Source organism: Coptis chinensis, chromosome 7, assembly GCF_015680905.1.
Source record: "Coptis chinensis isolate HL-2020 chromosome 7, ASM1568090v1, whole genome shotgun sequence".
Taxonomy (NCBI): domain Eukaryota; kingdom Viridiplantae; phylum Streptophyta; class Magnoliopsida; order Ranunculales; family Ranunculaceae; genus Coptis; species Coptis chinensis.
This window is the reverse complement of record NC_141462.1, coordinates 14,289,359-14,361,447: the sequence shown is the minus strand read 5'-3', so window position 1 is coordinate 14,361,447 and position 72,089 is coordinate 14,289,359. Positions and strand designations below refer to the sequence as shown.

General features: G+C 37.7%; 3 protein-coding genes and 2 long non-coding RNA genes across 6 annotated transcripts; 2 read left to right on the top strand and 3 right to left on the bottom strand.

The window, feature by feature from the left end:
- The first annotated feature begins 39,778 nt into the window (after positions 1-39,778).
- Positions 39,779-44,539, top strand: LOC147486166 (BEL1-like homeodomain protein 1). 2 transcript variants are annotated; one of them, XM_086572825.1, is made up of 5 exons: positions 39,779-40,517; positions 40,884-42,014; positions 42,431-42,807; positions 42,889-42,949; positions 43,056-44,539. In XM_086572825.1, exons 2-5 carry the CDS (start codon positions 41,076-41,078, stop codon positions 43,893-43,895), a joined length of 2,217 nt encoding a protein of 738 aa, XP_086428951.1. In that variant the 5' UTR covers positions 39,779-40,517; positions 40,884-41,075; the 3' UTR covers positions 43,896-44,539. The 2 variants fall into 2 exon arrangements, with proteins under 2 accessions (XP_086428951.1, XP_086428952.1); XM_086572826.1 differs by having other exon boundaries at positions 39,839-40,050.
- A 3,241-nt stretch (positions 44,540-47,780) lies between these two features.
- LOC147486165 (uncharacterized) lies at positions 47,781-48,654 on the top strand. Its single transcript, XM_086573346.1, has 2 exons — positions 47,781-47,944; positions 48,205-48,654. The coding sequence occupies exons 1-2, from the start codon at positions 47,906-47,908 to the stop codon at positions 48,481-48,483; spliced, it is 318 nt and encodes a 105-aa protein (XP_086429472.1). The 5' UTR covers positions 47,781-47,905; the 3' UTR covers positions 48,484-48,654.
- Positions 48,655-49,532: 878 nt separating this feature from the next.
- Positions 49,533-50,126, bottom strand: LOC147486164 (uncharacterized). The gene is made up of 3 exons (XR_015200707.1): positions 50,090-50,126; positions 49,901-49,991; positions 49,533-49,767 (listed from the first exon to the last, which is right to left on the bottom strand). It is a non-coding gene; the product is annotated as an uncharacterized LOC147486164 (long non-coding RNA).
- A 395-nt stretch (positions 50,127-50,521) lies between these two features.
- On the bottom strand, positions 50,522-51,280 carry LOC147486163 (uncharacterized). The gene has a single exon (XM_086573667.1). The coding sequence runs from the start codon at positions 51,278-51,280 to the stop codon at positions 50,522-50,524; it is 759 nt and encodes a 252-aa protein (XP_086429793.1).
- A 15,043-nt stretch (positions 51,281-66,323) lies between these two features.
- On the bottom strand, positions 66,324-67,261 carry LOC147486162 (uncharacterized). Its single transcript, XR_015201836.1, has 3 exons — positions 67,071-67,261; positions 66,904-66,964; positions 66,324-66,586 (listed from the first exon to the last, which is right to left on the bottom strand). It is a non-coding gene; the product is annotated as an uncharacterized LOC147486162 (long non-coding RNA).
- Positions 67,262-72,089: the final 4,828 nt, after the last annotated feature.

The following is a 72,089-nucleotide window of genomic DNA, read 5'->3' as shown; positions in this document are numbered from 1 at the left end:
TCAAACTTTTCTTTGAACTTGTTGTCATCCATGACAGGTGATGAATCCAAAATCGCATTGATTGCCTCGACACTAAGTTCCTCAAAATATGGGTCTGTCAGAGCTTTCAACAACTCATCAGTAGGATATGAATGAGTCAGATAATCCTGTGCTAACGCTTCAATCATGCATACCTCGTTCACAGGTGTGGTTGCTGTAACATATGGAAAACATTGGTCTCGACTCTCATAATACCAAAGGATAACGTCATATTACTGTTTCGACAGTTGATAAGTGCATTTGTAGTGGCCAAGAATGGTCTGTCTAGAATAATTGGTATCTGCCTACCAAATATAGGTTCTGTGTCGAGTACTATGAAATCAACTGGATAATAGAAATCTTCGATCTTGACTATGACGTCTTCAATGATTCCTTTAGGTATCTTTACTAAGTTATCTGCAAACTGTAAAGTAACATCAGTCAGTTTAAGATCCTTCAAGGCTAACTTCTCGTAGACGAAATATGGTAGAATATTCACACTGGCACCCAAATCTAATAAAGCTTGCTCCTCCAAAGAATCTCCAATTCTGCATGTAACAGTTGGACTTCCAGGATCTTTCAGCTTCACAACCGCTAGATTCTATAGGTATGATGAACATCTTTGAGCGATAAAAGCTTCTTTCAAAATGTTGGTCTTCTTCTTCACTAGATCTTTCACGAACTTGGCATACGAGGGAACTTGCTTGATGGTGGTCAAAAATGGGATATTAATATGCAAATTCTGAAATACATCGGAAATCTCCTTGTACTGGTAATCCTTCCTGGTATTCACTAGTTTCGAAGGAAATGGTGTTGGCAGATTCTTCAATATCGGTTCTCTTCTTTCGGCTTCGGTTGGCTTGGTAATAGATAATGGAATGATAGGTATAGTCACTCGTGATGGCTTCTTCTTACTTACTTCCACAGTAGTTCCTTCAGCTTCTCTCTCAACAGTTACTTCAGTGGGTGGCACAACACTAGATATATCTAGAATGTTAGAACTGGGTGGGATGGTGGGAACATAAGTTACCTCAGGCTTTGCAGAATCTTTTCCTGGTTCATAGAAAATCTTGTTATCAACTTTCTTGCCTGACCTTAGAGTGGTGACAGAATTAACTTGGTCATGAGTAATCTCCAGGTTATCCACCTACCAGACACCTCTTCATTTCGGATTTGCCTCCGGCTGGCTTGGTAATGCTCCTTTTCATCTCTCTGTCAAGGCGGCAACGATTTGCCCTATCTGGCCTTGAATTACACTAAAGTTATTCTCCAACTTCTAGGTTTTTTTATTTGTCTATTTCAGCTCATTGACAATGGTGGTGATAGCTTCTTCCAAATGTGGGATAACTGCTTTGCTCGACTGAGGCGTAGGGGCAATATATCCACTCATAAGATCTGGTACTAACTCTATGTTTGTGTTGGCTTGGTATTGCTGGTTCTGGTATGACTGTTGATTTCTGTATGGTTGCTAGCAGTTTTGGAACTGATACTGGTTATTCTAGAACTTATTTGAATGATTTTGGAATCCTGGAGGAAAATTCATCTAATTTGTATTTTGTGGCTTCCAATAATTCTATCCCCAATTGAACTGGTTATTTCTTCCTAAAGAGTTGATTCTACATGCCTCTGCATTAGTATCCAGATAGTACGAACACTCTTTAGTGGTGTGGCCTTCATCAGAACATAGCTCACAAATGACATAACAAGGTTTGGATGGCTGAGGTTTAGCTTGGAAATTGTTTGCTTTTGGAGGATTCATGGAGAACTGATCAAACTTCTTGTTCAGAGTTTCAAGTCCTGTTGATAGGCTTGCCATAATTGATAACATTGCTTGATTTGGGTCTTCTTGAATTTGGTTGCCAAATTGCTTCGGCACCCCCTCCACTTTAGCTACATCCTCGTTGCTAGTACTCCATTATTGAGTGTCTTCAGCTTAATTCTCAAGAAAGTTGTAGGCTTCCTCTCCATCCAATGATGTAAATTTACCTTGATGCATTGACTGTATCATATGCTTGTTCATAGTAGAAAGTCTTCGAAAGAAAAAATGAGCCAGTGTGCTCTTATCATAACCATGATGTGGACATGAGACTAGCAGATTATTGAATTTCTCTCAGCTTTGATGATATTCTTCAGTCACCTTCCCTTTGAAATTGTTGATGGTTTGCTGCATGACATCTTTCTTCTGGGGTGGGTAGAACTTGTTCTCAACTTCTCCCAGTTATTGATTGAATTGATCAGCTGTGCAGTTAACCATTCGGATGCTTTACCTTCGAGTAAGAGTGGAAAAAGAATTAACTTGATACTCTCATCCCTGATATTCTGGTTCTTGAAAGTTCTGAGGACTGATAGAAATTTGTTCATGTGGACATAAGGTTGAACATTGTCTGAACCATTGAACTTTGGAAGCATAGAGATTACTAATGCTCTAAGTTCAACCTGGTTAGCTTCTGTCTCTGGAAAAACAATACCGCTGGGTGGGTCTTCAATGATTGGCGAATAGAAATCACTCAGCTTCTTCCTCTGTTGTGCTTGCATGGGTGGGATAGTTTCAAGATTATTGGTGTCCAAAACACCTCCATCATTGCGTGCAGCCATTGTATCAATCCTGTCTAGTATTCTTATGAGTCGGTTGTTAAACCTTGTCCACGGTTGTGTTCTTACCGGACAATGATATGGATGACGGGGCATACACTAGAAAATGCTATGCAAAAATGACAAACTATCCTACAATGCTTGAATGCAATTAAACTAATATGCAACTATTCTAAATTATACTAATATGCAAAACTACTTTCCTTCAACTGGGTTGGCCTTTGCAGCTAGTATCTCGCCCGTTGTCTAAAATTGTCTCTTTTAGGGTTATAGTGAATCACTTGGATTGCTTAAGTACCACAGCCCACAGACGATAGTCCATTTGTCAAGATTTAGACAAGAAACACTAGAGTTTGATGTTTCACTGTGTTGGCTTACAACTTCAATTGTTGAAAAGGTCCTAAATGCAATTATACTAGAAAGCAATAAAACTAAACTATGATGCAACTATACTAAGAATGAAATAAAAAGAATGAAAATTCGACTAACCTGGATGGTAGATCTTGTCTTCGAGATGTCCTTCAAGCTTCTCTCTTTCTCAAAAGGGTGGATGATGCGGCTAAAATTACCTCAAGATCCAAACTTCTAATCTTGAAAAAAAAACGTTAAACATAAACAACTTAAAACGGCAGCGGCGCCATTTGACACGCTTCTAGGGCTACAATTAATTATATCCCCGACAGCGGTGCCATTTAACACGCGCTCCTTTTGTGTGTATGAGATGGTATATGGATTATGTAGATAGATGATGGTCGTTGAACAAAATAGAAGCGTATAAAAACCTAATTATCTCTCAATAAGTAAAGGATGAGTAGGGTATCGTTCTACTTTTAAGTGTATGTTTATATGAAGGACATGACTGGAAAGGGGGTTTGAGGAATTAAAAACTATGATTATAGATATTGTAGATTCTAATGCTAAACTAAATTAAACTAAATAAACTATTGAGAATTTATAAGAGAGAGAATTCAAGAGATTAGAATCCACCGATACTTTTTATCTGTGACTTTATGTTTCATGGTTGTTCTCACAAGTAGACTACAATTAGGCAACCGAGCGAGTGCCGATGCCCTCTTGGATGAAACATCGTTAACGAATAACTCTACTCAAGGTTGTTCCTATGTTTATGCTATTAATATCTTCTTTCCTTTTATGTGAGCTTGGGCAGCTATTCAATGAATCACCATCTAAGGCAAACACAAGGAATACTTTCCTTACTCTAAAACACTACACAACTATAAGAAAAGTAGAGAATAATAGTATAATATTCAATTATAATAAATAAAACCCTATTCTAGCATTATATTCAATTACAATAAATAAAAGCATGTCACTAGCAAATATTCAATTGCAATAAATAAAAACCTTAATCCATACTTCTATCCCCTGGTCTGGGCAATGAAACTAATAACTGAAAACATAAAGAACTAACCTGATTGAAGAAAACTATGAACCAAAATAATCATTAAACCTTAAACACCGGCTTCATCTTCTCCCTTGAAGGAGAAGATTAGCCTTATATAAAGAAGGAAGAACACGAAGAACGAGAAGAAGAAGAGTCGAAGAACATAAGACTAGAAAGACTAACTTATTAAGACTCGACTAGTTAAAACCGAATCTTTTATTATTAATCTCTCTCTGCCTCAAGTTCTGGAGACAAGAATATAAGTGAATTGGCAAATTACATGTGGCACTTAGGTCCTCTATTTATAGGGGTTACAATGAGTTCTAGAATCATTCCAAACCGCCATTTGTTTCCTAATACAAATAGACTTCTTTCAGAGTTCAACTTCGTCTCTAAAACTGAAAAGGATGTGGCTACAGTGTCGTTTCATGCGTCTGGACGCGAGCAATGCGTCTGAATGCACGATCCATGCATCCTAGATGCGGAAGTCTATTTTCCCTCTTTTGCTCTATCCTTATATCCTCTTTTGCGGGCTTTGGTCCAAGAAACGAATCATTTGCCCTTGGGCTTCCAAATAGGTTTTAAAATAGGTCCAAATTACATCTTTAATAGCTCCAATTTCTTGGCCTTCTCCATGATTGTCCATGGGCTTCCCATGTGATCTTTAATGCTCTAAATTGCTTCGTTTTACCCTTTTTTCTCTAATATTCCACAAAACTCTATTTTTCACCTGTAGAATCATAAAACATAACTTACAAACACTATTAATCCACTAAGATGGATAAACAAGAGGCATAATCGAGGGTTAAATTACACTTTTTGAGCACTGATCAGGAATCACTGTTGTTCTAGGCGGTGACTTCCAACAAATTCTTCCAGTTATACCACAATGTGAACGTGAGGATATTGTAGGTGCATCACTGAGAAGGTCTTTGCTCTCGAAACACGTCAATATTTTATCTTTGGTGCAAAATGTGAGATTAGACAGTGGCTTGCCAGAGAACATGTTGTTCTCTAATTTCTTGAAAAAAATAATGCTTTTTGCTGACCATTTTAAACTATACACAATCACTCATCTCATATGCTCTCATTTGAAATTTTCAGGTTATAATGAAACCAAAAGAAAGTGTTCAATTGCCGCCGGAGATTCAAAATTGTAGCAATCTTCATGACTTGCTAAATAATGTATATCCCGATCTAAGTGAGCAATATGAAGCTGACCCAAATTATTTGACCAAGCGGACTATCCTTTCAACACGCAACGATGATGTTAGCACTATAAATGCTACTGCACTAGATACGTTTCCTGGGGAAGAAATTGTTTGCTTATGTGATGACAAGTTAGGCGCTGCCAGTGTTGTTGATAGTGGTAACGCAAATAGCTATTCGACAGAGTACTTGAACTCACTTGATCCTTCTGGGTTGCCTCCATTCAAGCTTACGCTCAAGAAGGGATGCCTAATAATGTTGCTGAGAAATATAGCGCCAACAGATAGACTTTGTAATAGCACGCGCCTGATGATTGTGTGCACAAAGCCACACGTGGTGCAAGTTCTAATCTTAACTAAAGAAAAAGCAGGGAACGTACGCTTTATCCCGAGAATATCATTAACGCCTTCGACCAATGAAATACCATTTCAAATGACCAGACGACAATTTCCAATTCGATTGTCTTTTGCAATGATAATAAACAAATCATAGGGGCAGTTTGTTAAGTACGTTGGTATTGATTTATAAAACCCGTTGTTTAGCCATGGTCAATTATATGTGGCGTTATCAAGATGCACTTCTTCAAAACGAATCAGTGTCATCCTCCCTCCTGATTCTTTAAACCACACAACTAATATCGTGTATCCTGAAATCTTGCTTTAGTTTGAGAGAAGGTCTATTTTGTAACTTTTGATCTTTGATGTTTATTTCTCAATTCTTTTTATACAAAATTTAAAGTTTATACCAAATCACTTCTAAAGCTATTAATATTATTCTTGCAGTGGAATTATCTTATTATGCCTCATCATTAGCGACTTTGAAGGTAATTAACATACTACGGTAAGCACAACTATTTACATTCATTATTTGTTCAAGGTTTTCAGTGACATCCTTTTCTTTGAGGCCAAACTCTTCAATAAACTTCTTCATATTGTCGTTTTAGTTTGAACAGAGGCCAAACTCCAGTGACGTACTCAATAATTACAATGTTGTTAGTGCATAGTAGAATACTTGATGCACGGAAACATTAGATATTGAGTAGTGCTTAGAATAGAACTCACTGAATATTTTTGCTTTTAAGTGTCACTTGATCTTAAAGCACAGCATCATATAGACTTGGAGTTATTTTTTAGCTTTTTCTTAGAATGCAAAAGAAAAGATGTTTAAGTTACTATGTTATTTTCTCTCATTTCATCGTTAGAGTAATAACATTAGCTCTTAACTCTTGGATTCTCCCCTATGATGCTAAGAACATGGATTCTGTAGCTCAATCAGACACTTACCAATTTAATCCACTCAGTAGAAATAGTTGACTTGATAATATCTTTAGTTAACACCATCTTTTTGAGGAATTTGAAGTGAATTTCTGATCATTGAATTGTTTTATGAACATAAAGCAACCTGATGTTCACAAATGTCATACTTATCTAAACTTCAAGTATCACATTTATACCTCAGGTTAATATTTCATTTTGACTGTTTTTTTTGTGGTTATATATATATAAAATAAAAGAAATTTTGTTCGACTAAACATGAGAAACCCAGAGTTGTTAAGGAAGAAATACTAACATGTTGTTTTTCCTGTAAGAGTTAATACTCAAAAAAACTTAGCTTCCGTTGATTTATGGCTTAATTAGTTGCAAAGCTAAAGTGAATATTAATTCAATTAAACTTTTGGTGTTTGCAATTTAAAGAGTTGGCTCAGGCTTATGAGGTTTTCAGTGACCCTGAGAAGCGTGAAATATATGACCAGTATGGAGAGGATGCCCTTAAGGAAGGAATGGGTGGAGGAGGAGGTGGACATGATCCATTCGATATCTTCCAATCATTTTTTGGTGGTAGTCCATTTGGAGGTAAAGTTGTTGCTTGCACGAGTGCTTTATTTGTGAATGTGACTTTAATTTATTTTTTGGCTTCTTTGTATAAATTTATATGTATCTGTTTATGGGGTGCATTTCTGCAGCCAGATACAATCACTGAGGATATTGTGTTTGTCCTGCAACAGAAGGAACACCCCAAGTATAAGAGGAAAGTTGATGACATGTACATTGAGCACAGTTTGTCCCTGACAGAGGCTTTCTGTGGATTCCAGTTTGTATTGACTCACTTGGATAATAGACAGCTCCTCATCAAGTCCAACCCTGGGGAAGTTGTCAAGCCTGGTAAGGGTTTTGGGATTAGTTTAACACCATTCATATACTTAATTAAAAAAAAAAAAAAAAAAAAAAAAAAAAAAAAAAAAAATGTTCTTATACATTCCTACATCCAATTAAGGAAACATGTTTATGTGCTGCGTATTTCCTGCCCTCCTGAAACAGGTTTCTGCATCACAAAGTTAAGCCACATGTGGTGCACAAGGATATTCGTGCTAGCAATGTTCTGCATAGATGAAGAATTTGGTGCACATCTAACGGGGGTGGGCCTCTCAAAATTTGTGCCATGGGAAGTGATGCACGAAAAGAACAAGGTGGTCTGCTACATATGGCTACCTTGCTCGAAATTTGTTTACGAGAAATGAACTTACTACAAAAAGTGATGTTTATAGTTTCGGTGTCTTTGCTACTTGAAATTGTCGGTGGGTGCGGCCCCCAAATGGTCGATTGATTCTGTGGGTTAGCAGAGTATCTTTGAATGGGCTACGCCATTGGTGCAGTCTCATTGCTACTTGGATTTGTTGGATCCACTAATCTCAGATGTTCCTGAACTTGGGATCATTCAGAGGGTGGTGGACCTTGTATATGCTTGCACCCAACATGTCCAATCTGTGAGGCCAAGGATGTTCCATGTTGTACACCAACTACAACATTTAGGACTAAAAAATGTTGTTTCTAAGAAGGCAACAAGTGTTGGTGGCGGTAGTTCAAGTCCAAGTACTGCCTCTCAGTCTCCCATATCTTCTTTGCAGTTAGTAGAGGTTAATAATATCTAAGATTTTCAATTAGAATTTGAAAACTATTTCCAGTATTTTATTTTAGTTCTGAAGATGTAATGCTTAGCCATTTTTTCCCCCCTTATAAGATGTAATGCTTATATGCCCCTTAGTCGTATGTTGCATGGCATTTGTTGCATCATAAATAGGATCTTTGGCCCCTTCAATGATACACGCTTGCAGAGTTAGTTTTGATTGTATAGTGTTGTTAGGGGCCAAATACTACCCACGGACGTGGCACATGAGGAAGCGGCCGTATTAGCTTAAAGGAATAGGACTGGAGCATCTGTCGGAGTTCCAAGTTCCTCTCAAACTAATCATACCCAAGAAGGTTTGTTACCAATCATCTTCTCTTTAATAATACACATTCATTCTTCTTCATGTAACATTCTAATTAATGTACTTTTTAGGTGGGCTCTAATAAAACTGATGCAGTTTGGATTTACAGTCTTACTTATGGTGGTGGCATTGTTTATGTATGGCCTCTAACTCTTCATGTAAGCTTTTCTTTGTTCTTGGTGTCTAGAGAAGATTATGTATTATACTTCTTACAAGTTTTATTTCTTCACAGCTGCCTTTGCCCTATCTGAAGGTAGGATATCTTACTACACCACCTGTAGGGAACCCGATCGCACCTCATAGTGATTGGAAGAGATCAGAGTTTGCTTTGAATCATGAAGGTCCCCTACAGGTAGGTTCCATTTGTTTATGCATCAAGTAAATCTGTGACTGAACCTAAAAATAAATGGCAGAGAAATTTGTTATGTTAGTACTAATTATTTATTCTCCATCAATAAAGGTTTGAAAAATGGAATTCATCTTAAGGATCTCGGTAATAGGTTCCTAAAATGTCTAGATTCATTTGTTTGTAAGTGTTCAATTTTTTAATAGATATGATAATAGCGGAAAAGTCATATTGTACCCACTAAAAAAGGAAATTAAGTCTATTTTGAGAGAGAAGGTAGGGACTTGGGAGTATAAAAAAAATTCTTCGGAGGTTGGTTTAGTGTCTTAGTTTTGTACCAGATGCCATTAGTCGTACTTACAGTTGAGCCAATTCCTTTTGGCTCTATTGACCACCTCAGGCTTTGAATGTTTGGATATGAGACTAAGATCTATGACTATTCTTTTTGCAACATAATTATTAAGTACCATCTAGCTAAACAAGCATAGAGCTGTCCTCACGTAGCACCACCCCTAAGTATTGAACTAACATATCTATATCTGTAGCTGAACACAACAGAGCAAAAGCAGTTGTTGCAAAGCCCTTCTGGAAAATTGGTTGCTGCTGTGAACATTGATAAAGCAATTATAAAAGTTGATATACCAAATGTTGTTTCTGTATCAGCATGTGCAGATCTTACATTACCACCTGGTGCAGGCCTTTGTATTGATACAATTCATGGACCAGTTTATTTGGTATGCATCTAAACTTTCTCCAAATTTTCTGAAATTTATCTTTCCATCGAGGGGTAGAAGCAAGGCATGAATTGTTATATTGTTATACTATAAACAATAGAAACAATTCCATACACCATATTAACCATATAGTGTATTGTATAGGCATGAATTGTTATATAACCATCGAGGGGTAGAAGCAGGGGAATAAGATGAATACTATAAAAGGTTGTTGCATAAGAAGTATGTTGCCACTAATTAGGATATCTTCATTGGTGAATGATGATAAGAGATTCATAAAGTTGAATTTTAGATACAATGTTCTACTACTATCCACTAATCATTTACAGATCTTTGCAAAACGAAGAAAATTATCCTCTCAACTAATAGTGGGAGAAGATGAGCTTTTATGATTGTCAATTGCTAGAGGAGTGGTGTTGGTTTTGTGGTTCTTGATGCTACTTTATCTTTTTTGTAGGGGCCTCGACTCTCGACAACAGTACTAGAAATGATGGTGGTGACTGCCAAGGGTGGATTTGAAAGGGTGTTGGGACTAATACAATATAATAGCAAAACTACGGAATGGTAGGAATGAAATCTCTAATTGTTCTTTTTAAAATTATGTTGTGGTTTCAATATTGGTTTGGGATTGGTTGGTTTCTTTTTTTTTTGTACTCCCACCACCAAGCTCAAGTTGCCAAAGGAAGACCCATCAGTTCTTGAGTTTTGCAGTCCTGCCGTGGCAACTAAAAAACAGGATGGCCTTCTTATTCTTATTGCTCAATCTGAGCATGCTAAAGCCAATTACAGGTGCAATTTTTCTTTCCATGGGTTGTCCAGACATCCCCCCTCCCCCCCCCCCCACACACACACTCAACAACCACCAACAACAACAAGTTTTGCCAATTCCGACGTGCCTACCAAGTTCTTTGTAAATTAGATATATATAGCCCCAGAAAACCAAGACCCAACTGCTATGAGAACTTCATATAAGGTGTGGAAACAAGGGAAACAGAAAAAGATCATTTAGAAGGGTTGCACCAGATGGATTAAAAAGTATTAGTTTATTATTGGATTTGAATTCTTAGACAACTTTAACTCATCTCTAACTCATCTTCGGTACAAACTTAATGCACATCAGCTTTTTACTAAAAGGCCAGTTTTGTACTAAATGTAAACTCATATGTTTTTTCCCTCTTTTGATGGATCTATAAATTTATGTATTGGATTGCCTCACTATACATTTAGTGGTATGCCAGATTGAGTGCGAACATTTTATTCTATTCTTGAAGTTCTTACAATGCCAATTGTTATTAGCCTTATTTTGCATTTACTGTATAGGTTTGGTAGCACAAGTCATTAGTACTTTAATATCCTTAAGTAAATTTCGTCGGCGCATCATCTTATAGTATAGGTTTGTTGCCACAACATATTGGTCTTCAAGGTTTTGTTAAGGTATGCACTGTCCAAATTTCTGTATCATTTAACTTAGTTGTTTTGGCAGATTCACAAGTAATGATAGCAGCGGGATTTTCTTTAGACTTATGCACGTGAGATTCCTTAGTTGCAATTTCTTGCCTTGCTTTGTTCAGTCTAGACACGCCATATATATATATATATATATATATATATATATATATATATATATATATATATATATATATATATATATATATATTTTTTTTTTTTTTTTTTTTTTTTTTTTTTTTGGAAAATTATACCCGCCATTTTACCACTCTTTTCGGAACCGTACCACAAAAAACCCTCCTTGGTATTTCTGATTCCTCGCTTTTCCATGGTTCTAATGAAATGTCGGTTTCAATTTTTATTGATGTGGTATTACGAATTTATAGCATATAAACTTCTATAGGTTGTGTTTGATTCCATAAACTAGAATTTCTAGAAAATCAAGGACAATTTTGTATGGCTGCAAGATGGAATTATGTACTCCAATACCGATGCGTGATATTTTGATTTATGTTTTATCTTATTTTGCTGTTTAATTTTGTCTAATAGGATCTTGCAATGGAGCTTCTTGAAACCTTTACATCAAGAAAAATGGGAAAAGCCTTCTTTACAAATAGTGGCTCTGAAGCTAATGATACTTAGGTAAGCTCATCTGGTTTAACCAGTTCTTTGTGTGAAATATCAAAATGATATGCTCCGAGACATTTACAAGATTGGGGCAGTGTATATATGGTAGAAGTTGTGGAGTTGTTACCACTTACCACATACCTGAGTTCATTCCCAGGCAACACCATTGCCTATTCACCTATTTATTTGAAGTGTTTTTCTTAAAAAAAAATGAAAACTTGATGAAAATTTATATAGAGAGGAGAATTTTAAGTACTATTATACAAGTCATCAATGTTAGCTAGTTCCTTTGGAGATTAGTTTTCAATTTTGACAAAACAGAGATGTTATCGAAATAATAATTGATGATATCCTCATATAAGAGTTCCTCCCCATGAAAAATTAGGTCAGTCTAACATCTCTGAACATGTCAAGCAATGTCGAAATGCTGTGATCTACTCACTTAATTGTAAAACTTAAACGAAAATACGTCGAGCTGAAGGACGTGACTATATCAGCCTCAAGTGGACACTGACCGTTGTCACCTGTAGTCAAGAGTTCTTCCCCTGGACCAATTAAGCAATTGGATTTTCAATTCAATTTATGTATATTTTTGCTTGATTCATTTGATCGCAGGTCAAGTTGGTTTGATATTATAACAATGCACTTGGAAGACCTCAGAAGAAGAAATTTATAGCACGAATGAAATCATATGTTCTTGATTATTTTACTAGATGTACATCAATTTTACCATGTGAGATCTATATTTTTTTTGCAATGTGGCAGATACCATGGCTCAACCTTGATTGCAGCAAGTCTTTCTGGTAGGTTCAACATGAATGAAAATATATTTCATTTCAAATTATGTAAAATTCTTCACTGCTTACTTTTCTACTTAAGCTATTAGATTTGAAGGATTTACTTCATAGATTGTCCTCTTTCAGCGTCCTGTAAAGTTTAGCTTACTTGTGATATTTGATTCTAGAAACCATCATCTATAAAGCATTTATTTGTAGCCTTCCATCTCTACACCAGAAATTTGATTTGCCAACACCATTCGTGTTGCATACAGACTGTCCCCACTACTGGCGTTTCCATTTACCAAGTTCTTATCCTACCAGTGAAATTCTTGAGTTGTTGTTTCTTTTGCATTTTAAGTTTTACTTAGCAAGGACTATGCTATGTGTGTGCTAGGCGAGATAGAGGAGGAGTTCTCCACCAGGTTAGCTAATAATTTGGAAAGTCTTATCCTTAAAGAGGGACCAGAGACCGTAGGAAGTTTTGATATTATCTCAAATTTTTCCTTTGTGGACTACTTGCAAGTTCCATTGTGTTTGTTATACCATATTTATGACTATGTCATATTGCAGCCTTCATCGCAAAGCCCGTCATGGGTGTTGGGGGTGTGATCCCTCCCCCTGCAACTTATTTTGAAAAGGTGAGTTACCAACTTCTCATTTTCCTTACTTTTTACCATATTCATTTGTAGCAATGTTGAACATGATTCTGTGATCTTTTTTGTTAATAGAACAGGGGTGCTGAAATGCTTGGGGTGTGGACACTTTTATAGAGTAGTAGAGATGTCAGAACAGCAGTCTTGGAAAAAGAAGCGTTACAGGTGAGCTTTCTGGATCAAAAATCAAAATAGCTCTCTTAAGTGTTTGTCATCATGTAAAGGAACTCATTCTTTTCCCAATATCCTTATATTTTGCACTTTCCTCTAATCTCGCTCCTACTATTGTACCTTTTTCCCCTTGAGCAGGTCTCAAACTGGTTTATAAATGAACATGTGGATATCAATGGTCGAGGAGATGTACAAAGAAGAATTTGCATACAATGAGATGGATGGGAATCCATATGAAGTTTCTACAATAGTTTCTAGTTGCACTTGCATAACTTCCTATATCATTGTCTAAGGATATTCCCTGTTTAGTAATCAATTTGGATTAACCTTCGAATGCATTATTATAAGACTTGGACAACATTTAGCTTAAGACTTGGGCGTTAGATCGAGGCATCTAAATTTACTGAAGGTACTAGGCAGACCAACAATCACAAGGGTGCTAAATTGGCATGCTCAAGGCACGACCTTTGTTGGTTTCTTAGAGTGTTTGCAGCTGGATGTTGTGTAATTCATGTTCAATTCCTAATTGAAGGATTTTAGGGATGTGGGTGCAATGATATGCTTGACTGTATATTGTTTGTGATGTATGTGATGTTCCACACGTATCAAAGCTACCCAATTATGAATCTGAAGAGTTAGTCTGTTAAAGATTTGTTGGTGGTGACTGTTGAAAGGCAATGGGTACCTTAAGCCACATTCACATAAAGAATTCAATATTATAACATGCTTAGTTTTTAATTTTTTATTGTAAATGCAATGGGATTGCTCGCCTTAAAAAACCTCATTTTTGTATAAGGAAGTACTGAGGATTACATATGTTTAAAATAGTTGTTTAACATGAAATTGAATAGTGTAAAAATAATGTTTAATACATTTTTATAAAAATAGAGTGGTGTTAAATTCTAGTGGGTTAGAGCACTTGCAATGCAGGTGAAAGTTCCCCCCCCCCCCCCCTTATTCACCGCCACCTCATCACTTATTCACCCCCTTTTCACCAAAACGGTGAAAAACAAGGTGAAGCTGTGCAATGCAAAGGTGAATAATATATCTCGGACGGGATGTTAGATTCCGTCTGGAGGTTTTTGATACGAGACGGAATCTAACATCCCGTCTGGTATTTTATAACGAAACGGGATGTAACATCCCGTCTGATGACTCAATATGAACAGACACGAGCAGGCTCCATTTTCACTTCCTTTCCAGCCAAAATTGCGATTTTCTAGCCTCCATTAACAACCTTTTGACACAAACTTCTATTTATAATGACTTCTCCACTGAATGCATCCCCACCAACCTCACCACATTAAGAGCATTCCCGATGGTTTGGAAATGTTAAAATTTCCAAAAAAAATGGGCAAAAAGGATCATCGTCGAGAACGCGTAATGTGGGAGAGGAGGACGAAATTGAACTTGGGTTCAATTTTCCACCGCGTTGTGAAATCGAGGAACACCCACCATTAGCATCAACATCGGTCCGACACGAGCAAATCGAGTGGCAGAGTCTCAAGTAAGTTTTTAATTTTTTTTTATGTTAATTATTATTATTTATGTTAGTTTATATCAAGTTTGCTGTTGTGTAATTAGTTTGAATTTGTCGCATTGTTTTAAAAAAAATAGTTGTAATTATATTGTATTGCGTGTTGGTTGAATATAGGAAGTACACCTATGGAAAGTGCATTGTGCACTTTCAAATGTTGTGTCGTGGTGGCGTTGTACGAAATCAAAAATGGATCATAATTTTGTCACGGTTACCAACATTATATCCGCCACACCATTTGGGAACTTTTTGAATTCTAATTTGGGACAAAATGATCAGGCGTTGTTGTTTGGGATAGTTGAGCGGTGGTGGCAAACTACCCACACATTCCATTTCCCATGGGGTGAGCTTGGGATTACCCCTTTTGATTTCACAATGCTCACGGGTATCCCAATTGGTTATGGAGATGGCGTTCCTTTTAATGAAACTTTAGAGGTTTTTACTACGGCGATGAGTTTCTTTGAAGGTTTTGATTTGGTTGAAGATGATAAGCAAGACGGGTTTTAGAGATTATTGGCTGAGCAGTTTAAGGGAGGAGCTATAAATATGAGTTGGTTTACTTCGAGATATTTGAATAGACTCAAGGAGAAGCCGAAAGACTATCATATTGGTGAGGAGTCGATCCACGAGTATGTACGTGCCTTCCTCTTCTACTTTGTTGGTGCGGTATTATTTGGATATGTTGATAGTTATTTACGTATCGGGTGGATGGCCGCTGTCTCAGATGTAGAGAGGATGTGGGATTATGACTGGGGTCAATCCATCTTGGCATACCTTTACCGCTAGCTAGACCTCGTAGTTGAGACGAAAGTCGTTAAAGGCAATTTGTGCGGCTTTGTTTGGATTATACCGGTAAGTCTTATTTATTAAGTTATTGTTTCATTTCATTTATTTATCTAATTATTAATGTTGACATGTTTATATATATATATATATATATATATATATATATATATATATATATATATATATATATATATATATTGATATTGTATTTTATCTATTGATGGCGGTATTGGTGGTAATGCGAACATTTTCGTGTGATGCATCCCGTGTTGAAGAGGTTGGAAGAGGATGAGACTCATGACCTGATTCCACGTATTCAAGCATGGGGGCTTCATCGTAGGCGAGGGGGTATAGGGACCTATCGCGATAATATTCATAACACTCGTCGGCCAGATTGAGCTTTTAGGAGCTACCGAATTGAGTAGCAACCACGGGCGAAGTCCTTCATCTTCGGACCCCTTATGCGGATATTCCGGATGTTCGAGAACACGAAAGCACGGTGAACTATCATATATCGTCATAGAGCAAGGTTTCTTTCTCAGCGGCGAATGATACTTATAGGGTCAGTCACTGCATGGTACCTTGGGGACAGATGTTAGCGGCAAGTATCTGGAGAGATTGTTATACCTTACCCACCACCCATAGATATGATAGCCTCTGATATTCTTCCTGCTATTCTTTCACACTATAAAGCAAACCCAAATGAGTGGCCAAATGCATCAGCTTTCATTTTTACGGGCGACTATGACTTATATTGGAAGAAGGTTGGTCGAGGTCTCTTGCTAGGTGCGTTATACCGGGGCAGCAATTTTGAAGGGGTTACTTCTGGAGCATTGAGGCCCGACATTCATTTCCCAGGAGGAGTGGAGTTGCCACAGTCACAGCCCAGGGTGTTTCATGATATTCAGATGCCGCAAAGAACTCCACAGATATTTGATGATGATGACCTTTGGCACTGGAGCATGATTACTTCTCAGGGGCAAGATATGAGAATACCTATTCCACCAGTAGATGTCACAGTGGTAGCAGTTTTGTCAGTACAGTTTGAGCAGTTAGTCGAGGTTAGTATGATTTGAATTTATTCATGATTTGTTATTATTAGTATTCACTATAACCCCTACCATGCATTTGTTTTGTTAAACAGGATGAAGTAAGGTCGGAGCTCCTTAACTACAGCTCTCTAAGTTATGCCATCGTGAGTCCTTCATGGAGTCCTCTCGTCCGCAGTTTTGAGTACTTACAAGAAGAGCTTAAATCGAACTTTGCGACCTTCGGCGTGTGCAAGAGTTGGAGAATGTTGGAAGTGGAGTACCTCAAGCTCAACCTCAACCGTGAGAGGCTAACAACGACGTAGGGGAGAGCTCTTCGACCGAGCCCTTCGTGGGGGAGGAGATCTCGATGGAATTTTTTTTGTAGTTTGTAATAACCGCGTAAGCCATTACTTGTCTTATGGCATTTGGGATTGTTGTTTGTAATGAATTTTTGATTAGCAGATTTTTCTTTGATGAGTTTTGGATATGAATATGTCATTAAACAAAGGAGGTTATGTCCAAATTTTTTTAGAAATTGTAAGTTAGTTTTTTACCGAGTTTCTGTGTTAGACTTGGGTGTTGTTCATGATTGTTGTTTGTCTTATTTATTATTTTCAAAGTATATTAGCAAGTTTTGGATATGAATATGTCAATAAAACAAATGAGGTTATGGCAAAAAAAAATTAAAAATTTATACGTTCGTATGTTTCCAAAAATTTCACATTCGTTTCACTCATTTCCTGTCTTTGTTGAAACAGAAAATTTTGATGGAATATCACTCATTTTTGTAGGTGGTTTGGTTCCCGACAGGTTAAAGCGAGGGAATAGTGTATGGGGATACCGAGACGGAATGTAACATCCCGTCTGGTTTTTTTAGACCAAGACAGAATGTAACATCCCGTCTAGTTTTTCAGTCCTTCTCCCTGCACCTTTTACTATTCCTAACATTGGAATTATGGATAGGGATGGTGGCCCATTGGAATTATTGATGATACATTTGGATAGACATTTGGATACAATGTGTTGTCACTTGGAGAGTGAACAAAAATCTGATAAAATGTGTTGTCAATTGGTAAGTGGACCAAAATCGAAGTATCACATGTGACCTTACCTTTCATATTTCGTTTTACTCTTCTTTCTTTTAGATCAAACAAACAAACATCCATCTTCTTCCCCACAACCAAGCTAAAAATAGGAAAAATGTCTAGAGAAGAAAGAATTGCATATAACCAAAGGTTATGGGGAGGATCTAGTAGTAATAGTTCGTCTTCTGGTTTCACCGGGTCGTCTTCTGGTACTTCAAATAAGATGACTACATGGAAAAGTAAAGAGATGAGCATAATGATATGATGAAGCGAAGGAGGAGGAGGAGGTTGCAGTTATTATCCATCTCTTTGGGGCATTAATGACTCAAGTAGCCATTGAAATTGAAGATGTGGATACAGACAAACGCGGTGGATCTGTGAAGGGCAGAGAGTACACGTTTAGAGATGGTGGTGATTTCAGTAAACAAAAGATAATGAGGGATTACTTCCCAACACCTTGTAGGTGGCCTCCTCATAAGTTTAGATGAAGGTACAGGATGACAAGAGAGCTTTTTATGTATATGTTGCATACTGTTGCATCATTTGACGATTACTTTAAAGACAAGGTGGATGGATTGGGTCGGCAAGCAATTTTTGGGTTACAGAAGGGACTAGCTGCAGTTGCACAATTAGCAACTGGTTGTTCTTCTGATTCAACGGATGAGTATTTACAAATTAGAGATTCCACAGCAAATGTATCTATGAAGCGTTGGTGCAAGGCAATTATCACGGCATTTGAGGAAGAGTACTTGAGATGACCAACTGAGGCAGACACTGTAGGATATTAGCTGAAAATGCGGCAAGGGGTTTTCCAGGAATGTTTGGATCAATCGACTGTATGCACTGGGTGTGGAAGAATTGTCCAAGTGGATGGGCTGGAACACATGTAGGGTACAAGAAGGAACCAACTTTGATACTTGAAGTCGTTGCAGACAAACATTGTTGGATCTGGCATTGCTTCTTTGGCTTACCAGGTTCGCATAATGACATTAATGTGCTTCATCGTTCTCATGTTTTTGAATCATTAGAGCAAGGTGAGGCTCCTGCTGTTGCATTTAATGTGAATGGTAATGACTATGATATGGGATATTATCTTGCTGATGGTATTTACCCAAAATGGGGCACATTTGTTCAAGCCATTCGTTATCCAAGAAATAAGCATGAAAAGATCTTTACTCAACGTCAAGAAGCTGCAAGAAAGGATGTTGAAAGGACGTTTGGAGTTTTGCAGGCACGATGGCATATTGTTAAGGCTTCTGCGCGTTGTCATAGTGTTGTTGTTCTTGGAGACATAATGGAGGCATGCATTATAATGCATAATATGATTGTTGAGAATGAACGTTGATAAGTGCTCAAAAAGTGCAATTTAACCCTCGATTATGCCTCTTGTTTAGCCATCTTAGTGGACTAATAGTGTTTATAAGTTGTGTTTTAAGATTCTACAGGTGAAAAAGATAGTTTTGTAGAATATTAGAGAAAATGGGGTAAAACGAAGCAATTCGGAGCATTAAGGATCACATGGGAGGCCCGTGGACAATCATTGAGAAGGCCAAGGAATTGGAGCTGTTAAAGATGCGACTTGGACCTATTTTAAAGTCTATTTGGAAGCACAAGGCCAAAGGATTCGTTGTTTGGACCAAAGCCCGCAAAAGAGGATAGAAGGATAGAGCGCGAGAGAAAATCGGCTTATGCGTGCGGGACGATGTATCGGCGTCGTGGACGCGTTGAGTGCGTCCCGGGGCGATAAATCGAGCGTCGGACACATTGATTAAGTCCGGACACATGAATAATGCGTCCAGACGCATGAATCGACACTGTAGCCAATTCCTTCTCAGTTTTGAAGACGAAGTCGGACTCTAGAAGAAGTCTATTTGTATTAGGAAACAAATGACGGTTTGGAATGCTTCTAGAGCTCATTGTAACCCCTATAAATAGAGGACCTAAGTGCCTCATGTAATTTGCCAATTCACTTATATTCTTGTCTCCATAACTTGAGGTAGAGAGAGATTAATAATAAAAGATCGGTTTTAACTAGCTGAGTCTTAATAAATTAGTCTTTCTAGTCTTATGTTCTTCAACTCTTCTTCTTCTTGTTCTTCCTTCTTTATGGAAGGCTAATCTTCTCCTTCAAGGGAGAAGATGAAGCCGATGCTTAAGGTTTAATGATTCTTCTGTTCATGGTGTTCTTCAATCGAGGTTAGTTCTTTATGTTTGTAGTTATTAGTTCCATTGCCCACACCGGGGATGGAAGTATAGAATAGGGTTTATGTTTTGCAATATTAATATCATGCTAGTGTTCTTTACTTTTCTTCTAGTAGTATAGTTCTTTAGAGTTAGGGAAGTATTCTTTGTGTTGCCTTAGAAGGGGGTAGCTCGGGAGTGGCTGCCTAGGGGAAGTATTCTTTGTGTTTGCCTTAAGTGGTGATTCATTGAATGGCATACTATTAGGAAGTACTCCTTGATGTTGCTCTTGGTAATACATTGAATGGCTGCCCGAGCTTACATAAAAGGAAAGAAGATATTAATAGCATAAACATAGGAACAACCTTAAGTAGAGTTAATTGTTAACGATGTTTAGTCCAAGAGGGGCATCGGCACTCGCCGATTGCCTAATTGTAGTCTACTTGTAAGAACAACCATGAAGCGAAGGTCATAGATCAAAAGTATTGGTGGATTCTAATCTCTTGAATTCCCTCTCTTATAAATTCTCAACAGTTTAGTTAGTTTAGCTTAGTTTAGCATTAGAATCTACAATCTCTACAATATTTGTTTTAATCCCTCAAACCCCTTTCCAGTCCAAATTCTTTCACATAACATACACTTAAAAGTGGAACGATACCCTACTCATCCTTTACTTATTGAGGGATAATTAGGTTTTGATACGCTTCTATTTGTTCAACGACCATCATACTTCTACATCATCCATACACATCTACACACACAAAAAGAGGCAGTGTCAATGGCGCCGCTGCCGTTTTAAGTTGTCTATGTTTAACGTTTTCTTTCAAGATTAGAATTTTGGATCTTGAGGTAATTTTAGCCGCATCATCCATCCTTTTAAGAAAGAAAGAAGTTTGAAGGACATCTCAAAGACAAGATCTACCATCCAGGTTAGTCGAATCTTCATTCTTTTTATTGCTTTCTTAGTATAGTTGCATCATAGTTTAGTTTTATTGCTTTCTAGTATAATTGCATTTAGGACCTTTTCAACAATTGAAGTTGTAAGCCAACACGCAAAATAAAAATCAAACTCTAGTGTTTCTTGTCCGAATCTTGACAAACGGACTATCGTCGTGGCAAAGTGGTACTTAAGCAATCCAAGTGATTCACCATAACCCTAAAGAGACGACTTTTAGACAACGGGCGAGATACTAGCTGCAAAAAGCCCAACCCAGTTGAAGAAAAGTAGTTTTACATTCTAGTATAATTTAGAATAGTTGCATAGTAGGATAGTTTTGTTATTTTCGCATAGAATTTTCTAGTGTATGCCCCGTCGTCCATATCATCGTCCGGTAAGAACACAACGAATGACAAGGTTTGACAACCGACTCACAAGAATACTAGATGAGATTGATACAATGGCCGCACACAATGATGATAGAAGTGTTTTGGACACCAATAATCCCGCTATCCCACCCATGCAAGCAATAACAGAGGAAGAAGGAAATGATTTCTATTCACCAATCATTGGAGACCCACCCGGTATTGTTTTTCCGGAGGCGAAGCTAATCGGTTTGAACTTAGAGCATCGGTAATCTCTATGCTTCCAAAGTTCAATGGTTAAGACAATGTTCAAATTTTATGTTCACATGAACAAATTTCTATCGATCCTCCGAGAACTTTCAAGAACCGAGAATATCGAGGGGATGAGAGTATCAAGTTAATTCTTTTCCACTCTCACCGAAGGTAACGATCCGAATGGTTAAGCGCACGACCGATCAATTCAATCAACAAGCCGGAGAAGTTGAGAACAAAGTTTATGAACAAGTTCTACCCACCCCGTAAGATGCCATGCGACAAGCCATCAACAATTTCAAAGGGAAGGTGGTGAAGAATATCATCAAAGCTGGGAGAAATTCAATAATCTGCTAGTCTCATGTCCACATCATGGTTATGATAAGAGCACACCGCTCATTTTTCTTCGAGGACTTTCTACTATGAACAAGCGGATGATACTGATCAATGCATCAAGGTAAGTTTACATCATTGGATGGAGATGAAGCCTACAACTTTCTCGAGAATTTAGCTGAAAACACTCAACAATGGAGTACTAGCAACGAGGACGTAGCTAGAGTGGAGGGGGTGCCGAAGAAATTTGGCAACCAAATTCAAGAAGACCCAAATCAAGCAATGCTATCAATTATGGCAAGCCTATCAACAGGACTTGAAAATCTGAACAAGAAGTTTGATCAGTTCTCCATGAATCCTCCAAAACCAAACAATTTCCAAGCTAAACCTCAACCATCCAAGCCTTGTTATACCATTTGTGAGCTATGTTCTGATGAAGGCCATACCACTGAAGAGTGTTCGTACTATCTCGATACTAATGCAGAGGCATGTAGTATCAACTCTTTAGGAAGAAATAACCAGTTCAATCAGGGACATAATTATTGGAAGCCACAAAATACAAATCGAGGAATTTTCCTCCGTGGATTTCAAAATCGATCAAATCGGTTCGAAATAACCCGATATCGTTTCAAAACCGCCAAAGAACCATACAAATCAACAATCATACGGAACCCGGCAATACCAAGCCAACACAAAACAGAGAGTTAGTACGGATCTTATGAGTGGATATATTGCCCCTACACCTCGGTCGAAAGCAAAGCGGTTATCCCACATCCGGAAGAAGCTATCACCACCATTGTCAATGAGCTGAAATAGACAAATCAAAGAACCCAAAAGTTGGAGAATAACTTTGAGTGTCATTCAAGGCCGATAGGGCAAATAGTCCGCGCTTGACAGAGAGATCAAAAGGAGCATTACCAAGCCAGTAGAGCCAAATCGAAAGGAAGAGGTGTCCCGCAGTGGATAACTGGAGATTACTCATGAATGCCCAAGTTAATTATGTCACCACTTTCGAGGTCGCAAGAAAGTTGATAAATGAGTTGTCTATGAACCAGAAAAGATTCTGCGGAGCCTAAGGTAACTTATGTCCCCACCATCCCACCCATTCTAACATTCCGGATATATCTAGTGTTGTGCAACCTCTGAAGAAACCGTTGCAAAAGAAGTTGAAGGAACTACTTGTGGAATTAAGTAAGAAGAAGCCATCACGAAGTTACTCCACCTGTCACTCCACTATTTGTTACCAAGCCAACCGGCCCGAAAGAAGAGAACCGATATTGAAGAATCCGCCCGACCGTTTCCTTGAAACTAGTGAATACCGAGAAAAGATGACCAAGACAAGGAGATTTGCGATGTATTTCAATTTACGATTAATATCCCATTTCCTCGCCATCAAGCAAGTTCCCTCATATGTCAAGTTCCCCGAAGATCTAGTAAAAGAAGACCAACATTTCGAAAAAAGCTTTTATCGGCTCAAAGATGTTCATCGTTACCTCTACAGAATCTATCGGTTGTGGCCGAAAGATCCCGGAAGTCCCATCTTTTACATCGCGATTGGAGATTCTTTGGAGGAACAAGCTTTATTAGATTTGGGTGCCGGTGTGAATCTTCTACCATATTTCGATCTACGATAAGTTGGGCTTGAAGGATCTAAAACCGACTTATATTACTTTACAACGGTTGGCGGATAGATCGGTGAAGATACCTAGAGGAATCATTGAAGATGTCATAGTCACGATCGAAGATTTCTATTATCCCAGTTGATTTCATAGTACTTTCGACCGCAGAAACCTACATCCGGTAGGCAAATACCAATCATTCTAGGCACCCATTCTTGGCCACTTGCAAATGCACTCATCAACCGTCGAAACAATAATATGACATTATCCTTTGGTAATATGAAAGTCGAGACCAATGTTTTCCATATGTTACAAAGAACCACGGGAGGTGTGTAATTGTGAGCGAGGTATGCATGATTGAAGCGTTAGCTAGCGGGGATTATCGACTCATTCATATCCCTGGCGATGAGTTATTGAAAAGCTCGGCGGACTTCAGTTGTGAGGAACTTAGTGTTGAGTCAATCAATGCAATTTTGGATTCATCACCTGTCATGGATGACATCAAGTTCAAAGAAAAGCTTGAATCGCCTATGCTTGATGGACCACCTAAAGAGCTTAAGAAGGAGCCACCTAAGTTAGAATTGAAGTCTTTACCGTCTACACTCAAGTATGTTTTCTTGGGAGATTTGGGAACCTACCCAGTAGTCATTGCATCAGATTTGATTGCGGAGCAAGAATCCAGGTTAGTAGCACTTTTAAAGGAACACAAGTCAGCTATAGGTTGGACAATTGATGATATCAAGGGGATCACCCATGATAGTTCAACATAGGATTCATCTGGAAGAGGATTCCAAGACTTCTAAGCAACCACAGAGGAGGCTTAATCCGAAAATGAAGGAAGTAGTTAGAGAAGAGGTCGTCAAACTCCTTGACGCCGGCATTATCTACCCTATTTCGATAGTCAATGGGTTAGTCCATTTCAAGTTGTGCCAAAGAAGTCCGGAACCACGGTGATCGAGAACGAGGACAATGAGTTGATTCCAACCGGATTCAGGGGGATGGAGAGTTTGCATCGATTCTGAAGTGAATAAGCGCATCAAGGAAAGACCATTTTCCATTGCCATTCATCGATCGGATGTTAGAAAGATTAGTTGGACAAGCTTACTACTGCTTTCTTTTGATGGTTACTCGGGATATTTTCAAATCCATATTCACCCCGAGGACCAAGAGAAGACCACATTCACATGTCCGTTGGGAACATTCGCACACCGTCAGATGCCTTTTGGTCTATGCAATGCACGGCCACTTTTCAGCGATGCATGATGATGATGATTTTTGACGACATGGTGGAGAAATACATGGAAGTTTTATGGACAATTTTTTAGTGTTTGGATCATCTTTTGAGGATTGCCTACACCATCTCTCCTTAGTCCTTAAACGTTGTTGCGATACCAACTTAGTTCTGAATCGAAAAGTGTCACTTCATGGTAAAGGAAGGGATAGTGCTAGGTCACCAAGTTTCAAAGGAAGGAATTCTAGTAGATCGAGTGAAGATTGATATTATAAAGGATCTACCCAAACCGAGAAACTGTCAAAGATATTCGTGCCTTCCCTAGGTCACGCGGGATTCTACCGTCGATTTATCAAGGATTTATTGATTGCAAGACCCGACATCACATCATCGTTAGGGAAAGATATTGTCTTTGATTTTGATACATCATGTGTTGAAGCTTTTATGAAGTTAAAGGAAGCACTCACTTCAGCACCAATCATTCGATAAAAGCCCGATTGGAGCCAACCATTTGAGATCATGTGTGATGCATCTAATTATGCTATAGGAGCCGTTCTAGGACAAAGAGACAAAGAAAGTGTCGTGATGCAATCTATTATGCTAGCAAGACTCTAAATGGAGCCAGATTAATTATTCTACCACGAGAAGGAACTCTTGGCCGTCGCCTATTCTCTTGACAAATTTAAACAATATTTAATAGGTTCAAAGGTGATTGTCTATCTACTGACCATCATGCTTCTTTAAGTCATTTACTCGCTAAGCGGGATGCCAAGCCAAGATTGATCCGATGGATACTACTTTTACAAGAATTTGATTTGGAAATACGTGATAAGAAAGGAACAAAGAATGTTGTTGCTGATCACCTTTCTAGATTGCTAGTGGAGAATACGGAAGACAATTTACAAATCTGTGAGACTTTTCCTGATGAACAATTGTTCAAGATATCGAAGTGCCATGGTAATACGACCACATTGCAAATTATCTTGTGACCGACAAGGTACCATCACATTGGAGCAAGCAAGAAAAATATTTATTCTACTCAAAGGCCAGATATTATTTTTGGGATGATCCATACTTATTCAAGAAGTGTTCGGATCAAATTATTCGAAGATGCATCCCGATTGGAGCAGGGAATCCATTCTATCATTCGTCATGATCAACCTTGCGGGAGGACATTTTGGCCCGCGTCGCTGCAGAAAGGTATTACAAGCTGGATTCTATTGGCCTACTCTTTTTAAAAGATGCAAATATTTATTGCAAAGCATGTCCAAGATGCCAATTTTGGGTAAGACCTCGAAAAGGTTCGAGTGGCCTCAACAACCGATCCTTATCTCGAAATCTTTGATGTATGGGGTATAGATTTCATGGGACCATTTCCTCCTTCTTTTGGTTACACCTACATTCTACTTGTTGTGGACTATGTTTCAAAATGGATTGAAGCGAGTTCCTGTGAAGACCGCCGATCATAAAAAAATCGCCGTGGACTTTCGAAGAAAACATTCTACCAAGATTTGGAACACCGAGAGCCATCATCGGTGATAACGGTTCTCATACTGTAACAGTGTATTTGGGAATCTTATGGCAAAGTATGGAGTAATTCACAAGCTAGCTTTACCATATCATCCTCCGGACTAATGGTCAAGCGTAAGTTTGAATAGGGAAATCAAGAGTATTCGGAGAAGACAAGAAATCCATCTAGGAAAGATCGGTCTCTTAGACTCCAAGATACACTATGGGCATACTGAACGACATTCAAAACACCCATAGGGATGTAAGCCCCTATCGCTTGGTATATGGAAAAGCGTGTCATCTACAATCGCAAGTTAGAACATAAAACCTATTGGGCAAAGAAAGAGATGAATTTCAACCTAGATCAAGCGGGAGAAAGGAGGAAGCTTGGTCGGTGAATTAGAGGAATTGAGAAGTGATGCTTATGATAAGTCAAGGATTTACAAGGATAAGACTAAAGCATTACATGACGTAAGAATTCTGAAGAGAGAATTTGAACCGGACGAAGGTTCGGTCTACAACTCGTCTAGAAATTTTCCACTGGAAAATTGAGATCTAGATGGATTCGACCGTTTATAGTAAGACATGTCACACCTTTTGGAGCTATTGAAGTAGAAGACATCAAGAGAAGGACTCGTTACAAAGTCAATGCTCATCGACTAAAGCCTTTTCCTCGAGTTACCCTCTTTGGAGACGTGGAGGCCATTTTCTCAAGGATCCGGTTTATCGGACCAATTGTTGAAGCGGAAAATTGGGGTAAGTTACCTACACACCTTAAAGATTACATTATATGTCTTGCTTGAACCCATTACTCTGTCTAGTTTAAGTTTTTGCATGAAGAAGCCAAGGCGTCGTAAGCTTGACTCCTTAGGATCTCATTAGTATAAGTGCCAATCGATAAAATCGGGCCCTCAGATTTTCATAACTTTATCCTTTCTTCGGGAGGAGTTGCAAGCGAGGAGTCAAAGTCTCATAACTCTAGTAGACCGAGTATAAAATGTCTATGGGAAGTAAGTATGTTGTTGAGAGATCAATTTTGGAGTGGGAATTCTAGTCTTGAGGATCCGACTTTAAAAAGACTCACATTACGCCTTGGGGATCCGGCGTAAAAGACCTAAAAAAATTTGTTTCTTGAACTAATTACGATATTCGGCATCAATGGTAATATCCTACCTTTTTCTCATCCATTTCATTTACTTTTTATACATTGAGGTCAATGCATGCATAAGTAGGGGGAGGGTGTACTTGAGAAATGAATTTCGAAAATTAGTTTTCAAAAACAAAAATATTTTGGTTTCTATATTAGTAGCATGAGAAAAATGAATTTTAATGATGAGTTTGGGATATAGATTCTATACTACTTAGTGTTGAGTTTAATAGATAGTTAATATTATTGATTTTATTACCGCTTAGACTATTTATTATGCTCGGACATAGTTCTTATTGATAGAATTCTTTATCAAGGCATCACCATAATACTTGGTCAGTTTTGTGTACTTTTGCTAGAAGAGAGATTTAAACCCCTAGTAAACTAGAAGTAGATTTTTTAGACTTAGCCCGTGAGACTTGAGCTTTATACCCATTCTTTGGAGAGTTCTTACGAAAAATCCGAGTCTTAGTGACTCAACATCTTTCAGTTCTTTATGTCGTTGTAATATAGTCTCATTATTCGTTGATTTGGTTAATCACGAAGTGACATCAACTGGGGAGATAGCCATTAGGTCTTGTAGTCTATTTGAAATAGAGTATCATACTGATAAGTCAAGTAGTGAACCCATTCAGCCTTTATCCCACCTAGTAGGACCATCATGTTAAACCCTTTTGAGCCTTACAATAAGCCATTTTCTTTCATAAAACCTTTACCCGTCACCCAACTCCAGACAAGGAGTATAGCCAAAATCTTTATCACCATACCCATATGTTTCGAGAATACGAGGGACACAAAAGAGGAAGAAAGAGCACAAAAGGAAGATTACAAGGAAATACGAGGAGAGATACAATAAAGACCATCATTCTGTTCTAAGTGAAAGAAGCTAGTGGAAGACAAGCATATCCAGTACTAATCAAGGATATACCAAAAAAAAAAAAAAAGTTGAGCGAGAATGGATGGAAAAGCTAAGACAAAGGAAGAATTTTTCTCTGCAATATATAATTTAAAGAAATCTTCCAAAGAAAGAAGCAAAACCCTTAGTGTTTTTCAGAAACAACCTTAGAATCCTTTTTACCTTTTCTTCATAAACCAATGCCCAAGCCAAGTTACAACCCATGACTTATCACTACAATATGGTACGAAGTCTAGAATAGGTGAGAGGATGCTAAAGTGAAGGACCCGACACTTCATATGTGATTGACATTCTTTCCATGAGACTACTTTTATTCAGAAGTCTGTTTTTCAAGGTAGTATGTGGGATGTTCGTATGCATTATTCTTTTCCCTACATACATGAGGTAAAATAGTAGACCATCTTCTGAGAGATTCTTTTCTGAGAGTATGACCGGTGAGGATTGAAAGTCGAGATTATCTACCTATGGTAAACTAGGGATTCCGTTTCTTGGATAGGAGAGTATAGGAGATTGACTAAGTACACACATAAGCCTTGATTAAGAATTTTGTCAATTTTTACTATCTCCCATCATAATCTATGAGTCTTTGCAGCAATGTAATTAGCAATGGAGACCGTCTGTTGGAGTAAGCACTAAGTGGGTAAGGAATTTCTCTCTCTGAAAAATACTATCATTCTTGAATATGTTATTGATTGATTTTGTGGGTATATCACCTGAAAACCCTCACGAGACTATAACTCGTCCTTTTTGGGGAACATAAAGGTTTAAAGCCTTGTTGCATATGGTAAATGCAATCGCGATGCCTGCAAAAATGAGTTAGGATTTTATTTTTGTTATTAGGATGTGATTTTGATCACTTATCTATTTTTTTTATCTTATTTGCTAAGAGACTAGCAAAAGGCTAGTTGGGAGTTGTGATAAGTGCTCAAAAGTGCTATTTAACCCTCGATTATGCCTCTTGTTTAGCCATCTTAGTGGACTAATAGTGTTTATAAGTTGTGTTTTAAGATTCTACAGTGAAAAAGAGTTTTGTAGAATATTAGAGAAAATGGGGTAAAAGCGAAATGAATTCGGACATTAAGGATCACATGGGAGGCCCGTGGACAATCATGGAGAAGGCCAAGGAATTGGAGCTGTTAAAGATGCGACTTGGACCTATTTTAAAGTCTATTTGGAAGCCCAAGGCCAAAGGATTCGTTGTTTGGACCAAAGCCCGCAAAAGAGGATAGAAGGATAGAAGCGTAAGAGAAAAATCGGCTTATCGCTGCCCTGGGCGCATGTATTGAAGCGTCCGCCCACATTGAGTGCGTCGGGATGCATAAATCGAAAGTCCGTGACGCATGAATCGACACTTGTAGCCAATTCCTTCTCAGTTTGAAGGCGAAGTCGGACTCTAGAAGAAGTCTATTTGTATTAGGAAACAAATGACGGTTTTGGAATGCTTCTAGAGCTCATTTTAACCCCTATAAATAGAGGACCTAAGTGCCTCATGTAATTTGCCAATTCACTTATATTCTTGTCTCCATAACTTGAGGCAGAGAGAGATTAATAATAAAAGATCGGTTTTAACTAGCTGAGTCTTAATAAATTAGTCTTTCTAGTCTTATGTTCTTCAACTCTTCTTCTTCTTGTTTCTTCCTTCTTTATGGAAGGCTAATCTTCTCCTTCAAGGGAGAAGATGAAGCCGCTTAAGGTTTAATGATTCTTCCGGTTCATGGTGTTCTTCATTCAAAGTTAGTTCTTTATGTTTGTAGTTATTAGTTCCATTGCCCACACCGGGGAATGGAAGTATAGAATAGGGTTTATGTTTTGCAATATTAATATCATGCTAGTGTTCTTTACTTTTCTTCTAGTAGTATAGTTCTTTAGAGTTAGGGAAGTATTCTTTGTGTTGCCTTAGAAGGGGGTAGCTCGGGGAGTGGTGCCTAGGGGAAGTATTCTTTGTGTTTGCCTTAAGTGGTGATTCATTGAATGGCAGCCCTATTAGGAAGTACTCCTTGATGTTGCTCTTGGTAATACATTGAATGGCTGCCGAGCTTACATAAAAGGAAAGAAGATATTAATAGCATAAACATAGGAACAACCTTAAGTAGAGTTAATTGTTAACGATGTTTTAGATCCAGGAGGCATCGGCACTTCGCTCGATTGCCTAATTGTAGTCTACTTGTAAGAACAACCATGAAGCGGCGGTCATAGATCAAAAGTATTGGTGGATTCTAATCTCTTGAATTCCCCCTCTTATAAATTCTCAACAGGTTTAGTTAGTTTAGCTTAGTTTAGCATTAGAATCTACAATCTCTACAATATTAGTTTTTAATCCCTCAAACCCCTTTCCAAATTCTGTCCTTCACATAACATACACTTAAAAGTGGAACGATACCCTACTCATCCTTTACTTATTGAGGGATAATTAGGTTTTGATACGCTTCTATTTGTTCAACGACCATCATACTTCTACATCATCCATACACATCTACACACACAAAAAGAGGCAGTGTCAAACGTGAAAATGGAGTTTGGAATTGGAAAGGTCAGAGGAAATAAACAATACCTGCGCTCTTTCAGGAAGATGATGGTTTTCATTTTGTCTATCAGATGATTGAAGCAAGAAATATGATCATAAATGAAGTTACACATACTAATCTTCAAAAGGACTTAGTTAAACATGTTTTTAATTGGACTGACATTGAAGAAACAGCAGATCCGGTACCAATTTATGATCCAAATTGGTCGGATCCAGATGAGGGAGAAGGAGGCGAAAATTAAAATGGAAATGAAAGTGTATTTCCTATGTATTTTCTAATGTGAACTATTAAGTTCCAACGTATTTCCTATGTATTTCCTATGTATTTCCTAATGTATTTCCTATGTAATTCCTATAAGTTCTTATGTGTTTAATGAGTTGTGTTTTAATGAACTATATTACAATGTATTTTAATTTTATTGGTAATTGTATTTCTATGAAAATAATTATATTGGACAGAACATACATAGTGCATTAATTAAAAAAAACAGTTAGATAAAAATACATAGTTCATTAATTAAAAATACAGTAAAATTAAAATACATAGTGCATTAATTAAAAAGACAGTGAAATTAAAATACATAGTGCATTAATTAAAATACATAGTGCTTTAATTAAAATAAAATACTAGATATTACATAAGCTTAGTTAGAGCTATAACCACCTCTAGCCCTTGCCCATTCAACGCACGTATTTCAGCTTGTTGTTGCTCGATTATAAAAGCGGTATCGGGATGGAGGACACTTGTATTGGTCGCTAAAATCTTAGTTTCGTATTGCACCTTTTGAAGTCGATTTTTTTCCAATTGAACCTGATTTTTTTCTGCTTGAATCTGATTTTTTTTTTCTCTTGCCATCACAGTTCTTTGACCATATGCAAGTTCCATTTCCCTAAGTTCTAAGCATTTTTGTGTTTCATTTGCATCCTGTGAAAATGTATCCTCTAAACGTGTAAAGTAACCCTCCAACATACCAACTGATTTTTCTTGGTTCCTTTTGGACTTGACTTTCTTCGATCCAAGAGGACGCTCCATTTCTTTTGGACGCTCTATTTCTTGAGAACCCTCCAATTCAACTCCACCAACACTTGGTGAATTAGAAGTTGAATCTTCACCATCATTTTTGCGACATTTTCCCTTTGTGGGGCGGCTTGACCTTGCCTCAAAAACGTTACTCCACTTTGGATTAACCTTAAGTATAACGTAACAATGATCAAGTGGAAAAGCCGATTTTTCTTGTAGTTGGTACGTCATCCTTGCCTCGGACAACTAAAAAATAAAATGGTGGTAATTAGACTAAAATAATCACTAGGACTAAGATAATTAAACTAAAATAATAATTAGACTAAGATAATAATTAGACTAAGACTAAAATGGAAATAATAAATACACTAAGATAATTAGACTAAGACGGAAATAATTAGACTAAGACTAAGATAATCAATAAATTCCAAATTGACAACGTTGTAATTATCCGGCTTTGTATTGTTGTACCACTTGCATGTCGAGCCTCCACCGCATTCACAATTGCAACAAACGTGTTCATCATTTTTTGAAATATATTTCCACCTACCGCTAATTGAATTGGAAGAACTATCCGACCCACATGCTTGATTGAACTCGTTTATTACACGATTCCAAAATCCTTTTGCATTTTGGAAAGCACCAACAATGGAGTCTTCACTAATTTTTATCCAAGCAAGACATAGAGCTTGATCATCGGACATGCTAAAGTGAGTTTTCGCTTTTGCTTGAGTGCTACCACTTGCTTGAGATGCTTGAGTTGATGCCATTTGATATTTGGTTTTTTTTAAGAACTAATTTTAAAGAAGAAGAAATATGATATATGATTGTTGGAAGTGTGAGTTGAAATGAAACAAATGTTGTATATATACCAAAAAAATTTATTTTGACCGTTCTGACTTTTTGACCGTCGGTAAACTAGCCGTTAGGACTCCGGACGGGATGTTGGATTCCGTCTGGTGAGTTTTGTAATCCAGACCGAATCCAACATCCCGTCCGAAGTTAACAAGTCAGTGACTATCTCGGTGGAAGATTTCACCTTGTTTTGAACTAGAGAAAATAGTCACCGAGTTTTTCACCCTGCATTGCACAGCGCTTTTGGACCCAACTAGGTGAAAAAACTAACAAATCCCTTTTATTTCTCTACATTGCAAATGCTCTTAATAATTTCAAAAAGGTAAATAATATAAGGGTGAAACAGTCATTTCCTAAAGTGACAGGTGTTACAATAATACGAGGTAGCCCAAGCTAAACTAAGTCAAGACTTAATTATAACTAAACACGTGTCGTAAACCTCTCCGACAATGGCGGGCTAAAACAATTGATCTCTTCCCTCATTGGTTATTGCCTTGACTTATCATTAAGTTGGTCCCACTAATTTGTACATTTACACGCCAGAGAAAACAATGATTGATTTGACACTGGGTCCCACAAATGGTTCAAAAAAGAGACCGAATCTTCGACCGCACTGACCGAATGTGCTGTTAAGTCGACGCGTGTTTAAAGTTTTGGTGTGGGGACCATCTGATCGTAACAAAAGTCCAACTAACTCTCACCAGTCGCCAAGCGCTTTACGTTAGCTGCGGGATTGTGGGGTCTATTATTTTGTTTTCAGTTCATTTAGTGCTAAGTGATACGTGTCGAATTTTCAGATGCTAAAATTCCTATTGGGTTGGGAAGTTTTGTTGCTTAATTTACCGCTTATTAGTTTAGAACTAGAAGTGTTCCTAAATCCTAATAATAACTATGGATTATATTTCGCAAAATGTGTTTATGAATGGTGAACATATTTCTTTCTATATTTACTCTTGCTACATAGATGAAAAAGATTAATTTTCATGAAAGTGCTCTCCCTACATTCTTTCATCAATTAGAGCACATTGAAAGATCATGGACGTGACGTAAAACAACATTTAATCACACTCATATAGTGAGCAGTACTCTAAAAGGTGTCAGTCTGTGAAGGGTGCTTGATCGGGGTGGGGTCTAGCCGTCTAGGCGTCTAGCATTGGCATTGTAAAGGTGTGGATTGTGAAGCATAAAATCTTGAAAATTAATGAATAAAACAAAATAGGAGTGTTGAACAAAAATACTTCCTGAAGAAAAACAATAGGATTAGTTGATCTGGGACCACAAGCTGATGTACTCAAGGCAGTAATTTCAAATCCAAACTACATCTAAGAAGTAGTAAGTTTCGACTAAACTGGCATTTAGTACGCTCAATAGTCCCAAGATCAGCTAATCCAGTTTCAAAGAGAGCAGATCAACATATAAATATCTAGTAAGAGGGCAATCAATAGCCTTGTGGAAAGGTTTTGATTTTGTGGTCGTGAAAGGTTTTGAGAAAGAAACCAAGAAAGGTTGCGTCTTAGGAGGGGCTTTACAAAGGAAAAGAATCACTCACAAAAGCGTGCACAATAAATGCAACCATACATACATACATACTAATGAAGAGAGTCCCCGGCCCTCATGGTTAAAAGTTAATAACGCCCTTTGATTTTCTCTCCATGATCTTCCTTCTGTAGATATGCCTAATCTCTTCGTCCACATACCTTTCACCATGTTTGTGTTACTTACAATTAGATACATGGTCCCAGACTAGAATTTCTTGTTTTGGTCTTTTGTGGGAATAGCACAACTCCTGTTACTTCCTCTGCTTCAAGGACTTCAAACTTAACTCATTTTGGTTTGTAGATCTATTTGCTCATGAATTCATGACGAAATGAATAGACAATTTATGTTTTGGATGTTTTGGTATGAGGACACCGGTTTATAGTCTACCCAATTTCAATTTAAATCAAAAGATGAAGTTAATTTGGCCAAACGACATGTTCATTTGTACACGGAGATATGTCCCCGAGCTATTTAATTTCTTCTCACAATCAACTGATCATTTTGTTGTAAACACTAATGAGATTGATTGTGCAACGACACTGTTTCCTATTAAACGATGGAGAAGAGATATTATATAGTTCTTAATTATTACCATACTAGAATATGCCCCGTGTCTTAAAGACACTCACCGGCATGCCTTCGGCACATTTCATCTATGCATTAAAGGCCTTCGGCACTAGTTGCAATCATGCTTGGGCATGCATACCATACCTCCATGAGTAAATTCTAAGACAACGAATAGGATGACTTTACTCCAAGATGGTTGCATCAGTGAGTATTTAACACACTGGTTTGACTGCTAGCCTTTGGGAACTGGTTCCCGAGTTCGATTCACCCCAACAGCGATCAACTTTGCGACACATTTAGTTAATAGCTGCCAACACGTATCTCGGAGAAAATAAGAGCACAGTAGCCGTTTGATGGTTCTAGATTCGATCTGGACCGTCCTTTATTATAGTATCTCGGAGAAAATAAGAGCACAGTAGCCGTTTGATGGTCCTAGATGACCGTCCTTTATTATAGTTTTGTCCTGTAGTGAAAAAAAAAACCCTATCTTATTAGATAAATAATCTCTCATGATCCATCTTACCACTCATTCGGATGTAGTATGTTTTTGAGAATGACCATAGCTTCTATGTTTAGTTACCCAAAAAAAATAGTTTCTCTGTTTAAGGACCATATAATCTTTCCTCTTGTTATTATTGGCCCCACTTAAGCCCACTATGTTATGTTATCCGCTCTAAAGGGAGTTTTGGTGGACCTTTTGTTCTATAATTATGTTGACCACCACGAAAAAGTGAAACTATTGCTGGTTTTATCTTTTAATTGATTGAAGAGATGTTTCATAGGATCTTTTGAGGTTACATGGGACATTGGGACTAACTTATAAATTTTCGTTGATATTTGTTGTACTGTACTGTATTATTACGTCATAATCCTAAATATTTATTTGACTTCTAAACCTTTATCTCGATTCTTTGAATGTTGACGTAAAAAAGATTCTATTCTTGCAAATTTATTTTTATATTAGTTCAAAATGCATGTGAAAAATGAGGCTTCCATGTTAGGTTAGATTTAGCTATAACGCGTGTTCTAGTTTATCATTATCGAAATTTAATGGGCGGGCCGCACTATTGGCACCTCCATAAAAGAATTAATATTCTTTTGACAAAAAGTAAAACAATAATAGTTATTTTTTATATATCATTTTATACTCCACATGTCTATAGTTCTATAGCAGACACTTCTCGCGAGATCTCATATCCCATGGTAGGCAGTTACCGCAATATCGCATAATTCACAGTATCGGGTTGTCGCGAGATCTCATATTCCACGACAATCAGTTGCCGCAGTATGTTTTTTGTTTTTTGTTTTTTTTCATTTCAAATTTTGCATATTGAACACACACGGCGTATGGATCGCCGTTTTTTTCTTTAAAGTTTAATATACTCTCCAAAACAACACCAAAACCATAACAAAAAAATATACAATCGAGTCATAATTTTGTTATCTCGCGACAAATATTTTCATATGCTATAAGAAAATTTTGTGATCAAATCAATGAAGAAGAGTTTTGATAATTAACACAAACAAAGACTCTATTTTAGTAAACAAAATCATCTCGCAACAACTAACTTTTTTTACGGTGGCTATTAAAAAAAAATTAAATGACCCACGGCAACCACCTTCCGTGGGATATGGAATCTCGCGGCAACCCGATGTTGTTGATTGTGCGATCCCGCGGTAGCTACTTGCCGTTAGCGTTTTTTGTGTATTTAATGGAAAGGTGATAGTACCATTGAATTAGTCAAAGAGGTGTTAGTCCCATTTATGAGGGTGCGAATACCGCGCCCCAATTTAATTGTCATAACGAACTTCGTTTTGAGAATCCCTTGAACGGCTTGAAGTTAATAAAAACTAACAAATAACTTTAACTTTTAGTTACCGCCTAAAAACATTAACTTCTAATTACAATAGTTGTTATTTGATTATGAACAAGCATCAAAATGATATTAACAATTGGAATAATAAGTAATTTCAATTCTTAGTAATACATTAATACATCAAGAGTTGGATGAAAAATAATTCAATTACTCACTCGGTTCGTTCTGAGCTCGACTCGAACTCGCTCATTCAATAATATGAGTCGAGTTTGAGCACATTTTAAAACTCGAGATACTCGCGAGCTACTCATACTTTGCATTTTACATAGTTATATTAACACTTACTTGGGATACTTAGTTATATTAGAGTGTTGGCTTATAATTTCTCAATGCAACACATATTGATTGTTTTCATATTGTTTATGCTTTGAAATAGTTATTTGATAGTGGTTATTGTGGTATTAGTGGATTGTAGTTGCATTTTAGCATTTCTTTAGATGGGTTTAGCAAGTTATTTTGGTCTTGAGGTAAAATTCGGAGTCTATTTGTGCTCACTTATCTCTAGTTTGTGGTCGAAATCGAGCCTATACACAGTATAAGTCAAATCAAACTCTGGAGTCTATAATCAAATTTGAATTTGTAGTCCAGAAGAATATGAATCTAGACTCGTTGAGCTACTTGAATACTCAATGAGTTGAGTTTGAGCACGAAATAAAGCTCAAACAAAATTTGTGCCCGACTTGAGAGACACATGAGCCGAGTAGACCACACTAATACTCGACACGTGTAGCTCGATTACCTGCCCTACCTCATAGTAGTGACCTACCGAGAAAAGAAGAAGCTAAAGAAAGGGCATGTGGTTGTGCATTGTGAATTTGTGATGCTGTTAGTGACTGGTCAATATGGAGTATGAGCTCATCAACGATCCCCTTTCGTATGAATTCTGATCATTAGTTTAGTTTCATTGTCATCACGTTATACCTGACGAGTAATTCTCACAGCAATCTCAACTTTGGGGCTAGTGAATGCCTCAATATAAACACACACACACAACCTAATTAGTTTTTCTAATCCAAGTGACACCCATTTGGCCATTTGACACTGCTAAGTTTCTTCCTCGAGATCAGTCAGTTATATAAAGTCATTTGTTGATTATAAAAGTTTTAGGCAATTGACCAAATTAAGAAGTACCAACCCTTTGGCCAAGATTTAGATGTGCCATTGGTTGCAGGACAAAACACAACACTGCCTCAATCATATATGGAAAAAATTCTCAAAGTTAGAAAACTACACTGCGTACTTGTGACGTTATTATTATTTATTCTCAAATTCTCTTTTCAATTCTTAAGTCTTTCAATCAACTTCCTTAATCTCTCTTTGTAATGAACTTTTCCTACATCAAACATCAACAAGCAATATATGATTCTTTTATGTAGTTCTGCCTGACTTGTGAATTATGATGCAGAAACCATAGGACTAAGTGATGGGAACACATGCAATAAGTGTTTTTGTTCTACATGACTACATAGCACTTTACACTTTCTTTGTAGTACATGAACATATAAGTATGAGTGACACCTCAAGAGCTTTTCACTGTTGTTTCTGCCGTAGTCTTTTCCAGTGAAAAGGAAGTAGAGTATCTTATGAAGTCAGGCAGCAACAAGCAAAGGGTGCATGTTTTAAGATTGAGATATATGAATATATCTAACAGGATAGGTGCAAAGCAGAGACCATATTCTATGCTTACTTGAAACAAGAAAGGATCATATATTCTATTGCAGATTTCATATTTGCATCAATATTGCGCTATAATATCTCAAAATGAATATAGTGCCTCGCACTCTTAATAATAAAATAATAGTAATACACTAACACTAACAATTCAGTATAATAATAACAATAATTGTAATAACAATATTAATATTGTTACCTCAGTAAGGGCAACAAATCCAATCTTCTCAGAGTCAAATTTAGATGGAGATGTTTTTAACTACAACAAGATTGCAGTTCAATATCCAACAGTACACCTTTAATCAACGAAATGAAATTGTTGAAAAGTTTTCATTTATTTATATAAGAAACTTCATTATCAATGACTTCACAAAATTGAAGAAACATTCTAACAAATATTAAATAACTTTTCATTTTATTATACAAAAACATCTACATCTCCTTTTATACTAGATTACAATCACATTTCATAGCCTGTGTGTGTGTAGGACACAAGTATCCGGGGGTCCCGGGGTGGCTTGCTAGCCTGCTACTCATAGTCATACATGAGGATGATGACACACTGACGCAGTCACACTTACACTTTCATATACTTCAATTCTTCAAGCAAGTTTCAAATATTGGGGTCTAGTTGGGGGTTTCTTATAGACAAAAATTCAACGTAATCAATGAGCTTCGGTCTTTCTTTGGTTTTCAGTTTTTAACTAATTTCGTGTTATAGTTTGAGATAGGTGCTGTCAAAACAATTACAAGTTTACAACACAAATTCGAGGGTTACATATAATTGACCACTAAAGCATATTTTTCATGATCAATGTCATTCTAAAGTTTGGAATATGATTGAGATATTACATCAATGAGGCGAACTTTCCATTATAGGAAATACTGCAGTTTTAATCATGATGTGAACTGGCACTTACATTGGATCAATTACTTTACAGTATATGGAGAGTGTATTTTTATAATATGGAGCATATCAGCAGAGTGTGGATCCTCAGTCCTCACACACCAGAAGTAGATTATATTGTTACTTGTGGCTGCTGCCATTGTTGATTAAGGCTCATTGCCAAATTTGCCCTGAAAGCATAAAGTGCTTCATAGCTTAACCCAGTTGTACAATCTCCATTACTTTAGACATGTAAAATTACAGTGCACAAAGCATTACAAGAAACTTTAAAACTCACTACTAAGTTTTTTCTCACTTTTAAGACAACTCACACATGTATTGATTTAACAAGTTGGTTTTCAGCCAACATATGACAAATGTAGCCATATAGGAGTGAAATTTTACAGAGCAATATCCATGGCAAAAAAACTATAAGATGGTTAGAAATGATGAGGTTATAAATGATAGATAAGTACGAAACAATTTTGATTTGAGAAGAAATTATACTTACCTCAATTTCTATTTGCAGTTATGAAGTTGGTGTTATGGCAGTGGTTGGTTATGCTCCTTTAGGAATTCAATTGACTTATCTTAGTACTGTGGCATACATCCAAGTGATCCAACCATAAAAAATAGCAATAAAAGCAATTATAATTTTCTTATAAAAATATAAAAATTAAAAAGAGCTAAAATATCGACAAGAAAAGATGCTGAATTTAACAGGCCTCCAATTTTCTTTAGAAGTAGACGTTTCCTCGTTTTTCAGCTGTTTGTTTCTTCTGCCACTTTCACACCTCTTCTTCTTCTCTCTTCTCTCTTTCCATATGAAAGCTTCTTTCTTAGTTCAATTCATCAAACATGCCTGCATCTAATGATTTGAAAACGAGAGTCATATCAAATCAGTGAAGTTCCCTTGTTTTGATCTATGCCTAGGTACGTTGCATGACGTAGTAAGTACCACTAGGATAGAAAGAATTGGTGTGAAGGTTAACTACCCTATATACACAATTACACCACCCTCATCACACTAGTACACTACCAATTACCAGACCATCAAAAAAAAAAAAAAAAAAAAATCACTTGCACATTTTTTGTAACACAATAGTTGAATAGTGTGTGGATAATGAGTAAAAAAAAGATGGGTATCTTTTTCTGAGGCTTTTTAACACCATATTCCTTCACTTTCTCTCATACTTTTGCTTTTCATTTTCAATATGTGTGGGGAAGAATTGCAGAAATTGAGTCTGACATGAGTGTTAGAACAGGAAATAGATAGATACATAGATAGAGATGTTTGTGTAAGAAGGCTTCTATCTTTCGTCTGTGTATTTTAGCTATAACTGCTCTATCTTCTTTAGCTCTCTGTCTCTGCAAGGATCTTTCATGTGTTTTGTGTCACTGTAAGTAAAGAAATAAAGAAAAACTTCTTCTTTTGCAGTTGATAATAGCACGTGTACTAAGATTTCAATCACAACAAAGCTTATATTATCACTTACAATTATTAACTGGAAATGTATATTATAAACAACTCTTCTCTTTTAGTCTCTTTCTTCTCTCCATATATAAACAACTTGATTGATCATTCCATACTCTACAACCTTCAAACTCTTCTTTCACAGATGAATTTTTTTCTAAAACTTTGAAATGATGTAAATTATGAGTCTTTAGGAGAATTTTGAGCTGTAGACTAATAGGTTTTTTGTGGAAATAGTTTGCGATTTTTCATGTAACTTATGGATTCATTTTTGGTTAATTTCTTCTCTCAGGAGTTTCTCAAGGACTAGAAGGTCAGAATTGGTGTAGAATTTACATACAAGCATACAAGCAAATGGGCTGAATTGGACTTACAAGATTGATTCATTGTTAGACTGTTAGAGTGAGTGAAAAAAAGAAAGAAGAGTGGTGTGAAGAAGGCTAGCTAAGTAGTCTGTTTTCACTGTAATAAGCTTGTGTTAAAGATGGCGACATACTTTCATGGAAGTTCGGAAATCCAAGGTGATGGATTACAAACACTTTATCTAATGAATCCTGGTTATGTTGGATACCCTGACACACAACAACAACAACAACAACAACAACCAAACATGGTCTTTATCAATTCAGCTGGAAGTTCTATGAACTTATCTCAAACTCCACAACAGAATCAACACTTGGTTGGCATCCCACTTCAAGCCACACCTATTAGTCCAAACGCGTCGTCTTCGTCGCAACAGAATCCAAATCGGCAATCAGTTCATCCCCAACATGAGATGTCGGCAGTTCATGGATTCATTCCTCGCGTTCAATACAATTTATGGACTTCAATCGATCCTAATTCGTCGGTAGTAGGTGGAACTCACCAGCCCAACCATCACCAACAACAGAACTCTGGAACAATATCGGCCTTGGGGGTGAATAATTCGATCAGCGTGGGGGATGTTTCGTCGCAATTAGGCCTTCGGCGTCCTTTTTCTCAGCAAGGGCTATCCCTTAGCCTGTCGTCGCAGCAGCCAGGTTATGGACCTTATCGAACGGATTCTGACCTTCCAACACCGACTCCTGCACCAATTATATCTCCTACTAGTGGTGAAGATATGCGAGTATCGGGTGGTTCTTCTTCATCGGCTTCAGGAATTTCTAACGGAACTTCCACTATCCAGAGTGTTCTGTTGGGGTCTAAGTACTTAAAAGCAGCACAAGTTCTTCTTGACGAAGTTGTTAATGTGGGAAAAGGGATCAAGACTGAATTGTCTAAAGGGTCTAAAGAACAGATTAAGTTTGGTAAGGAATTGAGTGGTGTCACTGGAGCTGGTTCAACTGGAGGCGAAACGAGTACAAAGCGTTCAGCTGAGCTCACGACAACAGAAAAACAAGAGCTTCAAATGAAGAAAGCAAAGCTTGTTAGCATGCTAGATGAGGTATGCATATGACTGTGATTTAATGCATTCTTTTTTTTTGTAAGAAACAGAACTTAGTTGGGTATGAGAAAGCGAAATCCACCAAGATGACTAACATGGTTTTAGAAAATCGAGTTTCTTGAGCCAATTTTCTGCAGAACATGTTGGAACAGGACTTGGGTCTCTATCAATTGCTATTGTTTCAAATCTTTGAACAGAATCTATCAAAGAACTGGGTTCATTTCTACTGATGTTCTTCGTTCAGTAGTTTTAGTCATAACACTCATCATTAAAAATCGAATATAGTTCAATAAACTATATGTGACAAGTGTTTAGTCATAGATTCTCTGAGTTCACATGTTAATTCTATCTTTCTATTGTGTTATCCTTTTGCTAATGAGTTCATCCAATTCTCTGTTTCTTGTTTGGAATTTAAGGTAGAACAAAGGTACAGGCAGTACCACCACCAGATGCAGATTGTAGTTTCCTCGTTTGAACAAGCTGCTGGATTTGGTTCAGCAAAGACATATACTGCGCTTGCTTTGCAAACCATCTCAAAGCAATTTAGGTGCTTGAAAGACGCCATTTCAGGGCAAATTCGAGCAGCTAGCAAATGCTTGGGTGAAGATGATTTCATGGGATCAGGCAAGGGTGAGGGTTCAAGACTTAGGTTTATTGATCATCAACTTCGACAACAAAGGGCACTCCAACAGCTTGGGATGATCCAACATAATGCTTGGAGACCACAAAGAGGATTGCCCGAGAGATCAGTTTCTATTCTTCGTGCTTGGCTCTTCGAACACTTCTTGCACCCGTAAGTACTTCGAAATTTGAAGAAAATTAGTGGTATTCGTTAATTGTAGTGTCTTACACAGGATATTCTATTTGTTTGCAGGTATCCCAAGGATTCCGATAAACTCATGCTAGCAAAACAGACTGGACTTACTAGAAGCCAGGTATTAATTATATTGTTTCTCAATAGCATTCTCATCTTTATTTGTTTTTCCATTATACCAAAGGTTAAACTGTTTATTGTATGTTTCTATCTTCCTGAATTCGAAGGTATCTAACTGGTTCATAAATGCTCGAGTTCGCCTTTGGAAGCCAATGGTTGAAGAAATGTATACGGAGGAAACTAAGGATCAAGAATTGAATGGCATGGAGGAAAAGAACAAGAATGAATTCAATGAAGAGTCGGGGTCGAAGTCCAATGCCCATCGGCAGAATAGTCCCACCAAAACAGATCAAACTAGAAATCTTAGTCCCAACCAAGACAGCTCCACTGAACCAAATGCTCCTCCCACATTAATGTCCAATTCAACTGTTCCAACGTCAACCATTGAAGAAAACATTCGAGCTCAAGCGGGCTTCTTTCTAATGGGAGCTTCGAACACTGAAGGAATGGCCCAAGGAAATAGCAAGAAATCACGAGCCAGTGAGTTGCAGAATTCGCCAACTAGTTTCCAGTCCATTGACATGGACATGAAGCCCAATGAGACAGATAAGGATCTTTGCATGAAATTTGGGAATGAAAGGCAGGGTAGAGATGGTTACTCATTGATTACAGGAACGACAAACCACGGAGGGGCATTTGGAGCATACTCGATGGGTGAAATGGGGAGGTTTGATCCTGACCAATTCACACCAAGGTTCTCTGGAAATGGAGTTTCTCTCACTTTGGGTCTTCCTCATTGTGAAAACCTCTCTCTATCAGGCGGGCAACAAACCTACCTCTCCAACCAGAACATTCAGCTTGGAAGGAGACTCGACATGGGAGGTGCAGAACCAAATGATTTCTGTGGCATTAACAGTCAACAACCTTCCACAACTGCTTATGAGAACATCAACATGCAGAACAGAAAGAGGTTTGCTGCTCAGCTGTTACCAGACTTCGTAGCTTAATTAGATCTCATACTTCTTAGCTTCCACACTCTAATACCTCCTTTATTACAAATGCTCTTGGCGAGTACTTTAAGAAGTGCAAGCTTATGAAACTTGGAACTCAAGTCATTGAAAAGGTCATAGGAAAGGAGAAGATCATAATCTCGCATGTCTCTTTCTAGCTCTTATATATACTTCCATGATGGGGAGGAGAGAAATGAACATGCAAGCTTAGTGTGTAAAGAGAAGAAATTGGTTAGTACAGGTAGACACATGCAGAGAAGTTGAGAACTGTATCTGCTCTTAGATAGCTTTAGGGGTTGAGATCATAAGATTGAGGAATGTATTATACGTCGTCCTTGGGACATAGCTAGATTGATAGAACAGAATAGATGTCATCAATCATATATGCAGATAGTTAAATACAAAAACATATATTTGTAGAATATATTTTTGGAAGTGTACTTATGTGTGTGCATATGTGTATGTTTGCTCCATCACACATTGAGAAAGAAAGGTTCATGGAAGATATCCCCGAGACTGAGGTGTGGATATTTGAAAGGTACAGTGCCAAATTTCAAGTTGTGATAATGTATGTCAACTTCTATCTGTATGAACATCCATATATATGTCGTTTGATGTCGATAAATTATTATTTTTTCTTATTTAGGCAACCATGTATTTAGATTTATATTAGCATGACTATACAAGTATACATGGCAGATTATTAACTTATCGGGAAAAAAAAATACATGGCAGATTGGTGCCTTAATGTGTATCGCAGCTGTAAATCTCTATTAAACGGTTGAATTTACTTGGCAAATAATAAAGTAAAATAAACACAAACTGAAAAATACACACAACCGACGCTTACATCCACTATTCCATTGTTCGAATTGAACTACGAACTACTAGCTATAACACAAATTGTCGAAGAGTTTGGTGAAACAACCGCTTTAATATGAATGTTGGAGACTTCATTAAAATAGAGATGAGGGTAGGTGTCATAGTTAGTTACAAATATCATTTCCTTATTTCAAATGGTAAATTCCTGATTTGGCCATGATAATGTCAATATGTTTCTAATTTGATCACAAATTGCAACTTGGCGCATTTTGTCAGCAACTAGTGGAATAATGTCAGCAACTTTTTGCACTGAGTTGCTGACAATGGCCGGATTACGAACAAAGTGACATTATCATGCCGAATCAGAAATTTACTCTATTTCAAAATGCAAGGAAAATGACAGATATATATCATAGACCCTCTACAGACAAGAGTAATACTCGTTGCACACTGAAAAACTCTCTCCACACCCCGTTTTAAGTTCCACACACACCCCGTTGATTAAAATTGAAAATCTCTCCACAGCCCACACTGAAAATCATGAGTTCTTTCCACAATGCAAATCTCTCCACACTGAAGAAGAAGATGGTTTTAAGGAAAATCTTTCCACACTCACACGATCTCTTTAAGTCTATTTTGTGTGTTGGAAGTCTATCTCTCTAAAATCTCACCAACACCAACATTTTTGTAGATTCGCTCAAGTTTTTGTATTTGTTGCTGAAAATGTTGGCCAATTTTTGTGAAATTCAAGTTTTGGTATTGTCGGTCCTTGCATTCCCAGTAATTGCATTCCCAGGAGCAATCAAAGTGATGCGTCCTGCAACACTTTGATTGCTCCTTCTAGAGAAATTGAATAATCATCTTCCAAAGTAGACCATTCCAGATTATTAGAAACCTTTGTTCCCTTCCTCCCTTCTATCCCGACCTTTGCATTTGACGGTTGCAGCGGTAAAGAAGCGCCACTTGATGGTCTATATATGGACAGACTTTGCAACACTGGAAAAGGATTGTTCACAACTCAGCAATGGTGAATTTGGGATCATTGTTGCAAATTGAAAAAGCTCAGATAAGCAGGGGCAATTACAGTTCTTGTCAATTAATTAAGCATACATACACTAGATGGACTACTGAAACATTAATTTTGAGCCTAAATATTTGACTCGCTCTGATCGTGTCATCACCAGATTTCTAAAAATTTTGCTATTGCCAACTACAATTTGTTTGCTTGTGTTTTTTTAAGAACTTTACTTCAAGTGTTGTATCAAAATTTCGGTACGGCATTGGCGCTACGTAATGGAAAATCCTCAAGAGCATTATGAAACGAAATGTCATCCTCAACAATCGGTTACAGAGATGGGTTTCAAAGATATCAGTTTGTGTGAGTGGGTTACAGAGATGGGTTTCAAAGATATCAGTTTGTGTGAGTGGGGTGTGGAGAGAGTTACAAAGGGTAGAATGGTCATATTATTAAATAATGGGGTGTGGAGAGAGTGCTATGTTTTTTGAAGAAAAAGTTGGCGTGTGGAGAGAGAAAGTCGGGGTGTGACGGGTATGAACAGAAAAAAAAAAACATCAATCTTCTTCTTTAAATGATTGTTGATTCTATAACGAAATATTGTAATTAAACAAAAGGTTAGTTTTATATCATTTATGTTTGCTTGCTTATCCTGCAAGGATTCCATATCTTCAAATACTCTAAATAATATATGAAGATTGTGTCCATTATTTACCAGCATCCCATATTTAATAGGTATCTAGTATTCTAGTGAATTAGTTCCAAGGGTAGGTTTAGTGGGCCTTCAAAAATATGATGGGGCCACATAACTTGGTTTACAAAAGGTTTTAGGTTCAACTATGAATGGCTTTCTGAATTTGTGACAGCCAAGCTAGAATTTGTTAACAAGTTGTGTCATACTAATGTTGTAGAAGAAGGAAATGACGAAGGGAAGTGGCACAGATAGGGTCCCTAATGTTCCGTCTAAATCTGCATTGCACATCTACATCTTATTGCAGCCAAATGCTTCCAAAACCCAATTACATACTGCATTGCTTGTCATGAAAAATGAATTCGATGAGCGTAGATTGACATAGCTCATTATACCAGTATACTAAGCAATTACTATTTAATGTCCCTTCTCTTTTAAGATGTCAGCCATAAACCGATGCTTTTCCATGGCACAAATGTAAAAATACAATAGATGTGAAAGCTAGCCAATGAAAACTTTGATCGAATAGAACGTAACAAAGCGCATATTGAGTAGGACATCCAAAGAGAGAGTGTACATTAGCATGTTCATATATATTTGATTGTTACGTGATCTTAAGAGATCACCCTAGGGGTCAGGAAATTCAAGAAGGAATAGTGATAGTTCAAAGTACAATCTCACATGAGAATCCTATGCGATGAAGGTTAAAAAACGTACCTTAAAATCACGAGGACTGTGACATTTTTGTACTCTGTGGAAGAGTAGAGAGACTAGACACTAGAGACGTCTTTAATTTCTCAATCTTAATGGTGACATATTCTTCTACAGAATACTATTTTGACAATATCACCGCAGTAGTTTAGGAACTTTCAACATCACACATCAAAAAAAAGCCAACAATGGATGTCAATCATGTTGAAAACTCGAAATTGAGGTACGCTTGTATTGTGAAATTGAGGATTGTGATTGATTAATGGTGAAACTGTTTAGAACTTCAGATTACAAAGAATGCCAAAGATGACGAATGGGCTGGGTTAGATATAATTCAGAGATCCGGTCCATACCTCATACGTCAATTGCACCTGGAGTCCAATGGCCTAACCTAACTCCAACAGTCCAAGTGTCCAACCCAGACCGAAGTAAAAAGTTGGAAAGACCCCTAACAATTAGAAGTTAGAACCCCTACTTCCTAGTTATCGAAAAAAAAAGGGTTTATTTGTGAAAACCCCCCATTTTATGGCATGCTTTTGTGTTTACCCCCAAATTTTGAATCATCACAAAAGTCCCCCCACTCCGTCCTGGCCCCGTCCAGAAATCACCCATATTTACTCTATTGCCTAAAATACCCCTAAAAAAGAGCCGTTGGGTTAAGTTGACTCTAACAAGTTCAACTATATGTGAAATACCAATTTTACCCTTCCTGATGTAACCACTATAAATTGGGTTCATTAGTCTCCAATTTTCTTGTTTTTGGAGAAGATGGGTGGTGGTGGTTCTGGAAGTGCCTCATCAAGTCAGGTTAGTAATTTTTGAACTTGTTTTAACAGACTTTTGTGGATGAAGTCATCTTCCTCATCAAGTCATCTTCCTCATCAAGTCATCTTCCTCAAGTCATCTTCCTCATCAAGTCATCTTCCTCATCTCCTTTTGTGGATGAAGTCTGCCTCTGCCAAATTAGGAGTCAAAACAAATAAAAGTAAAAAAAATGGGGGGTTTATACAAAATAAAAGGGGTTTATACAAATTAAATTTTTGCTTGTTTTTCTGTGTTAATATCAGGGACCAATAGCAACAGGTGACAGTAATGAAGGTTTTGGAGGTTGTTTTAACTGTGGAGAATCAGATCATTGGAAGTACCAGTGCAAATGGCTAGATTATCCATGTGTCTACCCTGGTTGCAAGCTAACCATGGTAGTTAGGAAGAGTGGCCAGGAACACAACATGGGAAAAAGGTTTCTTAGGTGTAAGGGATCACCAATATGCAGTGGCTTTAAGTGGTTTGATGAACTGGAGAAGCAAAAAGAAGAAAATGGTAAACTAAAGAAGCCAACAGAATAGGGTAAATTGAAGAAGCCAACTGAAGAAGAGGGTAAACTGAAGCTATGTATTGATGGTATTGTTAAGATGCAAATAGAGGGCAATGTAACTGATGTAACAGAACTTGTCAAGAAGCTATCAGTTCCAAAATAATGTATCTGAATGTTCCATAAATTAATGGATGACATTTCATATTCGAAGACATATCTACAATATTTTTAACCAAATTCAAAATCTAAGAAACACACCTTCATTACTGACAACAACATAAGTACATAAGTCCCCAAAACAACTATAGTACTGCAGATATAGCACTGCAACCATAGCACTACAACACAATTACTGACAGCACTGCAACCATAGCACTACAGCCATAACCAAACACCAATACGACAACATTACACCAAACACCAATACCCTAACCAATATGACAATAACCAACTGTCTAACAAACAAAACAACATATTTCCAAAATGTTTCCAAAATGACAAGCATAATATTAGGTCATCCTTGTTGTGAAGTCGGGTTAAAATACCTCCAAAGCAAGATGCTTGACTTGATATATTATTCAAGGAAGCTTCTTTCCTTTCTTTTTTTGGTGGAGGCATGGGTCTTTGTGGCCGGTTGTAGTCTGTGGATCGAAGTTGGTGGTGAGTTTGTCCATCACCATAAGATGCTTCAGTTTGGTTTTCTACATTTGCCCTACCCCTTCCTCTTCCCCTGCCACCCCCACTTCCCTTCCTCTACCCCCTCACAGTACAACACCCTCATTGCTTGTGTTAGATTCAATCACTTGACCACTGACTCTTCCTCTTCCCCTTCCCCTAGTGCCCTTTCCTCTTCCCCTTCCTCTCATAGCCACAACACCTTCAACACTTTCATTGACTTGATTAGTTTCATTGCCTCTCACAGCTTGAGTAGCCTCATCATTACCTTCAGGAACTTGATTAGTTTGACTGCCTTGTGCTCCTCTTCCTCTGCCCCTAGTGCCCCTTCCTCTGCCTCTTACGTGTTCAAGACTTTTTCGGGGAACTTGTAACCCGATTCTGGGTGGTCAAGTGGTCTAGTCAGGTACGGGTTTGGAAGTGATCTAGTTCTAGGCCTCCCACCTCTTCCCCTTGGTTTTGAAGGTGGATTTGAACCCACCTCACCACCTTGGCACCCCCTTACATTATGCCCAATCACTCCACACCTTGAACACCTAGTGGAGTTCACATTTTCATCATCATCTCTCCTTCTGTTGACTCTAGGCCTCCCTGGTTGTCTTTGTCTCAGTGGGGGGTAAATGTACTCAGCTGGTTGAGGCTATAAGTAAGTAACCAACAACAAGTAAGTATAAAACCAACAACAAGTAAGTACAACAAATAAGCATATATAATAAGCATCTATAACCAGCAACAAGTATAAAACAAGGGTAAACAATTAGCCATAAACTAACCAACTCCCACTCATCCTCATGCAAGTAAGGTTTGATATGACCACTACATGCAGCTTTGTAAGCTTTGGCAGTTAAGTAAGGGCTACAGTACCTTCAAAACCACCAACAACAAATAAAACAATATGTAAATCAGTAAAAATGAGAAAAACACATTTAATAATTTTAAAAATAAAAAGCGTAACTACTTACTCAACATATTGAAACCTCCTTGGTTTTAACACGACCAAGATGAATGCAAGGGATCCCCAGTAACTTGCCACTCATTGCACTCACATGTCCCGCTTCACCAAACTAATAACCCACCACTTTCCATAAGTATTTCTCACAAGAAAATTGTTGTCATCTGCTGGAGCAACACTGAATTCCCCAATTGAATTTTCCCTTTTGCGGATTATCTCCTTAACCCTAGGCACCAACTCATCATCACTCCAATCTTTACTTTTCTGCTTCCTATCATACAACAACTTCATCCAGAAAATCATGATCAGGGACACCATCTTCACAATTGGTTTGTCCCTAGCTTCCAATATGAAACTATTCCATGCTTCAGTAAAATTGTTAGAAAGATGGTCTGATTTGGATGTGTGATTAAAATGTGATCTTGCCCAAAGAGTAATGTCTTCAGTCAACAAATACTTCTTTGCATTCTCCTCTTTCTTCCCAAGCACATCCATGAGTCACAAATTCTGTTGGGGAGAAAGTCTTTGCAGCATTCCAAGCTTCAAGCTCCAAGCCCCTCCATCTGGTCTTCATGTTCTTTACCATGTGCCTGAAGCAAAATCTGTGATTGCAGTTGGAGAAATAGTTTCCAACAGCATTCACTAAACCTTTCTGCCTATCAGATATAATGGTTAGCTTCTCAGGGTGATTAAGGAGATGTGGTGCCATAATATCTAAAAAAGTGTTCCGGGTCTCAGTGTTCTCTACAGGACAAACATAAAATGCAAGGGGAAACAGCCCATTATTACCATCTAAAGAAATGATTGAGAGGCAAACTCCCCCATGCTTCCCCTTCTGAAAACATCCATCAAGTCCAAGAAGAGGTCGGCACCCTCTGATGAAACCATCTATGCTAGCTTTGAAAGATACGCAACAACCTGTGAAACTCATATAGCTTGCATCCTTACTACATCTAGCAATACTACCAGGATTAGAAATCAGCAGTTGCCTACACATCTCAGCCACTTTAGCATATGACAAATCATAGTTTCCATGTATCCTCTCCATGACTAGGTTCCTAGCATTCCAAGCTTGCCAGTACTTAATTCTAACTTGGAACCTATGCATGACTATTTTTTTTATGTCAGTAGGCTTAAAAGTTTTGAAATGTAACCTCATGTCCTTCTCAACTTGTTCTGCAATCCATGTAGCATTAGCCATTGAATTTCTATCTTCAAAGATCGACCTCACATGTATGCTCATTGTTAAGCTTTCTAAGCTTCATGGTATGTTTATTTGTCATTACCCTGATGTAACACCTCCAATGACAAGGCTCTTTGCCCTTGTTCTTACAAATACCTTCTATCTTCTCACTGTCATTCCTCTTAAACCATATTACAAACTTATTCTTAATAGCATACAATCTTATATACTTTCTACATTCATATCTATGACTCCACCTCTGCCCAACATAAAGCTTTAACCCTGTTTCCTCACCAGTCACACCTTCATCAGTTGGTATCTGAAATGTGTTATGTATCACATCGTCTACAAGAAGATCATCATCTACATCAACTTGGTTCTGAGAATTCCTAGTTTGATGCACCTCGATCTCATCCGGGAAAACCCCAACGGTTTCATCACTATCGACTCACCCTCAATATGCACATAATCCTCATCCGATGAAGTATCACCTTTGTGATATCTCTCTTCTGCATCAATTTGATCAAAACTGATCTCTACCCTCACAGGGCCATCTATAAATGAGTAAACAAATCAACAAATTAAAAAAAAAAAAATTGAAACACAAATACATGTTTCAACCCCATATATAAATCAGTAAACATTTCAAACCTTTTGCATTGACATTAGCTGCAACATCCTCTGCAATATTGTAATCATTGAAGACAAAGTTTAGAAATCAAATGTAACAAAAATGACTTTTGAAAATAGTAGTGTGAGAAGAAAAATACCTTCAATCTGAATAGTCTTTCCCTTTTGGTTGGTCGAACTAGCTGATCCCTTTTTACTCTTATTTATTGATGGTCTTTCAACAGAGTGGTCCCCTTGGTCCCCTCCATTTGGTTCATGCCCTTGGTCCCCTCCATTTGGTTCATGCCCTATAACCCCACTACCCTTCTCAATATTATATTCCAACAATTTGTGTTTCATTTGGAATCTGTCTTTTGTCAAGTTGTCCAGCTTGTCATATACTTCAATATCAGGCCACTCATCTAAGTCAAACACCTTCCCCACCTTATATTTTCTTCTACCAGTATATCCTCCAAACTCATGCACACTGCCATCATCACTGTAAGGGAAGCCATCACCTGAATCTCTACCCTCACTGTCATAACCTCGATTATAGTACCCACCACCACTACTAAAATATCCACCTTCACTGTCATCCTCATCACTATCATCCTCATCTCTATCATCCTCATCACTACTCATCACAACTGTTTCAGTAATCTTCAAATACAAGTGAGTGTATCATTCGTTATCATTCACAGCATGAGACCACATATACAACAACTCTGCATCTGAAGTAATAACTATAACATCATGACCTTCAATCCAACTGACTTCAATCACAGGAATGGGAGGGCACGGAATTTTCTTTGTCACCCAAGAAACCAAACAAGGTTGTTTCTTCAGCCTCCAAACACTCAGTATCCACAATATCCCCTCCCTCGTAATATAACACTTCAACATTGTGCCTCCTCTTAGTTACTTTAAAACTCCCACCATAATTAAATCTAAAAGTTCTATCATCGTACACAACCATTTTTCTCCTGCAGACAAACAAGGAAACAGTATGCACAAAAATGTTACTTTCTTTAGTGGAATGAAGTACAAATGGTGAGATCGAAGTGATTACAAACATTATTAACAAATACTACAGCAAGGTCAAGAACTAGGTTACAAACAAAACTTCAAATGCATGCTTAAGTAAAAGTTCAACAACGCATTACTCAAGTGTTGCACAAACAAACTAGATCGGGTACCAATTACTAGGGTTTCTTAATTAGGGTTGCAATTATGAGAACAAGTGTTGCACAAAACAGACTAGATCCGTGTTGAACAAGAAGCGGTTATGAGAACTAGAGTTTCTTAATTAGGGTTGTAATAATTTGGGGGGTTTTATACTATTAAAAGATTGGGGGGAAATATAATGATTAATAATGATTTCCCGCTGTTACAAAGGTTAAATATGGTTTTTCACGATAAAGTCAACAATTGTCAAAGTCAAAAGGGCTAAAATAGGTATTTCAATCGACTGCGAACGACAGACAGATGCAACGGATCTTTTTTGCAATAATTTGTGTTTACCCCCAAGGGTATTTTAGGCAATAGAGTAAATATGGATGATTTCTGAACGGGGCCAGGACGGAGTGGGGGGACTTTTGTGATGATTCAAAATTTGGGGGGTAAACACAAAAGCATGCCATAAAATGGGGGGTTTTCACAAATAAACCCAAAAAAAAAAGAACCCCTTGAACAAGTAGAAATTCTCGTGGATAGTGGTAATATCGAAACAACAACTGCCAGCCTCGAAACCCAATACTTAGCACCCTCATGACCTCATCTTCTAAAGATTTGAAACTATCTTGTGCACTAACTGAATGCTTCTGATGGTGCTGCACTGCTGCTACTTCAATTTGCAATGTCAATGTGTCTTCTGATTTGTTTAATTTTGAAGTATTAATATTTTATACGACGTTCAGGTCGTATTATGTGCTGGTGTGATGTAAGTTATATCCCATTATCCCCTTACAATACAAATGCTCTCTCTCAACCCAGCTGACGAAGACTATGAGAAAGAAACTCAACACTTCCCGTATAAAATCTGAAACATACACAATTAGCTCTATCACCATTCTTTCCTTAATACTAACTGTTTTAGAGATCAATTTGGCTTTTATTTGAAAACATCTCCTCCTCGGAATTCGTTCAGATAAATTATTTCAAATAGATCTTACTTTTTCACACTGGAGTGTCATGCCTCAGAACTATCACCCAAAACTAAGGGCGGGTGGGTTGGGTTAAAAAAAACACCCTTACTTGACCCAAAACTACTTGAGGTAATTTGAAACTTCTTTCTTGCAATTTACCATTTTTAAATTGAAGATGAGAGGATTCATGGTACAAAAACAAGAAAAATCACAAACAAAAATAATTTGAAATAGATACTGGGGAGTATGGTCCATATTCTTCAAAAAAAATTATTCTCCAACCTAGTCTTATGTACATGGTCGATGCCGGTGATATATTTATACATGTATGCCATTCACGTTTTTATTTTTTTTGGGTATTTTTTTTTTTGAATCGAGCCTTAAAACAAGAAAAATCAAAACTATTTTTGATCTGAACCATATTCTTCAAAAAAAAATTATTCTCCAACCTAGTCTTATGTACATGGTCGATGCGGTGAAAATACAAATGCCATTCACCCAAAAAATTTTTTTGAATTCAAAAACTATTTAAAATGCCAAACGAACCCAAAATCTCAATTCAAAATTAAAATGCCCGACCCACTGCCCTACGTATAAAGGGGTCCAATGTAAATTTATTTGTATTGGATATAAAAATAAATATGTTAAATTTGTAAGGTAAAAAAAATGTAAAGTTCAAATTTTAAAATATATCGAGAATATTGTCTAGAATTTCGATTTAAAACTTTCAAAATTTCAAATTGATAATCGAAAAATTGAAATAATTGATTGTATGAAATGAGATGTGAGATGAGATATGAGATACATATTAGTTAAAATTAAATTAATATGAAATGTGAGATAAGATATTAGTTAATTCTAATTTATGTTTATACCCTAAATTATATTTAAAATTTCAATTTTAATGTGTACTTTGATACTGTAATATAAAAAGTTGGATGGGGCAAAAGCAGAAAACAAATGTGCTCGGAGTCCATGTTGAATTTGAACTGTTGAACATATACCCGATGTTCAAACTTGAACATTCAAAATTGAAGCCCAACTAAGTTTGTTCGAAATTGATGGGTTGGGTTTGAACATAGAATTTGCACCCATAAACCGCATAGGAATTGTAGCAATGTAGGTTTGGGTGGCTGGTGAAGACCGAGGCCCAATATGAAAATATACGGGCCGAGCTTTTAAAAACTAGACTCAATATTACAAATACTATTTTTCGGCGGTATTTTTTGTCATCTTCTTCCTTCTTCACACGAATAAAATTGCTCAGTTCAAGAAAACCAAACAGACCCACACCACCACCACATTTCATCAACAATTCACGTTTCAGCCGTCCCCACCCCCACCACCACTATATTTTATCAACTATTCACGTTCTTGAAATCAAGAATCAAGAAAAACAAGCTCAAGATGAAAGACAACAGCACTAGAAAACATCACTCAAATAACAATGTTGTTTCCAAACTTAATGCACACACAAAACCCAATTTCAATACGGCAAGTGGGAATTCATCTTCCTCACTTCCCACCCCCATCTTTTCACTCAACTATAGATGAATATAAGGACTTGCACCCCTGAGATTAGAAAAGCTCTACTACCACATAACTTATTGCCTAGAAAAATTTTTCAAACTATAAGGACTCGCACCCCCAAAATTTTCACAACTATAATGAGAATATAATCAACAAAAAAAATAGTATGACAAAAAAACTAATAAAAAATATTCCAATAAACCAACGTTTTTTTTACTTCTCTTTTTTCCCTTACAAAATTATCATTTATCATTTATTTTGAGTCCAAAACCATTAAAGATAGACAAATGTGTCTTTAAATGTTTAATGGGTTAATGAGACTAAAACAAATAGCCAAATGCCTAAAGCCTAACCGGTCAGTTTATATAATTCTAATCACCCATAACAAACCCATAAGCTCTCCCTCTAAATTCTTTCACTCTAAATTCTTAAACAAGCGTCAGACCTCAACTAAAAAAAAAAAAAAAAAAACAAAAAAAAAACAAAAAAAACAAAAAAACAAATTCATAATGGACTTCCGGCGCAGCTTGTTGTACACTTGTCCTAATTATTTATAAAACTCATTATCATTATCAATAAAAATTTCACTTAAAAAAAAATGTAATTTTTTACTTTAAATGTTAATCTTTTATAGTTTTCTCCACATGATAGTAGGGTTATATAGACTTATAACATTATAGGAAATTAATAATTTGTTCAATTGTTATAGACTTGTGGACTAAATTATGTAGATATATATATATAGACATAGTAGTATTAATTAATGGCTAATGCTTAAGTAGTTAACTTCATCAGTCAATTTTAAATTTTTAGTAGTCAACGCACTCTAGTTTTGTGAATTAAAATAAATGCATAATTTTGTTGATCTTTATTATTTTGACCTTCTAACAAAAAATAAAAAATAAAAAATTGCATATTTTTTTTTGGGTGGGGTGGAGTGTGCACCTAATCTCGCACCCCCTGGCTTAGAATCCTGGCTCCGTCCCTGCACTCGACACACCATCATACCCCTCCATAGAAATTACTTTGATGAAGCATGAGACAACACGCTCTAGATCGCCAAACACATAAGCAGTTGTATCCACAGACCTAGGGAGAGAAGTTAGTATCGAAACAAGACAACCACAATTAGCTTTTGTTGATACGATCAGTGAAACGAAGGCATTTAAATACCTTTTCAATTATGCAATTACAAAAAGTTGGCTGGACATGGACTTCGAAGAGTTCAAAATTTTGTTTGAGGACCTGTGGTTTCAAGTGTTCAAACGTGGTGACATCAATTTCTTAGCATTTAAGCATGTTTTTGGGGAAATCGGAGTTGAATGGACACCACTTCTGGTTGGAGGTAAGATTCATGTTAACCCCCATCCAAAGACACAAACGCACACATGCATACTAAATTAAGAACTTAACTCGTAAGTTTTGTGCAGTTCTTTATTGAGGAAGGGAAAAACACATTGACGTACAACAAACTAAACTACCCTCAGGTCAATGGCTACTTGGTAAGGAGTTAACGAGACACTTGTTAATTTGCATCCCATGAGCGATACTTGACTCATCTTCATTTTGTTTTTATAATTTTCAGCCAAATTCACAAAAACAGGTGGTTCGTATTGACTTCAAATGGAGAGGTTTACAGAAAATGTCTACGTCGTTCCTAGGTGTGTCACCGGAATTTAAATTGTGTATATATACACTTCGCTTTTTAAACGGCAAGATAGAAACTAACATCACTATGGGCCCCTACTCCCTGAAAATCCAATGCCACATAAAGGGATACTACATCAAAACTATTTACCTCAGCATGTAAAGCTGGTTTGCTAGTCAAACACTCAAACAAATAGACTTTTGGTTGTTTTAAGACTGAGTAAGGAGACATATATGATAAATAGTAGGCATAAAAGATTAAAATGATTTCATTACATTCTACTAAAGCTATTACAATCTATTTATACTGATAGATGATGACAATTTTCAACTACTAATCACTAAGTGACAGCTGTACAAGATAATAACATAAATGTAACTAACTAATTTGTGACCAGTGGTTCTATTAAGATCAGTTATGTTTGTACACAAAATCAATTGGCAGATGTGTTTACTAAAGAGCTTTCCAGACAAATATATGATTACTTGAAATCCAAGCTTTCAATACTCTTACAAAGTAAGAGTACTTCAGCTTGGATTTTGTCTGGAAAGCCCTTTAGTAAACACATCTGCTAATTGATCTTGTGTACAAACATAACTGATCTTAATAGAACCATTGGTCACAAGTTCTTTGACAAATTGATAGTCTACTTCAATGTGTTTTGTTCTTGCATGAAAAACAAGATTTGAGGCAAGTGAGATAGCACTAATGTTATCACACCATATATAACACCCCGTTTATTTTCTTTATATTTTTCCCTATTTATTAGGGTTTAAAAAGTAAAAATAATATTAAAAAAAAAAAGATAAAGAAAAAAAAATAAAGATAAAGATAAAATAAGATAAGATAAAAACGTGTGAGAGTTAAAGGGGTTTGGTTACAACCAAACCCTCCCTCTTTGTTAGTATTTTTTTTTTTTTTTTTTTTAAGTGGAAATTTTATTGATACTGATAAAGAATTTTACAAATAATTAGGACAAGCGTGCAACAAGCTGCGCCGCAAGTCCTTTCTGAATAGCAAATCCTATTCTTCTAAAAACAAACTCGTTAGAACCAAATTTGTCATAACATTCTTGTCCATAACTTTCTCAAGTCTCTCTTGAAGCTCAACAGATTTGTTGTTCCAAGAAACCAAAAGTGTCGAAACTAAACGGAATGAAACAATCTTTGGTTAGCCGTGCAAGCTTCCTCATGCTTCTCCATCTTCCCCTGTCATTTTTTCTCTTAGTTGCTCCCCCACCTCAAAGACTCCATTCCCAAGCCCTACCAACGGAGAAGCTCCAGTTACATCAACACAGGCATGTCTCCCCTCATACCAACTGTATATCAATATATCCACAGGTCGAAGTGTGGATCTTCCCTCATTCGGATCAGTGAGAAAATTCACAGGAGCCTCCTTCTTCACTTGTACCCCAGCCCTCCAAAATGCATCACATAAAATATCTCTGACATGATCATGTCGGTATTTGAAACCTGGAAAATATCTACAGTGTGCTACATGGTCTCCAAAGGCATCTAGTCTACTCTTTTTGCAAATAGGGCATAGACCACCATCAGAGTACAAAGGAATCATGAGGAGACGGTACCAAGAATAGAACGATACTCCAATCGCGGCGACATATCTTTGTCCAAGTCCCTCCATCGAATAGCAAGTAGGAAGTCCTTTTTTGTTCTCGACCGCAAGCATCCAATGACCGCTTTTCGACGAAAGCGGATAACCTGAACTCCCTCTCAAGACCAACGGCAATCTTACTTATAAACGCTTCGCCAAAACTTTTGTGGTTTTGAGGGGACGGTATTCCCACCATAGAACCGGGTCAAAATCGGGTAGACAAAGACTCATTGCCGCTAGCAACATCAAGAATCTCATCCAAAGGCACCGCCCACAACTCCTAAGAATGTGGTTACAAGCTCGGGCGCCCGACAACGGGAGGCCACAAAAGCAAAAGTAGAGACATCGGTGGCACAATAAATACCTAACCCACCCAGGGCGTAATGGGAGTGTCGATAAACGCCAATCGCAAATCACCGAAGTTAGGACCATCGAAACCACAATACCACGGAGAACAACTGCGGAGATGTCGATCAAACGTCTTAGTCGCCTCTCTAAAAAGGGATGGTGGACAAGTACGAATCGCAAAATACCAACTTAGAGAGCCGCCCCTGAAAAGCAACGTAAAAGAGCTAACTCACACCGTGGATTGTCTAATGTAGCTAAACGGTCCATCAAAGTCACAACCTTTTCAACACGCTTTGCAAGCAAGGCCCCCGACAAAGGATGGATCGATCTTGTGCACCTCCAAGCAACGACTCCTGGCGAGGGCGGGACAAATCTGAAGGAAAGAGACCGGGGGTGGAGCGGCGTGGATCCAATGATGGCCAAAATAGCTCGGTTTTAGCCACATTAAGAACCAGCCCATAAGAAGGTCCTTCTTCCCTGAATCATACTCAAAGCCGCCGCCACCGCTCAGTATCTCCAATCGAGTCCCATCATCTAGATACCAAGCATGTAGCAACAATCGACAACTAGACCGATCCGCGAGAATCGGGGGATGCAACACCGGTGCAAATAGAAGGGGACCCAAAGGGTCTTCTTTGAACCCCCAAAGCTTGACCAAATGTAGCTATCCCCCATATATAACCTCGCGGTTGACAATACAAGTACTCAACCCAAGGGGAAATAGGCAGGCAACGGATACTTAACCTCTCTCAACATAGTAGTCCGATCAACCATGTTAAAAGCATTCGAAAATCTACAAGCAAAGATCGAAAGAGAGGTAATCGCATCGTTTTGTTAGCATACACTATCGCGGTTGGCGGTGCCGGTAAAATCGCTTACGCACCACCGAAACACCAACCCCATCGCGAAAATCCCGCAAGTATCCTACCACATCTTGGGAAACTCCTTTCATTGCAATCTTGAGACCAAACGGCGCCAAACCATCCCCACGCTATAGGGCCGAATACTATTATCCGGCTTAAGAAGTGGAGTAAAGCGGAGCACTCGCGAATGAATTCCGCTTAACGGGCGTGGACATCGTCCCCAGTAACTAAAGATTCACCACGGGGTCAATGCATCTAGCAAATCGACGATATGGTCGCTGCTGCCCCCCTCATGGCATCCAACAAATCCGAGCTCGAAGACCATCACGACCACAAGAAGTACCGCTTCGAAATGACCTAATACATGACAATAGGGCATCTCTCTCTACCACTAAAGGAGGCTCGAAAAGGAAATCGGTCTCACGGTGGTTGTCGCATCGGTGTTTTTCTCCTCTAATGCACATATAGTCTCCGCAGTATTGGAGGCAACTCCTGGCGATGATAACACTTTGACCATTTGCAAAAAAATGTCCATCGACAAACTTTCAGAAAACAGCGACGCATTACTGGAAGGGAGGCAGATTTCTGGTCGGCCGGATCAAGGAGACTCTATTCTGGACTCTAAGAGGCGAAACATCCCGCCCAGCTCATTCCATGTCGTCAAAGCATGGAGAATCTATTTTTGCGAAAGTTTTTCCCTAGTGCCGAGCGACGTTCACGGCGATTACGTGGTTGGAAAACTTGCAGAGTGCAACGCTGGCAAGAGGAGGAGACGAACCCAAGACATGACCAAGTAGGATCGGTTGTAATATCCCGAGAGCGATTTGATGCACCCGAAAATGCCAATCGACAAGCACGTGGTATACTTTTCACGGTTCGGAACGGTATACGAAATGCATTATCCAGTAATTTCTCATTAAGAGAAGAAGGGACAACAAGCGGATCAAGGGTATCATCACCACCCCTCTGTGTCGTGGATGCAAGATCTGTAGTGTCGGGCTTAGGAGGCGGCTGTGGTATGCCCACAATGAAACAAGGGGATTCCCCATTCTCCAACAAAATAGGTGGTGGTATGATAGCATCTGGATGACGACACGGTATACCAAATGCGTGGATACCCAGACAACGACCACACATCCATTTGTCTATAGACTTTAAGGAATTCTCCAATAACAAATACAAATCACAATCATCCTTAAGTTCATCTCGTACCCTATCAATACTCAACTGACAACCTACGTGTTATTTATCAAAATGCGTGAGAAAGTAGGGAATAGTAAAACCATTACTATTAACCCCATTAGTGCATCCATGACGATCACGGAAAGGGCAATGAACACGTTTCTTAAGAGGCAGGACAATAGAACCAGAAGAAACACCTTTCTTCTTTCTCATATCCAAATCCTGTCAACAACTCAACAAAACCCAAATCCAATCAAACAAAACCCAACATAAAATCCCCAATTCTATCAGCAAAACTACAAATCCCACACCTCATCCCATCAACACACAAAACCTAAACCAAAACCTCTCCGACAGAACAAACCAGCCCAGAAAAAAGTTTATCTCTGACAGCCACAAAAACCCAACGAATGAGTGCACCAAGGCAACCCAAACCTAACGAACCTAATACTGGAGCTTCTCGGGTGTTTGGCGGTGGGGATATAGAGGTGTGGCAATAGTGTGGCGCTGAAGAGGAAGGAGGGTAGTGATTGTACTGGTGGCTGATGGTGTTGCGGTGATGAGGGAGGACTGGTTATGGACCGGAGAAGCATAGTACAAGTAAAAATTAGTGATACTGTTTTTGGTCTTGCTAGAAGGTGGCGGTGGAAGCAACAGGCTGTTGCTGATGGGAGGAGGTGGTCGGGGGTTGTGGTGGTGATTTGGAGGGTGATTCAAGGTGGTGCGGTGGCGGGGCGAGGTGATGCAGCAGTAGCAAGGTTGGGTTTAGATCGGTGGAGAGGGTGGAGGATTAATGGTGGTGGTGGCAGTTGGTGCTGGTGGGAGGTGGTTGAGAAGAAGGTTGAAGACCAGTTGGGATTAGGGGGGAGGACGGTGGTGGTAGCTGTAGGCGGTGGTGCTGATTTTCAGATCTGGGGTTTAAAGGAGGCGGTGGTGGCAGCGATGAGGTGCCATGTTGGGTGGTTTATGGGGGCGGCGGTGGGAGGTGGTGGCGAGGGTGTGGGCAGCACAAGCGGTGCTGCAAGTTACAGGGGAAGAAGAAGGTCGGGGAAGAAGGTCGGAAGAAGAACGTGAATAGTGTTTTTTTTTTTTTTTTTTTTTTGAAATACAAGAGAAAAACAAAGAGAGACATACAAGAGAAAAAAAAAGAGATAGTTATTGCTTGAGAGTGCTTGAAAGATAAAGGGTTGGAGGAAGACAACACCTTACCGTTGGTTTTCGAGTTCGCCGGTTATTTCGTTTTCACTAACGTTTTCGTTTTTCGATTAACTTTAGGTGGGTAGTCTAAACCATATTTTCATATAATTGATTTATTACTATGGTTTAGATTAGTTGTGTATTTAATTCTCTATAATGATATAGAATTTTGAGATCAAAATTATTTGTTTAATCAGAGACTTTCGGTATATTAAGTTACTAGCACCAAAAGTTTAGCTTTGATATATAGGTGTTGGTGTATTGAGGAGTACTTATATACGGTAATGAGTAAATTATGTGTTTATTGATTGATTGGTAATATTATAAAGGCCTGCAACTGTTTTAAATGATGTGAAGTCATTGGATTCACGTTATAGGGTTTTGATTTTCAAAATTTCAAAACTGTTCTTAGCAATTTAATAATAGAAAATTCCTTTTTGATCTTATTGATATGAATCCAACGCCTGTATACTGTAGACACGCATATCTACAACTTTCGTGTTTCGTAAAATTTCATATCTAGTCGTTTTGCATACTGAAACTTAAGTTGAAGTCTAATGTAGAAACTGGGATTGAAACTGAGCAGTCTGCAGTAATAAAATCATATAAAATAAAATATTTACTCTTTTGTGTTGATTCCAAAACCATTAGAATATAGACTTACATAGGTACAACCTCATACTTTGACCCGAGTAATACTCGTGTTTAAGATTATGAAAACTGACTTCAATATGTGATGACTGTTTGTGCACATATTCTGGACATGTTGCATTGCAGGAAGTGTATAGGACACTATACTTTGTAGATTTATGCGAAACCAAAACCTAATGAAACCTTAGAGAGTCTTTTATTTGACACAGTGAGCCTTACTTAATTTGGATGAGTGATGGAAAAGATATGACCTCGACAATTCTATGCGTCAGAAATTCTATCGTCAGAAAACAGTTTTCTGTATAAGGTTTGATCACAAATTGCATAAAGCTAGGGGGAGATTTAGAGTGTTTGTAAAACATGAAAAGGTGAGTTTTATGAGTCTTCTTTCTAACTCAATTAGCCTCGTCATATTCCGAGGTCTGTGGAGGTAGATATGATGTCTGGAAGTTTGACTGGCAGAAAATAGTGCGCAGAAATCAGTTTCTGCGCACTGTGTTCGAGCCTAGTTTTGACACATTTAAAATGAGATTGAGTATTTTTGTAAAACATAAGAAAGTAAGTTATATGTGTTAGCTTTTCAACACAAAAAGCCACGATGAATTTGGATACCTGTGGAAAGAGTTGTGCCATTTGGAAGATAGTCTGTCAGAAATCTAGTTTGCTAAAAATTAGAATTTTTACCGTTTTTGACCTAAGTTTTCTTCTAGATGGGCTGAGGTTGGGACTTCGAGTTCTACATGAAGAAGTAAGTATACCTATCATAGTTTTCAAATAATCAAGTGGTGTATCATTTGGATGACTATAGAAAAAGTTATTGCTTTGACAAGTTGGCTAGAAAACCTACCGTGTTATCCTTTATGTGCATGAACCTGTTTTGAGAAATATGTCTAGTAATGAACTAAGATTCTCTTAAACTCTTCTTGGGTGTTTTATATAGTGTTTGTATCCTGCTTTTAGACTGTGGTTTTATTTTGAACTGACATGGTTCATAAGATCATTTTTTTTTTAGAATAAAAAGCAGAGAAATATCCATTTTTGAGTTTTTGGATTTAAATGTTTAAAGTATATCTTTGGGTATGAAATTTTACGTACATGATTGTGGGAGTAATTGAAACTTATTTTATGTGATTCTATATAGTATAAATTGTTGTTTTTCTTAAAAATACATACAACGATATTGATATTTATTGGTTAAGAGCTACGTAAGGCTTGATTACAATCTTAAAATATTTGGATACGTAAGCAGCTTTGAGCAAAAGTGCAGCCACTATATTATATATTATATATTAGTTTTTGTGTTAACTATATGTGTATAATGTTAGTATTTAATTGTATACGTGATTGTGGATGTTTGAATTGTATGAATTGATTGATGACCATTCGTGTTGCGTTCAATGATATTTAAATGCGCGATTGATTTGTATTGATGTGTGAAAATAACATTATGCATGTGTGACCAATTGTTGTGCATGATTAATGCTAGTACAATGATAAGTGAGCTAAGAATAATATTTTCAACAAGTCGACCACATCTTTAGAACTCTCCACGCTTCAGGATTTGGTAATGATATATTATGACTTGAGATGTAATGTGATAGGAAGATATTCATTGAATGTACCATGAATGACTTGTTAGTGTTATGATGGGTATTCCTTTAATATGGCCGGAATGACCCAAGGTATTCATTGAATGTGCCATGAATGACCTGGTTGTGTTATAATAAATATTTCTTGAATGTGGCGAGAATGACCCAAGATATTCATTGAATGTGTCATGAATGACCTGTTAGTGTTATGATGAGTATTCTTTGAATGTGGCGGGAATGACCCAAGATATTCATTGAATGTACCATGAATGACCTGAGATATTGAAAGCCCAGAGATGGTTGTGACTCACAAGTTATGAGTTTGCAAGATGTAAATATGTTCATGGAAGCGATATCCCCGCTTGGGACATGTCTTGTAGTGGTATTCGGTATGAGAGAGGCACACGAGTATGTGTGATTTGGCAAATGTGTAAAGTGCAAATCGTGGAGTAGGAACTAAAAGTGAGGTCAGTAAATAAGTGATTAATACACAAGATACATTGTGGAATTGAATGAACTAAAAGTATATGAATTTGTGTGATGTTATGGATGTGAAGTGTGATTGTGAATAATATTAGTGAATTCTTGTGATCTTTTATGTAATTGCGAAATGACTATAACTTGATATGTTATTATGAAAAATATTAATGACTTGTGATAGTCTGAGATCTATGGTTCAAAAATTTTATAACTTAATGCTGTCATGTGAATGACTACCCTTGATATAGGTATTATGATAAGTGGTATTCCCCGAATATGTGGGACAAACCAAGTTGTATCAATTAGACTTAAATGTCTTAAATGAGGTTTGATTATGAATGAAAATTTGACTGGCTGATATAAATCATTTTATCATGATGTCTAACTCTGTTTTGCAGGAGGATAGGATCTATTAATCTTTTATGCAAGGACGTAAATATCCTACTCTAAGACAACGTATTGGCTTAGGTAAGGTGTATCAAATTCATATTTAATTAGGTTATTATATGTGCATTTAATAAGTGGAATGTGAGTGATATTTATGTTGTGAGTTATTTTGGAAAGTGGGAATAATGAGTACTGTTATATGAGATTCTTGAAATTGTATATTGGGGGTGAAATCTTACTTGGGAATAAACTACTTGTATATTGTTTTGAGAAAACGGAACTAATTTGTATTCCAAATTAAAATGATTGTAATAGTATATTTCTTTATTTGAAATATTGAACATATTCACTACAAAAAAACAGGTTTTTGCCCATGGACCAAAACTGTGGCAAAACCCTTTTACCCACGGACAAAGTTTGTCGCAGGACCATGAGTTTTTATGTGTCGGTAAAAGTATGCCCACAGTTATGACCGTCGCAAAAGACAGCAAGAACGTGGCTGTAGCGACGGCACTGAACCGTAGCAAATACGAAGTTTTAGCTACAGCCATGAACTGATGCTCAAGCCATGGGGTGTGCTATTATTAGCCACGGCTTTGGACCGTGGCAAAACACTCCTTTTTGTTAAAAAAAAATTGGGGACATTTTCCCCTTTCAACCTGTTTCTACACATTATTTCCAGTGCACAACCACAAATCATCCTCATCCACACTACTAAACCACAAATTCCAGTACTAAACCATAAATTCATTTACCAACAGATAGATTTCAAGTGCAAATAGAAAACAAACAAACATAACATAAAACCAAAAGAGCAACAACTTGAAGAGAAGAGATAGAAGTCATTCAATTAAAACAATGAAAGCATAAGTTACACTTAACAGTAAAATACAAACGATTGCTCTACTACAACATATGACAAACATAGAATTCAGCCTCAACTTCTTCATTATCCGACCTTCATGATGCCCTTAGTTTAATTTAAACTAACCCTTTAATGATACTTGTATTAGGTGAAGCAGCTTAGCAACGTTCAAGCTTCTCGAGTTTCCTATCACCATATTCCGAGCAATTGTCAGATGTACCTTCAAAATAACACGCAAAATAGAATTAAAACCAAAAACAGAAAGAAAAATATACTTGGTTTCGGCCACTAATATGTTAAGTTATGAAAGTCAAAGCATTATGTACATGGACTTCAGCCTCAACATATTCAGTATCCAACCTTTCATGATGCCCTTAGTTTAAATCTAAAGGCTCTTGCAATACTTGTGTTAGGTGATGTTATAATTATCACAAGTAGGAAACAAGATACAAATAAAAAATCATAACCAAGCTTACATAAGTAATGAATTTAACTACTAGCTACTAGTCAATCTTAAGGAACTCAAAGAGATAATACCTAGCATGAGTATCAACTTATGTATACATGTCCTTGGAACTCCAAGAGCTCTCCCAAGGATCTGCAAGGCATAGGAAGAATGAACACCCTCGTTTAGTGCCTATATTTGGGAAGAATCAGCACCATTGTTTAGGAAGAATCAAAACTCCAAATCCACTTTTAAGTACCTATAAATCCCTATAACTAATGCTTCAATAGCCTGCCAACCTCAAGTCGAGCATAAGAGCTGGTAGCAACGTAACAAACTTGTAAATGTTTGATCAGTAATGCTCCCGAGCCATTGCAACTTGTAGGATTTTATCGATATCTCATGCATGATTCCTACGATATATACAATTACGTTATACCACATGCATAAAATAGCCAAATGAAAAAGAGAAAGATCGTACCTTGGTCCGCGACTTTCAATTTGAAGTTCCAAGCTTTGATCTATAGGAGAAGATGTTCTTGGCACACTCAAGATCTTCTTTTCTTAACTTTCTTTGGAGTCAAGTTCCAACCTCGAATCGGAAGCAACCTTTTTCACGAACCAAGAACCAAGAACCGTCGATGGCTGGGGAGGATACCACCTATGGAATCTCCACAAATTAATCGGGCTTCTACTTTAGAAAATGTTGGAGGCTGCCATTAAAGGAGAGAGAATTTTTCTTGTTGTTTGGATGATTAATATGTGAGAGGTGGGGGGTTTATTTACCTCCTAATATCGATAGGTTCCCCTATACTCATCTAATATCGGATAGGATAGAGTCATATACTCATCTAATATCGATAGGATAGAGTCCTATACTCATCTAATATCCGATAGGATGGGAGTCCTATACTCGATGGTTTATCCTTATCTTGGTGAAGTCTATCCAACCTTATTTCCAACATCTCCCACTCGCCCTGGCGGGCGAAGAAGGTTTCTAAGATAAGCATTTAAGTAGAATGCTTAGCCATTTGTGTGTCTCACACGGCAAATGGTTCGTGTGACCCTAGCACACGTATCATGATATCTCGTGAAGTAGCAAAGTCGCAATGAAAAGCACGACCGCGCTGATCTACCATGAAAGTGATCTTAAAGAAGATGAATCCAAAACCTAATATCCGGAGAGTGTGTGTATACCCCAAGATCTGTTTGTTTCATCACTTTGACAAATAGCACTCATCCCTATGAGTCCACACCATAAAGTCAAAAACGTATCACATGATTCACAATTATCATCAATTGTCCCGGGTAGAATCCCGGTGATTGTGTGATAAACCTTCGGTTCTTTTTACCGCTTTGACGACGAGTCATTGTCGTCGAGTTCTACCAACTTCCCAAGATGCATCCAAATACCTTTTAGTAAGAACTTGTGGGAGCAAACCAAAAGTTACGAGTAGTCCTCTTATTTTTCTTGACAAGGTCAAAAGTTCAAGGAGGGTACCATTCGATATGTTTTAAACAAAAAATATATCAATAGAGCTCACATAACAAGAATTTTAGGGATATTTCTTTTCTTGCTCTCAAAGTGGTCACTATACACATGTTGTGTGAAAACATGTCATGGTAAGAGTATCTAATTTGTTTACTCAACAATAGATATATGTATGTCCACTCATACCATGCAAGTGTTGTCATCCCTAATGACAATTCCAAGGATACTATTCTCCCACTTTGGCAACAACCGTTTGTAGGTTTAGGCGAATCTTCCCTATGAAGCTGTTTCTTCTTATCCAATTATAAGAAGGGGCATGACTCGACACTAGGTCCACCCTTCCTATAAGGTTTAGTGACTTGTCAAGCTAAACTCCCACTGTTTAAAATGGAAGTGACTGTTCATATGAGTGAACCAGTCAACCCTACTGACATACATATGAGATGATAAATAGTATAATGAGAATGCAATCGATCTGGAAAGAATGCACTTTTATTCATTAAACCATCAAAGTGTTCTTAACATAATCACATCCTCTTTAACCCAAGCATTTTTACATGTGCAAGGAAGAGTTCCTTTGGAATAGGTTTGGTTAGTGAATCCGCAACCATCTGATCAGTGGATATATGTTTTAGAACCACTTTCTTCTTCAGTATCATTTGTCGTACGTAGTGGTATTTTAACTCTATATGCTTGGTTCTTCCATGGTACTTTGGATCTTTAGCATATGCAAGAGCAGCCATGCTATCAGTCCAGATGTGAACCGGTTCAAGACTCTTGAGAACACCGACAAGTGTTTGATGAATCGTCCGAGCCACACGACTCACGTGGCGGCGAAAGCAACATGCAATATACTTTCGGCTTCCATAGTTGAAAGTCTTGCTTGGAAGTTTGTTTTTCTTTGCTCGGGATATAGCACCTCCATTCATTATGTAGGTATATCCTCGAAGTTGACTTCCTCTCATCAAGGTCTCCGACCGGTCGGCATCGAGTACCCAATCGACTTTTAGATCTTTCCGCTTGGTAGACAAGTGAGTAGTCCACGGTGCCTTTTAGATACCTCATTATCTTCTTGGCTGACCTTCCCATTAATGCGACCCGTGGATTTGTTTGGAACCTTGATACTAACCCAACCGCATAGCGGATGTCCGGCCTTGTACCGCAACATTGCATACATAAAGAACTTCCGATTTGCGCTGAGTATGGTACATTTTTCATAGCCCGAGTTTGGTTAGGATTCTTGAGAGACATTTTTAACTCAAAGACTCTCCTAGACTTCTTGGGAGATCCACTTGCTTACAATCGGTCATGTTGAATCTTTCCAAAACCTTCTTGATATATGTCTCCGAGACAAAGATAACAAAGCGTTTGGGCGATCACGAGTTATTTTAACTCCTAAGACATAACTAGCTTCACCCATGTCCTTCATTTTGAAGTTTAATGACAATCACTCCTTAGTGGAATTTATCAATGCCTTATTGTTACTGCTAACAAAATGTCATCCACATATAGAGATAGAATCACAAAACCATTTTTAGATGTCTTGACATATACTGGATCCTCATTTACCATTTCGAATTTGTCTTAAAGCATTGCTTCATGGAATCTCGATTCCCACCGCCTAGAAGGCTGTTTTTAAACCATATATGGATCTATTCAGGTTTACACACTTTGTGTTCCCCGATCCTTGATTGAAAAACCGATTGGGTTGATCCATATAGATTTCCTCTTGTAATTCTCCATTGAAAAGCGGTTTTGACATCCATCCTGGTAAAGCTCTAAATCTAAATGGGCAACCATTGACAAGAGGAGGCGATATGGAGGCAAATCTCACCATCTTGGTGAGAAGGTGTCATCATAGTATATTCCTTCTTTTTGGGTGTAACCTTTTGCAACAAGCCTAGCTTTGAATTTGTCTATGTTCCTTCCGCGATTTTTCTTGATCTTGAGAACCCACTTGTTCCCAATAGATCTCTGTTTGGAGGTAGATCAACTAAGTCCCATACTTTATTTTTTCTTCATCGACTCGATTCTTCCTTCATAGCTTCCATCCACTTACTTGTATTGGACCCGAAATAATAGCCTCCTTGAACGTTTTAGGTTCATCGATATTTCGTAAGTGCGTGGTCATATTTATCTCCCTTCAATCTCAAACCGACGCGTTTGGGGATATGGCCTCTAACACTCTTACGAGGTTGGGATTGATCAATCATTTGACTAATGCCATTGTTACTAGAATCGGGGTTGATGAAAGTTTCATCTTCGCCTTGTTCATCGGCAGCTATAAGGTTATCAACTTCGTAAAGTTGTATATCCTTATCAACCTCACCCCTCATTGGGTATTGATCCTCTAAGAATCGGCGTTACGTGCTTCTATTTACGTGACATTCCTCGAGTATCCTCCCCAGGAAGACATACCCCTTAGAAGTCTCATCATCTTATAAAGATACACTTCTTTCCGAGAGCACTCAACTTTCCAAATTCTCGATTTTGAGAAGTGACAAAGGCAAAGACACCCCCATGGTCTAAGGTAGTTCAAAACGGGTTATCTACCACCCATAGTTCATAGGGTGTTTTGTCAACAGTTTTTGAAGGAACTAGGTTAAGTATGTGCGTGAAATTGCTAACAATGCATCACCCCAAAATGAGATAGGCAAGTTAGCGAGCCATCATAGATCTAACCATGTCCAGGGGTTCTATTCCTTCTCGAGACACCCATTCTGGCGGGGTATAAGGAATAGTTAGTCGTCTAGCTATACCCTTATTTTCACGAGTTCCTTAAACTCATCGAAAAGATATTCACGTCCATGAATCGGTTCTTAAGGCCTTTATTGTCTATCAAGTTGATTCTCAACTAGGTTCTTGTACTTTTAAAAGCGGTCAAGGCGTCGATTTGTGAGACATCAAGTACACGGTCCCATAACGTGTATAGTCATTTGTGAAGGTAATGAAATACAAAGCCCCATGCCTTGTTGTTACATTCATTGGTCCACGGATGTCCGTGAATAAGTTGTAAAGGATAAGTTGCCGCTTTGGGCTTTCCCAAAAGGTTTCTTAGTGGCTTTTCCAAAGAAGACAATTTTCACGAGGTTTCCATTTTAACAGAGGTTAAGTTACCTAACAACCCTCCCTTGCTAAAGCGGTCTATCCCATCGTGGTCCAATATGTCCTAGTCTAGCATGCCACAATTGGCAACCAACCATTTTAGACATAAAACTTCAACCAGTGCTAAAGTGTAATGTCATAAAAGAATTCATTAAATAAGCATGACCTATCAAACTGTTATTTAAAGATATCTCAAGCGAGTTAAGGAAAAAATTAAACACATAGGATTCTTGAAGTAATTTCAAAACCGATAAAAGATTTCTCCTAATTGAGGGGTACAAAGAGTACTTCTTCAATAAGGATGGATCTCCCACTCGCAAAATCCAACCTACAAGTGCACGTGCCCAAAACATCGGCTACACTTTGGTTTCCCATGTGGACTCTCCGAAGTTCCTTGTGGAAGTTTCCTAAATCTTCAAACGGGGACCTATTCCGGCTTATGTGGTGCATCATTTCTTTGAATCTACAATCCAATATTGTGATGAATCGACAAAGATGATGGCGATTTTATCACATTGACAAGATTTTAAAGTAAAACTCACCTCGGAGAAGGACATGCCCTAGCATAAAAGTCCCATCCGATGACAACGGAAGCATTCAACACTAGTCATGTCTATCGACTTCCTAGGTTTCTTTTGTCGTGGGGTTAGGCTTGGCCTTTTCCTTGCCTTTCCCTTTTCC

Bases quoted from the DNA above. Each gene is read 5' to 3' on its own strand.
- LOC147486163 (XM_086573667.1), bottom strand. From the start codon at position 51,280: ATGGCTAATGCTACATGGATTGCAGAACAAGTTGAGAAGGACATGAGG.
- LOC147486165 (XM_086573346.1), top strand. From the start codon at position 47,906: ATGGGTGGTGGTGGTTCTGGAAGTGCCTCATCAAGTCAG. The intron at 47,945-48,204 runs GTTAGTAATTTT...TGTTAATATCAG, and splicing joins GAAGTGCCTCATCAAGTCAG to GGACCAATAGCAACAGGTGA.
- LOC147486166 (XM_086572825.1), top strand. From the start codon at position 41,076: ATGGCGACATACTTTCATGGAAGTTCGGAAATCCAAGGTGATGGATTA. The intron at 42,015-42,430 runs GTATGCATATGA...TTGGAATTTAAG, and splicing joins TTGTTAGCATGCTAGATGAG to GTAGAACAAAGGTACAGGCA. The intron at 42,950-43,055 runs GTATTAATTATA...CTGAATTCGAAG, and splicing joins CTGGACTTACTAGAAGCCAG to GTATCTAACTGGTTCATAAA.